The 72,089-nt window shown below is 38.6% G+C and overlaps 2 protein-coding genes across 5 annotated transcripts; both read right to left on the reverse strand.

Moving 5' to 3' along the window:
• Positions 1 to 31,934: 31,934 nt before the first annotated feature.
• On the reverse strand, positions 31,935 to 57,899 carry DIRAS2 (DIRAS family GTPase 2). Of its 4 annotated transcripts, none has more exons than XM_039852141.1 (2): positions 57,800 to 57,899; positions 31,935 to 33,125 (listed from the first exon to the last, which is right to left on the reverse strand). In XM_039852141.1, the coding sequence occupies exon 2, from the start codon at positions 33,087 to 33,089 to the stop codon at positions 32,490 to 32,492; it is 600 nt and encodes a 199-aa protein (XP_039708075.1). In that variant the 5' UTR covers positions 33,090 to 33,125; positions 57,800 to 57,899; the 3' UTR covers positions 31,935 to 32,489. The 4 variants fall into 4 exon arrangements, with proteins under 4 accessions (XP_039708075.1, XP_039708078.1, XP_039708076.1 ...); XM_039852144.1 differs by having other exon boundaries at positions 57,824 to 57,896; XM_039852142.1 differs by lacking the exon at positions 57,800 to 57,899 and adding an exon at positions 57,485 to 57,612.
• A 2,835-nt stretch (positions 57,900 to 60,734) lies between these two features.
• Positions 60,735 to 61,133, reverse strand: LOC120594131 (40S ribosomal protein S17-like). Its single transcript, XM_039852150.1, has one exon. The coding sequence runs from the start codon at positions 61,131 to 61,133 to the stop codon at positions 60,735 to 60,737; it is 399 nt and encodes a 132-aa protein (XP_039708084.1).
• Between the last annotated feature and the right edge of the window lie 10,956 nt (positions 61,134 to 72,089).

Raw genomic sequence — 72,089 nt, forward strand, 5'->3', positions numbered from 1 at the left:
TTATTCACAGTTTTTTCCAGTCTAAACCACAATTAGCTGTACTCTTAAAGATGTTTAAATTATCTAATCATATTACCTCTGTTTTAAATTTTTTTATAAATAGATTTATTGACTTCCAATGATTTTATCCAAATTATCTTCATATTATCTTATTTTACTATTTCACATATCTGTAGGTTTTCTCTGAGCCAGACATCAGCAAGTGTCTTCAGGTCTTTTAGAGCAAGAACTTTCTGTAAAGAGATCTAAAATTGTGACACTGTCAAATTACTTCAACATGGACTAATACACAAAGGAGAAAAATGACTTATTTTATAGATTCATTTTCAGATATAAAGGACTTGCAAAATACATTTCAAATGGTATGTTGTTTTATTTTTAAAAAATTGGTATTGTTTCTTAAAGATGAATATAGAAAGTGATTTGTTTGCAAAATGTAATAACTATTTATACATTATTTCACAAAATATTTTTATATATACATTTCAATTTAATATTCAAAGTTATTCATACTGCTTCATTTATTTATTTTTTTCAAAAGAGGAAAATGAAGTTTAGAAAGATGAAATGACTCACTGGAGTCACAAATCTAGGAAAGATTAGATCTTTAATTCCACAGTTTATGTTTTTTCTTCTGTTCCAAACTGTTAACATGACTTCACACAGGCAAAGAGGCCAATTCTACCATTTTCCTATTAGCCACTGTATTATTCTTCCAAAGTTTCCAAAGCTTCCAAAGCTTGAAAGACTCCAGTTCCCTTAGGTAACTATGAATACTCCAGCCTGGCTTGAACTTAGGACAATGTGCTTTTTATTCGATATTTTTGCAGTGACCCTTTCTATATCATAGACTAAACTTCAATAACAAATACAGTAACATAGTATCCTAAATTTAGTTTATTATTATAAATTCCTAGGAGAGCATGCTCCGTTTTCCTAGACTCCTCTCATCAGAGATTCTACTCAATCTGGAAAGGGCCCTGGGAATATGTATTACAAACATCCTAGTGTTCCTGTTCCCTAGCAAGGCTGAAAAACATTGCTTTAATATATTAAAAGTCATCAGTTGTCAATGATATGCAATAGAATTGTTGCACCATAAAGGAAAACTGTAATGCATGTTAGTTTAAATTTAGGGTACCCTTATTGCTATTATTCCTAATAAACTGTGAACCCCAAGAAAGAAAATACCTACTAAGAAGGATTCCTGGTGGCTAACTGGGCTCAAACTTAAAAACAGAGCCTAGCAGCCATTTCTAAACAGGGGTCTCTCATGCAAACCACACTTCAGGGAGAAGCCCACACTGAACCACCCACTCCCACACTAAATAGCCTACTAGCATTAAATCTTTATAATGCTTTAGGTAATAAGGTCATTTTAACTGTGTTGATTTTTCCAATCCGAAAACATTGAATATCTTTCCATTTACATGTATCTTCTTCAATTTCTTTTAATAGTGTCTTATAGTTTTCAGTGTACAGATCCTTCATATGTTTCGTTAGGTTTATTCCTATGTATTTTATTCTTTTTGTTGCAATTGCAAAAGAATTTTTTTTCATTTCTTTTTCTGAAAATTCATTATTAGAGTGTGGGAACACTATAGGTTTTTGAACATTGATTTTATATCCTAAAACTTTACTCTATTTGTATATTATTTCTAATAGTGCTTTAGTGGAGTATTGAGATTTTTAAAGAAATTGAATAAAAGGCATACAGGAAAACAGGTACATATGAATAAATAGAGCTCTCAAATTGAGCAAACAATTCCTTAAGGTCCCTTACATCACTGTCCTTCTTACAGACCATCTTTATCCTCAGATTCAATCAAGTCCATCAAAATTAATTTTTCCTTTCTTTTAATTTCTAATGGATGATAACATTAAAGCTCTGTTTAGAAGTCACTGAATGACAAGGGCAATCACTAAGACATAAAACATCTTAATATTATGACACAAAATAAAGAATATGATTGATTAAAATATTTCACTTTTCAGAATTACGACTGTATCATAAAATGAAATATACCAGCTGACCAAAGATCTCTACTAAATTAAAGAAAGGAATTAAGATATTAGTGAACTACTGTTTCTCTTCTATTACACTGAGAAAAAAATAAAGATTGATAATGTATATGCATATATATTTTTTAATTTAAAAGAATATACACCAAATTGTAGATGAGTTGAAGGAAATTGAAGGTGATGTAATTTGTACTGTTACACTTTATAATTTATAATACTGAGCATCTATTACTTTTATAATCAATATATTTTTAATAAAAATGCATTCAATAAGAGGGAATTCTACAAATGTAATTTATCTGCTTCTTTATTCATATATAGTTGTTTAACTATGAGTTCTACAATCCTGTTGAGTATCTATTATGTGTCATAGTATTGAGTTCAGTATTATGTTACACACTAAATGAATAAATGTCTCTGCCCCCAGGAAGGCAGCCATACCAATTATTCTAGTCTAATGTAGTGGCTGTGGGTTGGACTAGGTTATATTTCCAAAGACTGTATCTCATAGACACAGTAAAGTGAAATTGCTCTGGGTGCTGGAAAATTGATTCCAAAATGTCAAAATTAATCACAAGTCCTCTTTTGTCATGAAATCTTTTCTGAAAATCACTTCCATCATTTTTCACTTTACTGTCTTTCTGATTGACAGATCAAGATGGTTTTGTATACTTTCCACAATTAGTATGGTTCACCATTTAACTAAAATGAGTTTATATAGGATGATAGTTTCTGTTAAATGTAAAAAGTATTTGTTAGTCAGATATATTTGAGTATCAATGACCTAAACGAAATTCACCAGTGGCTCTACAAGAGGGCCTTTACAAGTAGGGCACTAAGAAGCACTAAGAACTTCTCCAGAAGCACATATACCATATCTCCATACTTCTGGTCTACAGAAGCCACTTCTCTTAGAGAATTAATCTAAAGCTCCATGAAACTAAAAATGGGAAATGCAACTATAATCAATACTCGTAGTGACTTATGCAAAAGATTGTCTCGATTCATATTTTTCATAGTCACAGAATATTGTTTTTTCTTTTCCTAGACTAAGAAGTGAGTCTGTGCTGTATGGCTCTCTTCAGGTTTTTGCAAAGGCATAAAAATAGCTGCACAACACCAAAAAAGCAAAACCACTGATGAGAAGGAATAGAAGAAGCCATTGAGAATGACTTCCCTGCTTGGCCCAATGTCCACACATTCCTGACAGATGCACATGTGTACATCTCAGTAGGATGATAGAACATTGGAAGCATCCTGTGACTCTCAGATCTCAGATGCCTGCAGAGGCCCATGATGTCCCACACCAATCTATGATCCAAGGAGTCACTAAACCAACAACTTCCTTGTTTTGCACTAAATATTTCTCAGATAGATACACTCTCCCATTTCTATGCTAAATAATATTGGAATCAGAGAAAAATAACATAGCTACTTGTTCCAGGAAATACTTGCTTGAAAGATAAGACTGTGAATCAATTATTAAAATAGCTTATTATCAAAAGTGACATTTTATATCATTAGTACTTTCTTCTCAACCTTTCCTCTCTGTGCACACCAACCCAAGTCATAAACAGTGCTCAACTCCAACCAGTTTTCCCTTTGAAAGACTGCCTCAAAACCACCCATCCACATCCCTAAAACCCTATGAACCTTTTCCTCTGACTTCCCCACTGAGACAGTATGCCTATTAAGATACTGCAATAAATCTAATAAAAGTAGCTTTGCTTGATCAATGGGAATTTTAAAAGCATTCTTTATGGAATTGACACCTGACATTTGAAAACTCTAAGAGATCTCTATAATTAAAGAATCTTTAAAAGATCTTTACAATTAAAACAACATCACACAAATATATGCGTACTCACTTTGATTTAATGGATTTACATATTAAAATGATGCTGAAATTGAACATTCACATAACATTAGAGTGACCACATGTACTATATTCCCTAGGTTTTTCCAGGCCCTCCCAAGACATGGAAGTCTTAACCTCTAATTGAGAAAGGTTTAGAAAATGCTGAGTCTTTCAAGTATACTGGGCTCTAAATGTGTATTCACAGAGCAGTAACATGAACCACTACCCACGCCAGCCCATCTTATCCTTTACAGGCCATTTTGCACTGTCTTCCTTATATCAGTTACAGGACAAGTGATAATGTGTAGGAAATCCAGAAAATAACATATAGCCTCCTTGGTTTTAACAGAATTCTCTCCTTAGAAGGCTCAACCAGGGAACTAGCTTTTACAGCAGCATCTTCAATAAAGAAAAATAAAAAGCTATTTCTAATAATCTTAGTTAAGGTGTGAGTGCATGGTGTGTGTGAGTGTGTTTGTGTCTTTATGTGCACAAACACATTTACACAGGTGTCTATCATCTCAAGTCATGAAAGTTTCCTTAAGTTACCAAAGTAGAGAGGTGACAGATTAATGACCACTAAAGTGATTATAGTAACAGCCATTACAGAAAACCATGCCTTTATTTGACCAGTATGTAATTTGCCTTATTAAAACTATAAATCAGGAGGCAGGAAAAATGATGTAGATGATAGAGGCTTCATTCATCCCTCTTGGGACCAAATCAAAGTTGCGACAGAAACATGGAGCAAACAGCAAGGAAAGTCACCTGGGCTCTAGATGAACAGAAGCACTACAACTAGGGAGAGAAATAATTAATCAACCTGCAATGGTAGGAGGTAGGAGGGGACAAAGATGTAAGGCTACCTTGTCCCAAGTGGGACAGAGGCTGAGTGGGACAGAGGTTCCAGAAGCTGCAGATTCTTCTTAAAAGGGCCATGTCAGCAAATGGACTTTCGTAGTAACGGACCTGCTCACTTTGAGCACCAGTGCTGGGTCAGCTGCTTGGGAGGCATCAGGTACTTAAGGGGGACAATGAGTGTCAGAGAGAGGGCCGAAGGTGAGGATCTGTCCTGGGCAGAAGTGCCAGTGGATCCATTATTCCTCAGTTGAGCTCTCCCTGCTCCCAGTGTGCAAATGCAATGCCATAGCCATAGCTGAGACATCATCAAACTGGATAACAGAGGTTGCTCTGCCCAATTACCTGAAACTCCACCTTCTCCAACTCACGGCCTACCCAAGCCACATCCAGGTATATCCTTAGCGAGTATGGTGCTCCTTGCTGAGCAGCGCCAAGACTCACACTGGTGGCACTCGGTTTCAGTGTCCGGTGTGGTTTATTGTGGCAAGTATAAGTATGGCATCTGTGGATTGCTTGCTGAGTCTTAACAGCTGGCCCCAGAGGGGCACAGGGTGGGGCTAAACTTGGCTTATAGCTGAACCCCTCTCAGGACTGTGCCACTGTACACCTAACACACAAAACTGTGTTCATAAGACCAAGAGACTTAGGAGCTTTGCTTAGTACATAAAAAGAGACACAGAAAGACAGCCAAAATGAAAAGACAAAGAAGCAGAAACCATATGAGAGAACAGAACAGAGATCCAGGAATAATGGAGTTAAGCAATCTAACAGATACAGAGTTCAAAACACTGGTTATAAAGAGGCTCGATGAAATCAGGAGAGTGTAGATGAATTCAGTGAGAAGTTTAACAAAGAGATGGAAATCATAAAAATGGAAATTGAAATTATAAAAGGGAAACAGTCAGAAATGAAAAACACATTATCTGAGATGAAGAATATATTAGATGGAATAAACAGAGTGAAAAAAGAAAAGGATCAAACTACCAATATAGAGGATGGGGAACCCAAGGACATTCTATCAGAATGGCAAGAAGAAAGAAGCCAAGAGTATAATAATAATTTAAGGAGCCTATGAGACACAATTAAATGTAAAAATCTCTGTGTCATAGGGGTACCTGAAAGAAAACAAGAAGTTCACGAGCTATTTGAAGAAATAATGATGGAAAACTTCCCTAACCTGGTGAAGGAAATAGATATATAACCCCAGGAAGCTCAGAGAGTCCCAAAAAGGATGAACCCAAAGAGGTCCACACCAAGACACATCATAATTAAAATGCCAATGGTTAAATACAAAGAGAGAATCTTAAAAGCAGCAAGAGAAAAGCAATTAGTTACCTACAAAGGAGCACCCAAAAGACTGGCAGCTGATTTCTTAAAAGAAAGTTTGCAGGTCAAAAGGGCTTGGCAAAAATATTCAACATGATGAAAACCCAGGATCTACAACCAAGAATACTTTATACAGCGAAGCTATCACTTAGAGTTGAAGGACAGAAAAGAGCTTCCCAGACAGAAAAAAAAGAAAGCTAAAGGAACATCAACACCAAGCCAGTGTTATAGGAAATGTAGGAGGGACTTCTTTAAGAAGAAAAAGCATATATCAAAAACATGAAAAAGGATGGTAATAACTACGTTCCTATCAACAAGTACCTCAAATGAAAAATAATTAAGTGCTCCAACAAAAAGATAGTGTGGATGAATGGATAAGAAAACAAAACACCACATATGCTGCCTGCAAGAGATTCACTTTAGATTAAAAGACACACACAGACTAAAAGAAATGGGGTGGAAAAAGATATTGCCTTGATGGACCTAGAGGGTAGTGCACTGAATGAAATAAATCAGATAAAGACAAATATCACATGATTTCACATACATGTGAAATCTAAAGAACAAAATAAACAATAACAACAACAAAAGCAGAAATAAACTCAGATACAGAGAATTTTTGAGGGCTACTAGATAGGAGGGGGCTTGGAGGGATGGCAACAAAAGGGCAAAAGGATTAAGAAGTACAGATGGGTAGTTGTAGAATAGTCAGAGATGTGGATTGTAGCATGGGGAAGATGGTTAAATATGTTGTAATAAATATGTAAGGTGGAAGAGGGGTACTAGATTTAGTGGGGTAATTGCTTTGTGAGTTATGTGGATCTCTGATCACTATGCTGTACTACTGAAGCTGGTATATTATTGTATGCCAACTGTAATTGAAAAAAAAACTCATTGAATTACATAATGTAAATACAAGCAACTAATTGTCTATTATATTTCAATAAAGCCAGAAAAAATGGTTTAAAAAAACTGTAAATCAGTTGATCTTTCTCAAATAATGAAACAAATGTTTGTACTTGGAAAACCTTCTAATAATGAAAGATAGATTTAAGAAAGCCATGATTTATTGATGGTTTGCTATACATTAATAAATTTTCAAAAATTATCCTAAGTTCTCTAAGCCAGTGCTTCTCAAAGTTAATGTTCCTGAAGAGCTTGTTAAAATGCAGATTCTTATTTAGTAGGACTAGGTAAGGGTCTAGGTGTGATCATAGGGATGGAACTATTCTGTACCTTGATTAACATGGGGATTATACAAATCTATATATGTCTTCAAATTCATAAAAGCATACACCAACTGTCCAGGATTCCACAAAATTATCAATATCACTTGGAGGGAATACAAAAAGGTTGGAAACTACTCAGACTTAAAAGACTGAAAAAAGAGACATGACAACTAGATGCCATCTGGGATCCTTAACAGGTCTTTACATTAGGTGGGGGAAAAGCACAGGAATAAGTGACACTAATAGGATAAATGAAGAAATTTGAATACAAATTTTATTACACAAAAATATTGTATCAACGTTAAAGTACCTGCGTATGACGATTCTATTGTTTACAAATGCAGATGTCTTTCTTTCAACTCATGTGAAAATATTTAGGAACAATTTGGCATGATGTCTACAAGTACTGTTCAAATGGTTCAGCAAAACACATGCATATAGAGAAGGAAATCAAATGTGGTAGAACATTAACACAGGTAAAGGTTACATGAATGTGCCTCATACTATTCTTGCGACTAATCAGAAGATTTAAATATTTTCAAAATAAAAAGTTGATATATTAATTTCCTATGACTGTTCTGCGATAAATTTACTGGCTTAAAAGAATATACGCTTTTTACCTTGCAGTCCTGGAGTTCAGTACAAAATGGGTCTTTAGGGCTAAAATCAAGTTGTCAGAAGGACTGGTTCCTTCTGGATGCTCTAGGGGAAAACCTGTTACATGTATTCGCAGCATTCATTGGTTCTTGGCTCTTTCCTCCATCTTAAAAGTGCATCATTCCAGCCTCTGCCACCATTGTCCCATCTCCATTCTGCTTGTGGCCTTCCTGCCTTCCTCTTAAAAGAGCCTTGTGATTTTACTGGGCCCACCTGGAAAATGCAAGCTCATTTGCCACCTCAAGATCCTCAGTTTAATCACATCTGCAAAGTCATTTTTACCATGTATGGTAATATATTCACAGGCTCTGAGGAAAAGGCTCTGGTCATTGAGGGGTGGGGGACATTGAGGGGTAGGGACATTATTTAGTCTACCATAGTGGGCAAATGAGTTTTTAATCATTAAGAAAAGTCTTAAAAGCATAAATAAGAATATGTGTTTAACAGAATGAAAATCACAATACAATTGATCAAAATTTGTGGGATGCAGCAAGAGAAGTTCTTAGAAAGAAAGTTACAGCATTAAGTGATTATATTAGAAAAGAAACATCTCCAACACATCACATCACATCCTAAACTTTGTAATTATTTGAATCATTTTTAATCTTTTTTCATGTACATTTGGAACTAGCAGTAGCTGTTTTTATTTCATTTTGAACCTGTACCTATTGGAGGAGAGTAGATCCCCAATAGTTCTGCTAACGCTGATTGATTGAAATTATATACCTGTTCAATTTGCTATTATAATTGTTTTTAACGTTATATACAGATGACATATGCAGCCAAAGAGTGCATTCTAAACTATCATTCTTTTTATAGTTTAAAAGGACAATTTGAGGCTTCTCAGACTTCATAATGGACAAGTGTTGAAAAATAGCACCAAATAACTGGCAGTAGTTTGATTATTTAGTTATATATTGCTTTGTGCTGTAACTTTTTATTTTGAAATAATTATAGATTCATAGGAAGATGCAAAGAAATGCTCAGCATGTTTCATATATTCTTCACTCCACCTCCACCATCTTCCACAGCGATAGCACAATATCAAAATCAGGGTATTGACACTGGTACCATCCATGTAACTTATTCATATTTCATGAATTATATGTGTACTCATTTGTGTGTATATGGGTCTATGCATGTGTAGATTCATGTGGCCACCACCACAATTAAAATCTCAACTAAACCATCAGCCCAGGACTCCCTCCCTCTTCCTCCTCAGCCCCACGTTCCTATACCTGGCAACTACCAATCTGTACTTCATCTCTATAATGTCATTTTATGAATGTTATAAAAAAAAAAGAATCATTCAATATATATCTTTTGATATTGGCTTTCTTCACTCAGTATAATTTCCTCTAGGTCCATCCAAACAGTTGCATATGTCGATAGTCTGTTTATTGTTATAGCTGAATAGTGTGCCCTGGCATAGATGTACCACAGTTTGTTTAACAACTCACCCATGGAAGGTCATTGGGTAATTTTCTGTTTTGAGCTGTTACAAATAAAGATACTATGAACATTCATGTACAAATTTCTGCATAAAAATAAATTTCATTTTTCTTGGAGAAATGCCCAACAGTGCAATTGCTGGTTTACTGAGTAAATCTATCTTATATTCTTTGTATGTTAAAGAAAAGCTTTTTATAAAGTGCTGGCACCAACTAACTCTTCACAAAGTAAAACCATATTAACCCAGAGATGTGAACAAAAAGATGGCTTTTTTTTAGCATGCAAGTTGGCACCTGTTCATGAAGTAGCGGTCATCATCTATGTCCACAATCTCTCCTAGGAGGGTTCTCACCTCCTTTCTAAAGGTTTAGAATTAGAAAGGAGACAGGGAAGAATGCTAATGGATACGCAAAATTAGTCAAGATAAAGCACGGGTGCTCACAGACACAGTTCAAAGCTATGAGGCTTGATGCTGAGTGTGGTTACCTGGGAGGAACTTGTGGAGTCCACTCTTGCTGCTCGGAGTACATGCTGCCTCATGCCCTCCACTGTCCTTTCTGAGCACAGGACTCAGACCTCTTCCTTATTTTGGAATACTTACATCTGCATCTTTAACCCTTGAGTTCCTCTACACCCACTGAGCATAAAATGGGACAGAAGCTATCAGCTGCCTTTTTCTCAGCTTGATCCATAGAATTTGTAAAGAGGATTCAAAGCTCACAAACAAACCCCCTTCCATTTTCTTAAGGTTCCTATTTTGCCTACATATTGGTATTCCTTTATTATTTTTATTTACTACTTACTTTTTAGAAGTATTAGAAAAGTATATCTTTGTCTTTAGATGATATAGGATCCTTCTCCTTATAAATGATCCTACCTACTTCCAATTAATTGCCATGACAACATTCAATCTCTAGAATTCTTTGTAAGTGATGTAAAAGAACAATTTATTTCCTATAAAGCTGAAAGATGTTTTTCACTCAGAACCGAAATGTTCTAACTACTCTAGCTTATGCTTTATTTTCATCTTTGCAGCCATGTGTTATGGATTATAATATGAATTTATGACTATTCATTTTTATTGCATATATCATATTTCTCAAGGAATTAATAAATTCCTATCACATACAATGTCAACTACATTCCGTAAGAATTATAATGAATACAGAATTTTTAGTCAGAAGTTCATGGTGATATCAGGTCATTCTGTTATTACTTTCCAGAGTAGACAGATTATTTTGGTATTTTGATGCATCTATTTACCTGTTTTTTCAATGTAGGTGGAATTTATGAATATGAAGACCATGGAGATTATTTCTATGGTTCACTGTGCTTTGGAGCTTATAGAAAAAGACTATGTACAAACACAATTTGTCTCCAATATAATTCTTTTAATCAAAATTTCCATTTCTATGTAGTTTATATCTTATCAGTTGCCACTTTCAATTTTTTTCTTTTTGTTATGGGGGAATGAAGAGGCAGAAATGCAATTACTGTCAGATTTTGCCAAGGTTGCCATAGCTGCCAACAATATTCATGTTTTTCTCTTAATAGTGCATAATAAAGCAGATATTATGTAAACAATTTTCGATGCCATCTAAAATTATATTTCCCTAAAGAATTAGGCAACTGGGAGGCTAAGTATGTCTCTTTTCCTTCAGATAATATAGAATCCTTCTTCTTATAAAGGATCCTACCTACTTCCAATGAATTGCTATGGCAACAATGTCCATTATCTGGAATTCACTCTCAGCTGGTAGTAAGAGTTCTTGGGTGCTGCTCCAGCATTGGTTCCTCCCTTGGTCCTCATTAAAACCACCATTTTACCTTCCCCACCTTAGCTGATGCATTTATGAACAGGGAATTAAAATCTTTTTTTTTTTTTTTTTTTGTATATCTCACAGATGTATTCCTCTCCCAAATCTTGCTCAACAGGACCACCTTCAGCAAGCTTCTCTGATGAGACTGTGACCCTAATCCTTTGTCTAAATCCATAGCCAGGTAAATATTGCACAAAATTTAAGATAACTTTGTATAGAACACAAAAAAATGAGGACTTTTGGGACTTTACAAAATGGAATCCATGGGAGCCAGTCAACTGGAACACCCTTATGGTGTGACCAGACTGCCCCAAATCACAGAAATGTCAGCCACGACAGCCATTGATAAGCTCCAATTGCAGGAGCCAATAGCATAAGAATTCCACCCTGTAAAAACCGCATAAGCTGAACACCTCAAACATTTGGTGCTCAAGCCTAACCCAAGAGCATCACAAATGGGTATGCTAAGAGTCAAAGACTCTGACCTTCTGCCTGACATAGCCACTAGGTTAGGACTGACATGAGACCATCCGTGCTGCCAATCAACAGAGCTCACTTTGGAGACGCTAAGGATTTTCATCCTTTTGCACTGTCGCATAAGCCTCTGTACCTTCCCTTCTTCTGTGAGTTGTGTGTTAACCTGTATGAATACCTGATTGGTTTATCTGAGGCCGTTCCACTCAATAAACCTGGCATTATGGAAAGACAAACTCATCCAAGGGTGTTACTTTGGTAACCACTTTCCTTGCTTACAATAAACTTGAACAAAATAAGTGGTCAATGTATACCAAAATGGTAGATGAGATTAGCTAGGCAGACACCATATTCCCCATGTGGAAGATGGTCTCATTTACTACTGTCATCAGAGAGGTTTTTGCATCCTCTTTCGTAAGTGCTTATTCTCAGTAAAAACTGTGAATCTACCAACAGAAGAAGTAATTCCAATTTCGCAGTGTCATTTCACTGCTTTTTGGTGAGGACCACCAGCCCAGCTAGAATGCAGGATTGGCAGGCAGTCACTAGTGCTCTTTGCCAGATATTTCCTTTCTTATTGGCTTCTTTCCTATAGGAACATGGAACAACTATATTTCCTGGCTCCCCTGAGTTTGGGTGGAAACATATGCCTAATTCTGGCCAGTAAATTGTGGGCAGAATTAATGTGTGTCACTTTTATTCAGATCCCCTAATTGCCTGTCTCAAATTCTCCAGAGCTCTCATTACTCTGGTCTCAGAATTCACAGCATTTCAGTTATGGCTGCATTCACATCCTAAATCTGATCAGAAGAATGCCCACACTCTGAGACAGAAGACATGCAGATGTGTTTTAAAGCACTGGATTTCTGGGGCTATTTGTTATCATCATGTAACATAGTCTATCCCGACTAACACAGTTGGGAAGTACGATTCTTCAGAATTAAGTCAGACTTATTTCCAGAATTATTTGCTGACACTAGGCAAAGAGGAGATTTAGTTCAACAGGCAGAGGAGGGGCCAGAAGAGGAAAATTATTCAAGTCTCAGTCAATGATAAGAGGAACTCTAAGTCATATGTAAATGAGGTAGGCTAGTCAGAGCCTAGAAAAACAATGCCTTGTGGCCTAGAGACACTTGTGGGTCCAGTGACCCTCAGCTAAGGGTCCAATTCTTCCAAGAGTGTGTGTGTGTGTGAAAGGGAAGGTTGCGGGGAGACAGGGGGAATGGAAGGGAATGTCCTATCAGGAACAGAGAGAGAATGATGCAATTTAGAAAAAAGAACAAATGACTCTGAAATGCTACCTTCAACATTTCTCCTGTCTTCCCCCATTACTTTTTTATAGAGACCCTCAACCCAGATAAAATGAGAGATGGTATGTAGTCATCAGTGTCTCAAAGAATTGACAAAAAATGCTGATGTTAAATTATATGGAGGAACCCGGGCAAAATGTGGTAGAAGATACAGGTTTTGCTCATCCCCTATTGCGACCATATCAAAGTTGTGACAGATGGAACAAACAGCAAGCAGAGTCACCTGAGATCTAGATGAACAGAAGCTCTACAACTAGGGAGAGAAATAAGAAATCACCCTGCAATGGTAGGAGGCAAGAGGGGGAGAAGATGCGAGGCTCTCCAGTCCTGAGAGGCTGAGTGGGACAGAGACTTTGGTAGCTGCAGACATTCTTCTTAAAGGGACTGTGTCTGTGACCAGAATTTCCCAGTGATGGACTTGCTCACTCTGAGCACCAGTGCCAGGTTGGCTATTCAGGAGCCACCAAGGATTTACAGGGGGATGCTGAGTTGTCAGAGCGAGTGCCAGAGGTGAGGCTTTTTCCCAGGTGGAAGTGCTGGCAGTATCCACTGTTCCTCTTTTGAGCTCTCTCCTCCCCAGTGTGCAGACACAGCACCCTATAGCTAAGACATCATCATACTGGATAACAGAGGTCGCTCCAACCAGCAGATTCCCTGAAACTTTGCCTCCTCCAACTCACAGCCCTACCCAAGCCACATCCAGGCATGTCCTCAGTGTGTCCTGTGCCCCTTGCTGAGCAACTCCAAGAACCACACTGGTGGCAGTTGGCCTTGGTTTCTGGCATGGTCTCTTGTGGCAACTATAAGCACAGCATCTACGGATTGCTTGCTGAATCTTAACAGGTGGTCCTGGAGGGGCACAGGCTGGGTCTAAACTTGACCTACAACTGAACGTCTCTCAGGACTGTGCCACTGGACCTGCCACACAAATCTATGCTAATAAGACTGGGAGACTTAGGAGATTCACTTAGTAGATAGAAACAGACACAGAAAGACAGCCAAAATGGGGTGAAAAAGATATTGCCTTGATGAACCTAGAGAGCATTATGCTAAATGAAGTAAATCAGATAGAGAAAGACGAATACCACATAATTTCATGTCTATGTGGAATTTAAAAAAAAAAAAAAAAACAATAACAACAATAAAAATGGAAACAAACCCAAAGATACAGAGAATATTTTGAGGGCTACTAGACAGGAAGGGGTTGGGAGAACAGTGAAAAAGGGCAAAAGGAGTAAGAAGTACGAATGAATAGTTACAAAATAGTCGTGGAGATATAAAGTGTCGTATAAGGAAAATAGTCAACAAGGTCATAATAAATATGTAAGGGGAAGAGGGTACTAGATTTAGTGGGGTAATCAAAAGTGAGTTATATAAATCTCTAATCACTATGCTATACAACTGAAACTAATATATTATTGAAAGGCAACTATAATTGAAAAAATTTTACATTGTAAATATGAGCAAATAACTATTATATTTCAATAAAGCTGTAAAATACAAACATACATACATACATACATACATACATACATACATACATACATACATGGCAATACTAGAAATTAAAAAAAAAAATACATAGCAAAATCACTTACCACCAAGGTATTGTCAAACTCATCTCTGCCTTACATAGAGCTGGGTTTTCCTATATACTGAATTCACCTTAGACTTTGTTCTAGATGAGAGAACAGACTTTTTCCTTTCCCTGTCTCATTTACTAAAATGCTCCTCACGTACTTCACACCCAATATGGTGAACACTGAAGCCCAAGGCCAGAAGCACTAGGATATCCAGATTAAGTTATGAAATTCTCTTAAAAACATGAAAGACATTTCTATGCTACTGAAAGAAACTACTATCCTCCTTAGCCTGCTATATCCCCATTCTTGGTAGGTAATAGAACTTGCCTTAAATTCTAATCAAACTCTTACAAAGAAAAGTTTTGCTTTTTCAAGTTTTCATGCTCTTACGGAGTTTCTTATATCAGGTGGTACACACGGGGCAAACTTTGAGGGGAAGGTAGATAGGGAAATGGAAGAAGTTAATTGTTGCCATAGCCAACAACCATTGGAGGATCATCTGATATGACATTCTGCCTTGAAACTTCACTTGTATCTATAATACCCTTGGTACCAAGGAAATTAACTTCATTGATCATTAGTGCGAAAGGAATGGAGGCTAAATGGGATCTGATGCACCATGAAATAATGATTTTTGCAATGACTTGAACAGAGAAATGTGTTGAGAGACCTAAGCTAGCATAGAGCGCAATCTGCTGTAGACACTCCACAATTGCAGAACCAGCCATTGGTGCTGCATTGTACTGAAAGCAGCCATTGAGAAAAAAAAATCAATTTTTCATTAAATTGATTATGCTATTTTTATTTCAATGATGGCATACTTTTGCTTGAAATTGTGTTTTTGTTTTAAAGATGCATAAAAGCATAAGCTTAAGAAGTTCAACTAAGTTCTATATTTTTACATATCAAATAACATTAAAATACAAATAATGTAGACCAGTGGTCCCAACCTTTTTGGCACCAGGAATTGGTGCCCCGCTGAGAATCTTATGCCAAATGATCTGAAGTGTAGCTGAGGAGGTGATGTTCGCATTGGGGAGTGGCTGCACATACAGATGAAGCTTCACTCACCTCCTACTGTGCAGTCCAATTCCTTAGAGGCTACAGACCGGTACCGGTCTGTGGCCCCAGGAGTTGAGAACCCTTGGTGTAGACCACCCAGAGGCTCACAAATCTATTTTACTTCAAAGTTATCCATTTATTATTCAAGTTAGATAAGTGCTACTTTGGAGGGAATAATTGAGACCCTGGGTAACTACTGAGGGTAAGAGCATAATGGAGTGCAGTTCAGATGCAAGTTCCCTTCTGGTGTGGGGAGGGGTCCTGAACTGTTGGTAGAGACCTTCTGACAATGACAGTAACAGAGCTAGGCTAGGAATGATGCAATTCCCTTTAGTTACCCCAATTGTTAGGATGTCTGATAGACAAACACAGTTGTAAGAGATGATCGTATAGATAATAAAGAAAAAAAGGGCTCTGCCCCTTCCCTTTTCCTCCTGGGACACCAATGTCATTGTGGGTGGCAATGTGTCCAGTTCTACCAGGAGCACTCTCACTTTCCCTGTGGAGGGCTACCCATATAAGAGAGTGCTGGCAATGAAATATAAGTGCAAGTTATGAGGCGGGGCTTCCAGAAAGCTCCTTTAAAGGAGGTTGGCTCATCACGCTGGCTTTTCCCCTTGCCTTTCCTCCTGCTCGCTGCCTGGAACATGGTGCAGTTATTGGTGCTGCAGTAGCAATCTTGCAAGTAACCAAGATGGAGACACTGAGAGAAATTCCAGAACCCCTGGGGTGCTTCCCTTCAGGATTCCTGATTACCTAAGAGGAAGATCCCATTTCAGCCACTGCAACTGAGCACAGATCTTCAAGAGAAAGGCAGCCTGGCCCGTCACAGCCCTCTGCTGATGCTGCGTGGAAAGGGCAGGAACCTATTACTCAGACCCTGACGCACAATAAGGCAGCCAACAGTCCCCTGCTGGCCTGGCAGCTGGAGGAGTAAGCCTAGGAGAGGCCACTGGGGACTACATCAAGAAAAAGAGGAAGGATACCCTGTTCCCCTCAGCAAACACTCTTCTTCAAGAACTCAAAAGGAAAGAGATCTGTGAAGGGAAGGATAAAATGGCTATTTTGGATTACCTATATTTAGCACTTCCTGAAAACAGCTATTTTGAGTCATGTGTGAATGAAAGCAACTGTGGATTTTAAAGGAGGAGAGATTATAGAAGAAAGTAGTACAAATTTATTCTAGAAGAAAAGGATTATAGAAAAATAATTCTATCTTGGCTCAATTCTAGTTGATTAGTAGAAAGCATGGCCTTATAATTTAAAAGAAAAAGAAAGTCATAGAGAAGTGCTACTCAGGATTGAAATTAGAGAGGTGAGATACCATTTTACACACCCTGTCCAGGGACAGCTCTCACTGATTGAGACAATCATCATTGTGACATTCTGAGTGTTTTCTATGTGGCAACACTGTGTCAAGTCTTTTACCTCTTTGCTCACAGTTAATCCTCAAAGATATTCTAAAAGATGCCAGATATAGTTCCCAGTTATAGGTGAGGACATTGGGATATCCACTTTCCCCAGTGATTGATAAGGGCAGGAGAGCAGCCACCTTTCTGTCTATATCAACTACAGCCAAAACAGCTCAACTCTAGACTCTACAAAGCTTCTTGATATAAATGTGATTGTAAAAATCTCTGATAGGAGAGTCTTCAATTAAGTGAGTGATTCAGGTAATTTAATTTCCTAGCTTAATTGAACACCAACCAAAAAATTTTTCCATTAAAACATGTTTTCCCAAAGTATATAAGACACACTTTCTTGACTTAGCGAACTCCATTTAAATTTTCTTTGATAATTAAGTCACTGACAGTGCCTTGGCTGACTGTTTTGAAAATCACTTCTTACCATCTAATAGCACACATACACTACAGATGTTTAGTTTTTTTCCTAATCTTCTACTAATTAAGACTGAAAATAACATTTCTAGGCATAAGCTTTTTTCTTTTATATTTAAAATTAGCTTTAGATATGCCTAAAGTGGAATGTTAGGTCAACTGGGTTATTATATATTCTGTAGTTCTTTTAATGCTTCCGACATGTTTCCAAAATGCCACACCAATTCTCACCACACCATTGACAGGACTCAGCATTATATATATATATTTTAAATTTGTAGAGTGTAATTGCTCCTGATAAATTTAACAATAAACTAGTAACTGATGAGCTGGGATACAATTGAAGAAGGTTCTGGGTGAAAGGAGAGTGAGGATGGTTAATAATTAATCAGGAGAGGAAAGAAACACTCAGAGAACAAAGTTTCAGAGGGGACAAGAAATAAAATACTCCATCCATTTAAAGCAATGGTGTGCTGGTAAATGCTTAACAGCCAGCTCTCCAGAAAAGGAAACAATAAAAGTCCTGATTTGCTGTGTTTGTCAAGAGTACATGTTCCTGCCATGTTCCTTACTTAACTCAGATTTGGAAAAAATAGGCCATCTTGGCTCTTGTGACCCAGTAAGAGCTGGCCTTAGCACACCATTCACCACAGGAATCAAGGGGACTATTGGAAGGAGTATTGAGGCCGAAAGTCCTTGGATGTGGATGTGCCACACACCCCTATACACTGTGCTGTGTAACATTTACCACTCAATGATTCTGGACACTTACAAGGACCTCTAAACAGAGGATGGGGTACCCTGATGCCCTATGTAGTCAAGAGATACAAAATCCCCTTGAACATGGCACAAGTCAACAGACCCATAGGGAAATTCCCTATGCATTGGGGAAGCAACATCCCCTATAACCCACCCCATTTCCTAATCTTTTCACAAGGTCTTATTTAATCTGAACAGACAAGAGATGCCTTGAACTGTGAATCAGAATCATTGCATAGTCAGTATCTCTTATTGGTCATCTATTTCTACCAAATAGGAAAATCCTAACTGAACATAATAATAGCTCATTATGTGTGACAGAAAGTGGTTGATTATTCTGGCAGACAGTTCTAAGTACTAGGTTGAAAATGGACTCAAAAATGAGGATATATTTCTCAGTGGATCCTGTGCTTTATCTGATTTTGGCTAAAGAACACATAATACTCAAAAGCCAGAGGTCAAACGTTTCAATGGAGAGATCACAGCAAATGGATTGTTAATCTAGTTGCTTATTTCATTTGACTTTAGAAAGTGTTTCTTCATGTTCTTTTTTCAGCATTTAGGTATGGTTTTAATTATTCATACAATGACATTGCTTTCTTTCTCAAAGTTATTAAAACATGAAATACTAGGAGGTTGCTGATGAATGAACCATTTTACTCTCTCATGAAATCCTGATAACCCTTCATGGCAGAGATTGCCAGTATATTAACTATGTCTTCTATTTTCTATATTTCTGATTGCCATCTGAGAACTTCCCAACCTCTTCCTTTCTGAGGATCTCACATTTCAGTACATTATCCCTCTGCCCTTTCACTCTAGGGCCAGCTATCGGACAACCAAAGAAAGCCCCAATGCCCCAGAGCCCACTGAAATTACTCAAACTGCCATTCCTGAGCCTGCTTACCCTGCCTCATGCTCATTCTGTCCCAAAGAAAACACAATAAATGTACCTGGCCACAGTTCCCTCCTCTCCCTCTGTCTCCTGGTGCTTCCCCATGTGGCCCCTATGTCATGGCATGGCATGGCATGTGTATCTTCTTAGAATCTACAAATATAACAAATTATCTTTTCAATGATAGTTATCTCCTGATCTGTGGACCTCGCCATATCTGAATAATAATAAAACCTACATTTTAAAAGTCAGTTGCCTTCCAATACCCATTTTCTCCTTCTTAATAACAGAGCCCCAAGTTCTAGATAAGCATATTGCTTCCCAGATAAAAAGAGAGTCTTTTCTGAAACCCTTTGGCCATTAGCAGTGACTGTGTGAATAAGTTCTGCTCAGTGAGGGGGTCCACAGAACTGCTGTGGAGTATGCATGTTTTCCTTTGTGTCCATCCTCTTATTTCCATCCTGCAGAGGATTTTGTGGGCTGGAGCTCCAGATCTAAGGTAGGCCATAAGGATGCATCCCACTAGCTAGGGAAGGGGGAGCTGAATCATCTAATGAATGAGGATCCCTCATGATTTTATGTAGACAATGAACTCCTTTCATGTGACAAAGAATAAAAATCTGTTTTTAAATAATTATTATTTAAGAGTTTGCTGTTATATTCAATGATATAAGCGCACTTAATTTACTGTCCTTAATGTAAAAAATAATCATAATATCTTGGCCTGAAGTCATGAGTTCAAGCCTGTTGTGGTATTCAATGTGTTCCAAAACTTTCACTTGATCATGATGACATTATCAGTTTCAAAAAGAAAATAGTTTAACTCATCATTAATGTTAAAAATTTGGTAAGAGCCTTTCCCTTCAATGGTCAACATACTCAGTACTAAAAACCAGCACACTAAATGCCCTGCTCCTCCACTTTTTCTATGAAGACTGACAAAATGCTGCTGACCGTGATTTGACTCTGTTCACAATTTTTGTGATTTCCTTGAACCATAAATCAAGAACAGGGCATATCGTCCACCACTAACTGCTTTGGAAAATAAAGAAGTACATAATCTGACATTCAAGTAAAACCTTCCCTTTTCCATGTCAGTCATAGCTAGTCCTCACTAGTACTGACTCCAGCGTACCCTCTAGAGAGCATATCACCTCTTACAAAGTCATCACAAATTAAATAAATGACAATGACAAAACATCTCCTACACTGTGTAGATTCCCTCCTGATCCCTCACGTGTCCCACCAGTATGTCATGAACTGATTCAAGTGTAGGACATAAACAACAAACACACTACTGTACTGGCCACTGCTCTTCCACTTGATAGGCCTTTAATATTATGTGATATTTCATTATAAACTAAGGAATTTTAAACCAAAACCAATTGTACTTCCTCTCTGTAATAAGCTTTGAGTCTGGTCTTATTGGCATCTCTGTAATAGTATCACATCTCTGTGATAGTGTGTCTCTGCTACAAAAAATACAACTTGTGGTTTATTCATTTTCTTTAATAACAATTCATCAATTTTACACTTAAAACCATTATTTTGTATTTGTTCTGTTAAAAAAAATCTTGATTGGTTTACTAATGATGAAAGTGAAAGTTGGATGAATTAATAAACTTTTCAAAAGAACAATTTATTGGCATGAGTGTCCAGACCCATAAAAGCAGATCATGAGATATGTTTATCTTATTCCCAAACACATTTTTTTCTTTCTTTCTGTTTTTTTTTTTTTTGGTTTGGGGAGACATGCTTGTCTTCAAAAATCATCATACTCACAGACTGAAATATACACTATAGGCAAAGAGATTTACAGTGCTTCATGACACCATAAGTTTAGTATTTTGCTACTATTTATCCCTACCTTTAGGCTTCATTGAATCATGAGTTAGACATACAAAGGAAATAAACATGCAATTGAACAAACACCAGGAAGTATATACAAGCATGAAAGTGTGCTAGTCAAGGTGAAATGCACAGTGTTAATAGAATACCAAACTGGATGGTACAACAAAAGTCCCAGTGACTCTGGAATGGCTGTTGAGTTAAGAACACAACTATTAGATTCTCAAAGGGGCTTCTGTGAAAGTCCATTAGTTTTATCATTTACATTTGTAAAATTTATAGGATTAAAAAAATGATTTTACTGCCTTTTTCTGGAAAACTGTGAAACTGTCTGCAGGCTACTCACTGGCCACATCTTGTACCATACTGATAGGGCAAAGACAAGATGTTCCAGAATGCCAGAAGAGTTGTCATCCAATTAGCCCACTTTATTGTATAATTTCTGTAGTCTAATTCATTTTTGGTTGACACTACTCAGCCTAAATTTGAGAGTTTTTTTTTAAATAACCTGTCAAGTAGGATTTAAAAAGTTTACAAGTCTGACACTGGCATGTCCTTAAGAATTTCATCCTTTCCAGCACTGCATTTATTTGTATTGTATATATTTTGTTCATTTGCTATTTTAAGAGAAAAAAGTTAACAAGAAGGAAATACTAATTTTTGATATTATAAACCAGGGATAACATATTAGTCAAGATAAGATGGTTATATTGCCATAACAACCCACCCCCCAAATCTCAATGACAACTCTTAAAACAACTCTGGCTATATATCCATGGCAGGTCAGAGGAAGCTCTGCTCCCACCTCACCCTTTCCTCACTCTAAAATGCAGGTTGATGGATTAACCACTTTTTGGAAATTTGCTGCTCCTTTGAGAGAAGGGAAGAACACTGTAGGGCCTCTCATTGGCAATAAAATGCTCTCTTCCATTCACAGCTCCTCAGCCACAAATGGTCAGATCCCACCCCACAATGAGGGTGACAGGAAGTATGACACTACTCTGAGCCCAGAGAGGGCAGAATGGAGAACTGCACAGAATCCCACCATGAGCATTTAGGTGGTTTTGGCTGCTCATTCTAGTAAGTATTTACAGTGCACTTACTTGTTCGAAGTACAGTTCAGGTTGCCAAAAAGGTTCAACGATGACCTCAGGTTAAATAGTAGGGAACAATATCAGGATGTAAGCAAAAACCATGACAGCATAATGAAACATGTTGGAAGAGTCATAAAGGACAGGAAAACAAGAATTGAGGAATTCTGAAGAGGAAGAGAATTCTTTTAATTTAAATTCCTCCTTTGTAGAGGAATTTGTTGGATAGCAGCTTTAATATAGGAAAAGATTTTAATATGAAGGGATGGGACAAGGAGACATAAAGAAGGGATTTCTGAACAAAGGAAACAGGATGGCCAAAGATGTGCATTTTGACACACCTGCTTTATAACTACATGTTGCTATTTTTATAGTGACAGTGATATCTTAAAGCCTATTTCTTCATCCTCCTCTGGGTTCCTGATTACTTACCAATAGTTGTCATATTGGGTGTTAGAGATGCTTTGTAGTATCTAAATCTCTTTCTGTGTGTGTGCACATGCTGACTGCTAATAAGCACTTGGTACTTTCAAGAGATACTTCTTGAAAGTGAACGTGTCCTTATTATTAGACAGACAGCAAACAATAATCTTGACTTTCATCAGTAGAGCAATAAGCCTTTCACATCTACTTTATATCCCTTTGTTGCCGCTAATTTTAAAAATTTATATATAGAACTTATTATCTTACATTCATCATGATTGGATCTATTTCCACTTAGTTTATGAGCCCTAGATCTCCCTTATTATAGAAGTTCAGAGGGAAGTTGGTGGTTTACTTATTTTCCTACCCTCTAGGCCAACCCCCTGCATGTTGCTGGAGACAAAGAGAGTGTGAGGAGTTACAAGTGAATCAATAAAAACAACAATAGTGATAACTATTATCATTATGATGAGAGAAGTTATATTAAAATATCTGAGGCAGATGCCTACCTCTCTGAGTCTATCAATGACATGTGATATACTGGTGTGGGTCCCATGTCTGGCTGTGATCCAGGCTCATGGCTAGGAATAGGACCCCAGATTTAGAATATTACATTAGTGTAGTAGGGCACCTGCACCTAAAATATGTAAACATAATTCAGCTTATTGTATCACGCATGTGTGGTTGAATACCACTATTGTACTCTGATCTGTGTGGAGCCATGTGGTCCCCCAGGGAGCAGAAGGGGAGCACAAAAAGGTGAGCAGAAGAAGAGCAGAAGCAGAAGCATACTCTCCTCAATAGAACTGCACTCCCTGCAACAGAAGTACGCACCCCACAATAAAGTTGGTACCTGCCATTTCATTCTCATGTCAGTCCCGTATGCATTCTTTCAACTGGGCTTCTTGCCACTGAAACCTTCCCTTTTCCATCAGCTCAACACTGACACTTGGCATAGTCGGCAGGAAGAGGTGTGTACAGCCCCCAGCACTCTGGAAGGTCCCCAGGTGGAGGAAACCTGGGTGGAGGACATGTGGCACCCCGCCTCCCAGTGGTATCCTATAACCCCGTATCTTGCTATGTGGATGCCCCCGGAGGATTGGGATGGAGTGAAGCCACATCTGGAGGATGTCCAGAAAGCCTTGGAGATGTTGGAGCTGAATGTCCCAACCACTCACCTGGAGGCAGAGGGTCAGGTGGCCTAGAAGTTCCTGGTGGTGCTATGACCAGCCAGCCTAGAGGTTCAGGACCAGGCTCAGCAGGTGCAACAACTGCAACATCAGGTAGAAGCATGGAAAGGCGGCCGGCAGCAGTGGAATGCATGCTACAGGGCCCTGAATAGCCGCTGCCATCGTCCTGGTCGGGGAGCCTGCCGGCAACACTGTGGCAGGCAATGCCGGTGATTCAGCAGCAGGTTGAAGTGGAACAGCCTTTGGCCCCAGAGGGTAAGCTAGCGGCGCCTCCCAGGCTAAAAAGCAAACCACCCTGATCCAGCAGACTCCCACAGAACTCCGGGACCTGACGAAACAGGTATGGCAGAGTGGTGAGGAGACGGTTCCAGGGCGGCTGCTGCGGCTGTGGGATGACGGGGCCAAATGGACTGAATTATCTCTGGAAGAGATGGCTCAGCTGGCCCCCATAATAGTAATATCGTCCCTTTGGCAGTGCCTCCAGAATGTGGTTCAGTGTGGGGCGCAGGCAATCACTCCTTGATTAACTGGCTCATGTCCACTGCATGGACACTGTTGGCCGACCTGGAGGAGCTGCCAGAGACAGTGAGCAGATGGACCACATACTTAGATCTGGTCCAGATAATTTGGGAAATGGGCATGCGACAGATATGTTTTGCATTCAGTATACTAGTCCTCATGAAGAGGTATTTACAACCTGTATGAAGGACTTGATTTTGACTTCTGGCCTGGCTGATAGTTTTGGTGCCATGGCAGAACTGCTGGCCCCTTACATGGATAGGCAGATCCATGAGGTGACATCTGCTATAGCTAGGTTTGGGGAAATGGAAGTTAAACACAAGGAGCATTCCACCAAAGCGCACGCTGGACCGCCCGCCACACTCCCAGACTACCCAGTACATGGAGGCATGGCTGAAAATGGGGGACAGAGCAGCTCCCAGCCCATTCGGCCATGAGAATGAGTGGCAAATGTAGTTTGATCTCTTTGTGGCAGGATTCACTGCAGAAAATATTGAGCAGCAACCTAATGAAGTGCTGCTGGTGCTGTGGAATCAGCTGCGCCCTGACCAGCAATTTACTCTTATTCCCAGGAAAGCCACAACCTGTGAGGTGCGGCTGGCTGATTATCTATCTCCCTCATTATGGATTTTGTTGGGACACCTGGTTGGTGGGGGAGCCAGTTGATCTAAACCCTCGGGAGCTGAATAAGGTTACGCCGCCCCTGCATGCTGCCGGGCCAAATGTCACATATATCATGGACCGGTTATCACATGAACTTGGATGAAACCATTATGTGGTAGACTTGGCAAATGCCTTTTTCTCTAGCCCTACCCTGTACCATGGTCTCATAGCCACATGGAAACAACCGCCTGCAGTGCACTTGTATCATTACACTTATGATATAATGCTAACCTCTGATTCTCTTACAGAACGAGAAGCAGCGGCAACCTGCTTGCAAGAAGCTCTGGCTGACTGGGGTTGGGCAGGTCAATGAGGACAATGTCCTGGGACCTGGGTTCTGTGTCAAATTCTTGGGAGTTGTCTTGTTGGGTAAGACAAAAGTAATGCCAGAGGCGGCGATTAATAAGATACAGGTATATCCCTGATCCGAGACCGTAAAGCAGCTCCATATCTATTGGAGATTGCTGGGTTTTAGAGTGTGTTGGCTTCCTTGATACGACCCTTGCACCGTCTAGTACGGCGGGGTGCTGTGTGCAATTGGACCCACAAGATAGAAGAAGACTTTAAGGCTCAAAACGAGCTGTAGCACAGCCTAAACTCCATGCGTAGTCGATCCAGCCCTCCCATTCCCGCTTACAGTGCAGGTGGATGTTACAGGGTTTGAATGGGACTTGTGGCAGAAGCATGGTTCCCAGAAGGTGACAACAGGCTTCTGGTCCTAATTATGGAAAAGTGCAGAAGCGTAGTATTCTCTGATAAAGTAGCAACTGGCTGCCATATATTCAGCCCTTCTGGCCAGTAAGGCTATCACTAGCCCTAATCTCATAACCGTGCAGTCCACGTACCCTGTGGAGGGGTGGCTGCCATCTTGGGTGAAGACTGTCCACATGGGAATTACACAGACCCCCACACTGTCCAAGTGAGGAATGTACCTGGAGCAGCAGATGTAGTTCTCTGCGAGCCTCCCGTCAAGTCAACTACACTCCCTACTGGGACCAGTGCAGTTTCAAGCAGAGCTTCTGGTGAAGCCTGCTGAGATAGGAGACATACTGAGTCCCTATGTAGAAAGTTGGGCTCCCATCCCTGAGGATGCCTGGTACACAGACAGCTTGTATCATGCAACAAGTAATGAAATGATGGGGGCTATCATGGAGCCAGGCACAAGCACGAATTGCCGTATCACAGTGCCCCTGATGCTGAGCAGCACCCAGAGAGACGGCGGGTAAAAAGTACTCTGGAAATGGTGCCCCATAGGGCTAAACCACTCCAAGAATGGCATGTGGATTGTGGGCCCAAGGTAGCTCCCTCCAGGCCAGATCCTGCACTGCGACCCTGTAGAGGTGAAGTGTGGGTCCTAGGCCTGGCTGGTCCCAGGTCTGGCTGTGATCCAGGCTCAAGGCTAGGAATAGGACTCCAGATTTAAAATGTTACATTAGTGTAGTAGGGCACCTGCGCCTAAAATATGTAAACATAATTCAGCTTATTGTATCATGCATGTGTAGCTGAATGCCACTATTGTACTCTGATCTGTGTGGAGCCATATAGTCCCCAGGGGAGCAGAAGGGGAGAACAGAAAGGGGAGCAGAAGTGCACGCAATACTGCGCCCCGCCCCCCGCAATAGACTGCACTTACCAACAGAACTGCTCTCCGCACAATAAAGTTGGTGCCTGCTGTTTCATTCTCAGGTCTGCCTCTTGTGCATTCTTGCAACCGGGCGTCTCACTTCTGAAACCTTCCCTTCTAAATCAGCTCTGCACTGACAACTGGGGTAGACAAAGTCCTCTTTTAGTTTAGAAAAGGTAATGAAATGAGAAAATGACTGAGAGCAATCCAGAACTGAAAATAGGAAGGCATACAAAGTTGTGCCCTAATCTGGAGCAGGGGAGCAACAGGACAGAGCAGTTGCCTTGTGTCAGAGACCTTGGACCAGCCAGACCTTGGACCAGCTAGACCTTGAACCAGCCACACCTTGGATTCAGTTGGGCCTGGCACCCACACTCCACTCCTACAGGGTAGCAGCTCATAATCTGCCCAGAGGGCGTTACCTTGGGCCCACAATCCACTTGACATTCTTGAAATGGCTTAGCCCCTCAGGGTATCACCTCTTGGATATTCTTTACCCGCCATCTCTCTGGGTGCTGCTCAGTACACCAAAGGCATTGTGACATGGCACCTTGTACTGGTGGCCACATCTACGATAGCCCCCTTCACCTTGGGTGAAAGGAATGATGTGGGCACAGCCTAGGCTTGAATGCTACATGTGAGAAACTATGACCCTTAACCTGCATTCAAAGTAGGCAGTAACAGCAAGTCCACAGAGCTGAGAATGGCATGTGTGCTATTCTGCAATTGGCCCAGGTAAGGATAGAACACTCCAGACAATTTGGGGCTCAGGCCCAAGACCAATGAGTTCCCTCTCCACAAAGAGCTGGTAGAACCCCTCTAAGTGGTGCATGGTGGGCAGGAGCTCTATTCCTGGATCACATTTTTCTCTCCATGCCAATCTTAGATGATGCTATACATAGAGGCCAGGACCCTCACACCAATTCCTTCAATTTGCCTGGAAAATATTCATTAAAAGGGAACTCCATTTAATAAGCCACTCCCTCTCAGGGGATTTAGGGAGCTGGCAGACATTCCCAATTAAACTTGGATAACAGCACCAGTTCTCAAACTTTATTTGACGTTTCAGTTACGTGGGAAATTATAAACACCTTAAAGCCAAAGCCACGTTCCAAACTGACTAAATCACGATTTCTGGGTTGGGCCTAACGATAGTTTTTAAACTCCTCCAGGTGATTCCGCTGTGCAGCAAAGTTGGAGTACAAACAGATTACAGCATTGTTACTCAAAGTGTCGTCTACGAACCAATATCATTAACATCACCTGGGAGCTTACTAGAAACTCAGGTTTTCAGGCCCCACTCAGCCCTGCTGACTCAAGGCTCTGCTGAATCACAAGGTCCTCAAGTGCTTCACTTGTATATTAAAGCTTGATAAGTACAGGAGATGCCTTTAATGGGGCCTAATGGGGCCTGATGATTGTAATTATCTCCATAAACAGAGAAAACCTGCATAATATAACAATAATGACCTTAGGGTGGGAATGAAGGCTGTGAGCAAGACCTGAAAAGTCAAGGGAACTTAAAGAACTTGAAGGTTTCTGGTTGACTGTTGTATATGTATGGATTAATTTTCACACTGCCAGACTTTCCAGAGGCTTATATAGTCAGAGAGGTTTTTGATTGTTTCTATTGAAAATTCAGTATACAAAGAGACAGCTCTAACTGCTTTGCACTTATCATTAATCCTCAGGGCCAACCACGCTGCAGATGTTAATAATTCTCATTTTGCAGAAGCACAGTGAGGTTAGGAACCTGCCCACAGTCACCTAGCCATTTAGTGACCCAGGAAGTATTTTATTTTTTTATAGTTGATTTTTCTTGTGTGTGGATGAAAAAATGGGGCTTCATACTAAACTTCACATGCTCGGGGGAGGCCTGCATAGTGGGCTTTACAAATTCAGAGACCGAAAGTAACCACATAGGACAATCTGAACATAAAAATTCCTAAAAGGGGATTATGGCGAGAAGTCACATCCTAGACCTGTAGCTTCCTTGACAAAGGGTCAATCTTTACCTTAAGTAAGCCTGTCTTTTGCATCTAAGATAATAAACCATTGGAATGTCAGAGTAATCCCTTTTTCTGGACCCCCCAGGGCATACACACTGCACCAGAGCATGAGACCATTGAACCCCTCGTGGTTATCTTGTCTCCCACATACCAACTCTATGTGCTGTAAATGTTAATTACCCTGCACCCACCAATGTAAAAGAAGTATGTCTCTCCATTTTATGTTTAACCAATCCCAGATATTTCCCCATTTTGCTTTCTCCTACCCTGTCAATCTATCACCAATGGATTTCATGTAGCCCTCCTTATGTTTCCTTTTTTGATCCTAATGTATAAAATAAGCTGCAAAACTGCTATCCTCAGGGATTTATTCGCTATTTTGAGCCAAGGAGTATCCTGCCCCTACTGCTTCCCTCACACCTCACCTTACCTGGAGCATAATATCGGCCCAGTGACAGGGACCAAGTTTTCCCAGGAAAACTTTCTGGGAACACTCACAGGGCATCTGTCACAGTCTCCTCTCTGGTCAATAAGCACACAAAAGCAGCTGCAGGAGAACTAGATCAAAACCATCACAGATCAGCTACACTCCAAAGAATAAGAAACGTCACCACCTTCCAGCCAGGGTGTCAGAACCAAAGCTTTATTTTAATATTTCATTATTTTCAGAACATCACTGGCAACTAGAAACTTGTATGCAAGGGTGATTTTTATAACTGTAAATAAAATAGATAATGGTATTGTAACAATAAATACACTTTAAATATAAATACACACATTGGTATCCATATATAAGTCATGCTCTATAAACACTCTGTCCACATACTGTCCTTGTGGGATACTGAATTCCAGAATGGAGCTTTGAGGACTTATGTCCTATTAGTTATAGATATTTCCAGAGGGCTTATGTAGGAGCAACACATGACAAAGTTTGAAAAGAAAATTATCAGAGTGACTTTTTAAAATATTTTAATACATTTTTTACTATCCAATGAGTATTTCTTAAATATTACAAACAGTAAAACAAATACATTAGTTTATAGATATGTATAATGTACTACTTTGTACTTCAAAAATGCAGGAAGACAAACTATATACATAACATATATATATATATATATATATATATATATATATATATATATATATATATATATGTATAAATTTGATCTGATGAACAATTCAATATTGCTCTTGTGTTGGTCTTGCTGTATTGCATGCATGCCCAGGGCATGCCCATGGCTTGTCACTAGATGGAGAGACTGGCAGGGACAGAAGGGAACTAACTCATGGAGCCCCATACTTATTCCCAGAGTGCCATCTTCAAAGCAATATTTTCAGTTTTATAACATACTGTGCTAGGTCAAAAACTTCTATGCCATATGCAATGTAGGATATATCCTCAAGAACCACAACATATTCAGGATGGGGCCACATAAATGTGAAAAACATGATTCAGTAGAACAAACTCCTCGAGCCCTGAGTCAGTTGGGGAACTCCTGAAAGATTATTTTGAGAAAATCATCAATATCATCAGTTCATCTCAGGAAAAATAATCTCAGAACAAAGAACCATGATTGAGGCATCAATATGCCTTCCTGTAAACTCACAGGCAAAATACACAGGAACAAAATGTGTCCTGATTGAAACGAGATTTTCAATAATTACAAGTTTCTCATATTGATGAAGCTCTAAAAAGTTAAAAACGTAGATACTGATTTGAGAAGGCAAAAAGCAATTCTGATTTGTATCAGTAGGGACAGCTGGCAGGGAGAACTCACTCTAGGAGCCTCGTGGACGTCATAGCCCATGGCAGACATTGCATTTTACTGTTAGCCAAGCACCCACCCAAGATGTTTGAATTTCATTTTGGTCATGAAGTCCTGTTTCTTCTTCCTCTTAATCTATAGCCAAATTACAAATTGATAACATCTGAAAATAGAAAAAAAAAAAAGACAGAGACAAATTAAAAGATAAATGTTCCAGAAAATCTACCAACTATATCTCACTATGAAGGCATTGGAACAGCCACTTGAAACAGAAGGATCCTGCCAGAGGGTGCATCCATTAGGACTGACAGAGGATCTGGTGAAGAGTTCTGGGTTCCCCCACTGGTGCCCAGGCCACTTCCATGCACTCTCTACTCAGGTTTTGTTCTAAGAGGCCAAGATTGTGTGAAGACCATGTAGTAAATAGTTCTCAAAACACCTCCCACACACTAAACACATTTCGAGGGTGAGTTATTAGAAGGGCAGAGAGGATGAGACAAAAGCAAGAAAATTTAACCATTAAGGGTTAATTTAGGATTTGCTAAGACATAGAGCTGCCCAGTTATCACTGCCTCCACCCTATTGAGGAGGGGCAGTGAATACACAGCAGGTGCAGGAGAGAAGAGAAACCAGAATGGGATGTGTGCAAATGTCCCACACTTGATAACTCTGTCTGGGCTGGCAGCTGCTACTTCACAGCCAGGAAGCTCCCTGCACAAGCCTGGAGGGTGGCACTTAGCTTCCTCTGCCTGTCAGGCAGGCAACAGGGACTGCTGAAAGGGATATCCTGGAGTCCAGGATGGTCTATGCTGACTGGAATAAACAGGAGAACTCACAGGCTCTGTCATTAAGAACTTTCAGGAAGCAGAGCCAAACCAGACTCGAAGATGGGAGAGCAATTAAGCTGAGTGGCTCTTCCCTGCCTGTCTCCAGCCTCTATCCTGTCTCCACACTAGCAGGCAGGAACCAGCAATGGCTGTAATTTTGTTTGAAGGACTGATACACACAAGATCATTAGGAAAAAAGATAATTATTCCCAGAGTGAATACTGCATTGAACAGCTCTTAGGAGACATTTATAATGGAACATGCAAGATAATCTACTATTTTATTACTCGAACACATTTTCCAGGAATATACTGTTATAGATAGGTCATCAAAAACACAGTGAACAACTTGTTTCAAATATTTCATTAAGGTGCAAAGTATGGCATTTACATGTCCGTGTCATTTAGAAAATGGATGTGCTTCTGGTCTTCAAATGGCCTTTGTTGGCTGTTTCCCAGCTGGATACAGATCGAGTTATTTAAAAGAAGAAAACCATCTTGGAGGAAAACAGAAATGTCTAAAAATAGCTACTTTAATTGCTTTTATTTATTTAAAATCTGAGGGCTAGAAGAAGTTACAACCCTCATGGGTCAAAAGAAGGAAATGTCACATCTAAAACCTTCCAAGTATAACACATAGGACCATTATTGCAGTGTTTAGTAATGTCACAATATCCTCAAACACAAAAGAATTTCTGATACAGCAGCATACTCTTAGTGAACTCATTATTATATGTGAAAATAAATACTCTAAAAGGTTAAACTGATATCTGCTAACTAGGTCTAGTGAGGTGAATATATCCCTCAGTGTAGCAAGGCTCACAGGTCAGCTGGGAGTTGAGAGTGAATATCCTCTGGGGCAGGCTGTGTTTAATTCAGTTAAAGAACCATGAAATGGAGCAACTTTGGTCTGCTCTCACCGTTTCCTACCACTTCCCTCCCCAAAGGATGGCATTGGCTTCTGAGCAGAGGGAAACACCTGGTTTGGGGTGGTGCCTGCAGCTCCAGGTTAACATGCTCGGGCACGCATGCAGGTGACAGTCACTCCTCTCAGCACACATTTCTTCTGCAGTTACCGGCCCTACCACCTCCTAATGGTACACAATGCTTTCAGAGACTCTGGCACCCCTCAGCCCCCTGCGATGCTGAGCATGTTGGTTTTCATTTGAACCACCTGACAGATTCCCTGATTCTGGAGAGGGGGTATTATTGTTGGCGGTGTGAAATGCCCTCTGAAGGACAATAGGGCACATTTTGGTCAAAATGCAATATTTAACATGTGGGCATCTTACATGCTACCCTGACAACAGTTGGTTTCACATGGAAGGGGGAAGGTGAGGTGACGGGGGACACTCAACTGGTCCTTCCACAGGAGGGGCATTCACATGATCACACATTTGCCCTTGAGCTTTTCTTTCCTTTTCTGCTGCTTGCTCTTTTTCCCATCGATCTGTAGGCTCACGGTCCTGCGCTTCTCCAGGTTGAGCAGCTCTTGAAAGAGCTCCTTCACGTTGTGGTTGAGCTTGGCCGAGGTTTCCATGAAGGCACACTTCCACCTGCGGGCCAAAGCTTCTGCCTCGCCACTCTCCACCTCGCGGTTTGGGCTCTCATCACACTTGTTCCCCACCAGCATGATGGGGATGCTTTCCACATCCCCTTTGATCTCGCAGATTTGTTCGTAAATAGGTTTGAGCTCCTCCAAGGATTGCCGACTGGTGATGGAGTACACCAGGATGAAGGCATGCCCTTTGGAGATGGACAGCCGCTGCATGGCAGGGAACTGGTGGCTGCCTGTGGTGTCTGTGATCTGCAGTGTACAGATGCTTTTGTCACAGCTAATGACCTGCCGGTAGGTGTCTTCCACAGTGGGGATGTAGCTCTCCCGGAATGTGCCTTTCACAAACCTCAAGACCAGGGAGCTCTTGCCAACACCGCCTGCCCCAAACACAGCCACCCGGTAATCATTGCTCTGTTCTGGCATGTTGATTGAAGGTTCCAACTGTCAACCAGAAAGCACCTAGCAAAAGAACCACATGTTTGAGAAAATTAAAAAAAACAAAATCTTGAAAGAGATTGCTTGGATCACTTTACCATCTTTTGATAGGGGGGAAAAAAACACAAGTGATAAAGTTTGCCTTCACTCTCTCACCATTCAAATCTCATTTAAAAAATTCTGCAATTCTAAATCCAATATGTGTAGTCTATCCTCATTTTCCAAATGGTCAGACAGCCTACTCAGTGGTAACTGAAGCTGGTCTCTCTCTCCTTATTGGACAATGACACTGAGCATCTTTGCTCACACATGCACTATATACCCAGAGGAAAGATGCTAAGCTAGCCCAAAGGAGGCAGAATCAAAGTAAGACAATGGAGAGATGGCAATTAACCCCCACCAACACAGACACACACACACACACACACACACACACACACACACACACACAGCCAATCTTTATTGTTTTACCTGAAGTTCTGTAAACACCCAATATACTACTCATATGAGAACAAGTAGGGGAATGAGGACAATGGGGAAGAAAAGGATATTAATATTTATTCACTGTCCATATTAACTTATGAAATCCTCACCACCGCGCAGAACTGATGCCATTATCCCTTTTGCACAATTAAGAAACTGGAAGCACAGAAGCAATTGGGGAAAGCAATGTCCCCAACCTTGCACAGCCAAAAAGGAGAGGATGAAACACAAACCAAAATATTACTGTGAGCTTGCGCCCCCACAGACTGCACAGATGGAGAGCACGTCAAGTGGTATGGACACTACTTAGGCCATGGGGTAGAATGCCTCAATAAATAGCAAGAGTTGACAGTTAACTAAGCTTGGAGAGTCCTTTCATTCATCAAAATTAAAATGATTATAGGTTCTTTATTTTTAAAAATCATGAGGAGTCAAATATTACCAACAGAGTAATATAAACTACTATTAGCAGTCATTAAAATGGAGTAGAATGGGGTTTGTTTTCATTGCAAACATCATCCCAAGTCCAGGGATAAATGTACTTTCCTCACATATAGATTGTCAAATATCTTTCATCCTGCCCCTTCTTTTGTAAGAAAAGTCATATAACCCACACACAAAAGTGGAAAATTAAGCAACAACCAAATTTTATTTTAGCTGAATTCTACAAAATATATGGTAATATGAAGCATAAAACTCATTTTCTCCAGGCAACCACTGTACTGACTTTCACTTAAGAGGACTAATAATAAAAGACATTGCTTCACAAAGTCATGAGGCCAGAAAAAATTATTAAGCATAATCAGCAGTGGAAAGAAGTGGGTGTGGTCAATAAATGTCTGCCAGCATATGGAACATCAGATCAAAGCCAGGACCATGGCATCTCATCTACTGATGTCTCCCCTGATTTCACCACGTACACATGCTGCCGAGTCTGTTCAAACACTCCACCATTCTTGTGTACACTTTGGAATTCCAAACCTACTAAAAAACTGAAGAAGCATCAATGCTAAAAGAGAACATAGGAAGATGCCAGGAAGTTCACTAACGGCAAAAGACTGCATGAAAGCCTATTTAAGAGTTTGATCAGTTAAATGTTCATGGGATCATTATGATCAATAGTGTACCATGTGATAAATTAATTGTTCTACATTTTAAAAATGCAATGGCCTATGAAATGTGGTGTGAAACTTCTCTCTGCATCCTCAGAATGAGGCTCTGTGTGCTTGAAAGGCAGCATCCTCACTCAGCCTTGCTTACACATTATGGTTCTTTAGTCTGACTGGAGTATAAACATCTAGCTGGAAAGGAACATGTCTTAACAAGCTGTGTATCCCAAAATCTCTAAAAGATTTCTTGGTCTATAGCTCACACTCATTCTGTTTGGTGAATATGTTCTCAGCCATATAAAGGTGTCTCCATTATTAAACTGGCAACCAAGATATAGAAAAAAAGACTACACATAAAAAAAAAAATTCATACTTACTATAATTCATTTGTCCAAGAACATCTACTGAACTTCCTCTAAAGGCCAGGGTCTAGGCCAGCAAACAACTGTACAAAAGATAGACCTAAGGCAGGGGCTCTGCTCTTGTGAACTTGGGATCAAGTGGAGCAGAGAGACATCAACAAGATAACTTTACAAATATTTAATAAAGGCTATCACAGGAGTGTTGCAAAAGAGAGGTCTAAAGGAACCTATCCAACCTGGGATATCAGAAAAAAATTCCCTAAGGAGGTGGCATGGGAGCAGGAACATGAAAGATGCATATGAGAGAGGTCTGGGGCAATAACAACTCCATACTGATCCTCAACTCTCTAACGGTTTTTCTCTAGACTGCAAATTATATTCTTCCACCTCAGATTCATTCATTCATTTTATAAGCATTTGTAAAAAACTCTAAATATGAAAACTTGGTGCTTACCCAATAGAAGCTCATACCATTAGAAGACAGGCACAGGAAAGGATACATTGTACCTCATTTGGTAGACGCTGTGGTAAAGCCATAAACAAAGGCAGGAGAAGAACCTGGTGGGCCACCTACTTTTGTCCATGGCCCTCGGGAAAGATTTCACAGAGGGCTAAGTGAAGATGGTGAAGCAATGAAAATCATGACAGTCAGAAGGACCCCATTGAGGGAACAAAGCAGGAATAGGGCCAATGTTCATGTCATGGTTGAATCATCCATATATAAATAACATTGTTGATAGATGGTTACAGGAATGGGGAGCATGGCATAAGCATGCAGTTAGCATTAATGCAATGGCTAGGTGGAGAGCCAGAGGAGAGAAACAGCAATTAGGGGGATCGTTTTATAAACTATATAAATGTCTAACCAATGTACTATATACTTGAAACTAATAAAATAAAATTTTTAAAAAATGAAGAAAAATCACTGAAGAAGGGCATGGAACATGAGAGATGACCAAATGCCAAATCTGATGTATACTAATAAGAGAACTTGGCATGTTATTTACTTAAACGTTCTACACTTGAGTTGCCTGAGCTAGAAACTGAAAATAATAACACCACATTCTTCATAGAGCTACTGTGGGAATTTAGTGAGACAATACAAGATTAAGCACTTAGCACAGTTGACAGTGCAAAGATCTCTGGCTATTTTCAGTAAGGACCAGGCAGTAAAGGGGGTCTCAAAGAAGCAAGAAGGAGAGTGGGGAAAACCTGGAGAAAAGGGAGAAAATGTCAAAAAGGCATTGAGGGTTTGCCCTTAAATCAGTGCTCAAAAGGAAATTATAAACACCTACATTAAATGAGAACAAAGATTTCAAATCAGTAATGTAATCTTCCACCTTAAGCAAAAGAGCAAACTAAACCCAAAGAAAGAAAAATGAAGAAAAAATTAGACTACAGTGAAAAATAATAAAATAATGAATAGAAAAACAATAAGGAAAAAAAATCTATAAAACCAAAAAGTGGTTCTTCGAAAATATCGACAAAATTAACAAACTTTTTTTTTTTAAATGACCAAAAAAGTTGAGAAGACTCAAATTACTAAAATCAGGAATGAAAGGGGAGACATTATTACTGACCTTATAGCAATAAAAAGAATAAGGGACTTTTATGACCAAATATATGCCAACAAGTTCTATAACTTAGAAGAAATAGACAAACTACCAAAGCTGATTCAAGAAAAAATAAAAAATATGAATATACCTATAACAGATAAAATACTAAATCATTAATTAAAAAACTATCTATAAAGAAAAGCACAGGCCCAGATGGCTTCACTGGTAAATTCCAGCAAACATTTAAAGAAGAATTAAAACCAATTCTTTACGAACTCTTCCAAAAAAAAAATAAATAGGAAAGAACACTTCTCACTCTTTCAGAGTGCAATATAATTCTGATACCACATTAAACAAAGCCATCACAAGAAAACTACAGACCAGTATCTCTTATAAATATAGGAACAAAAATTCTCACAAAATACTAGCAAATTGGATTTGTCAATATATAAAAAAGATTATACATTATTAACAACTGGGATATATACCACAAATGTACAGTTGGTTTAACATCCAAAAATTAATATAATGCCATATTAATAAACTAAAGATCAAAAACCATAATTTTAATAGATACAAAAAACATGACAAAACTCAGCACCCAATCATAAAAAAGCAACCTTAAACCAGGAATCAAAGGAAACTTTCTCAACCAGGTAAAGAGCATACAATTAAAAAACCCAGAGCTAACATAACAATGGTAAAGAATTAATATCCTCTCCCTACAATCAGGAAAAAAGACAAGAGTGTCTATCCACCCTTACAGCTTCTATTCAACATTTTATTGGCAGTTTTAGCCAAGAGAATTAGGCAAGAAAATGAAATAAAAGGCATCTGTCTCTATAAAAGAAAGAAATAAAACTACTTTTATTGCAGATGGCATGATCTTATATGAAAATTTTAAGGAATTCAATAAAAAATATGAAAACTAATAAACTAGTTTAGGAAGGTATTAGAATACAACATCCACATAAAAATCAACTGTATTTGTATGCATATCCATTGAACAATCTAAAAATGAAATTAAGAAACCAATTGTATTTATAATATCATTAAAAACAAGATGTTTAGGAATAAATTTAACAAAGAAGTACAAAACTTACACTTGTTTATGTGTCAGAGGACTTAAAAGTGTTAAAATGGGAATTCAGGGTATCCTCAAATAATGTCATTCCATTCACTGTCCTTTCATTACAACATTAATGAGATATCATAAGAACTTAACTCTTATTTATGTCAATTAACCTATGGTAAAATTTGTTTTGTCACACATCATTTTGCCTCATTTCCCAGAACCTATTGATGACAAGTGAGGACCTCCTGTATCTCCCAAATCTCCTACAGATTCAATGCAATCACTAAAAAACTCCCAACTGACTAGCTTACAGAAACTGATAAGCTGAACCCAAAATTTATTAAATTCAAGAGACCCAGAATAGTCTGAACAATGCTGAATAAAAAAAAAAGTTGGAGGACACATATTTCTTGATTTCAAACTCAGTACAAAACTACAATAATCATGACAATGTGGTACTGGCACAGGACAGACATAAATGAATGGAAAATTCAGAATCTGGAAATAAACCATCCCATTTACAGCCAATTGAATTTTGACAAGAGTGCCAAGAAATTTCAATGGAGAGAGAATAGTCTTTTCAACAAATGATGCTGAGACAACTAAATATCTACATGCAAAAGAATGAAGTTGAAACCCTCCTTCACATCATATACAAATTAACTCAAAATAGATTAAAAACCCTAATGTAAAACTGAAAACTATAAAACTCTTAGAAGAAAATATAGGCATACATTTTTATCATCTTTGATTTGGCAATGGTTTCTTAAGTGTGATATCAAAAGCATAACTAATACAATTAAAAATAGTTTAATGAGACCATCAAAATTTAAAATTTCTGTGTATCAAAGGGTGCTATTAAGTGAAAAGACCACTCAAAAAATGGGAGAACATTTTTAACTATCATATATCCATCTGATAAGGGATTCATTCCAGAATATAGGAACTCCTGCAATTCAAAACAAAAACAACAACAAAAATAACAATTTAAAAACGGAGAAAGGATTTGAATATACATTTCTCCAATGAAGCAATACAAATGGCCAATAAGCACATAAAAAGATGCTCAACACTACTAGGGAAATATTGTTAGGGAAAAGCAAATCAAAACCACAGTGAAATACCACTTCATATCCATTAGACGGCTATAATAAATATAAATAAAAATAAAAATAAACAGAAAATAACAAATATTGTCAAAGATTTAGAGAAACTGGAACCCTTCTGCTTTGCTGGTCTGAATGTAAAATGCTTCAAAAAAACATTCCATCACATCTTTAAAAGAGTAAACATAGAATTACTATGACCAAGCAATTTCCCTTGTAAGCATATACTCCTGAGAAATGATAATAGCCATAAAAAATTATATAGGAATTGTTATAGAAATGTTATTCATAATAGCTCCAAAGTGGAAGCAATTCAAATATTCACCAAATAATAAATGGATAAGTAAAATGTGGTATACCCATACAATAAAATAGTATTCAGCAATAAAAAGATATGAAGTACTATAGACATGTAGTATCCATGCATACTTCAATATGGATAAACCTTGAAAACATTATGTTAAGTGAAAGAAGACATCAGTAACACAAGACCATACATATTGCATGTTTGCATTTATATGAAACGTGTAGAATTGTAAATCTATAAAGACGGAAAGCATATTTACAGTTCCTTAGGGAAGAGACTGGGTAGGAATTCAGGAGAAATGAGAAGTGACTGATAATGGGTGCAGAGTTTCCTGTGGAGTGATGAAAGCATTTTAAAACTGTGGTGATGACTGCACAACCCTGTGAATATACTATAAACTAATGAATTGTATACTTTAATTGGGTGAATTATAGTTCAATAAAGTGTTTACTTAAAAAAAAAGACACTGGGAGTTGCAGCAATCTACTGTACATGAGGCCATTATCTCTTGATTCTGAAACTGAGTCACAGCTGTAGAAATGTATAAGTCCATCGAACCCCATGTGAGAACTATGTTAAAGGTAACAGCCTCAGCTGTGTTCCTAATAGCCAGAAAACAAAAATGACCCACATGTTCACAGTAGAAATGATAAGCAAACAATGGAATATTCTTACTATAAAATCAACATGTTGAATGAATATTTCAGGCAAGAATACAATACAAAAAATGATACATGAAACCACCTGATTGAACCTGGCAGTTGAGATGCACAAGGCACTAAGCTTGCCAGGTACTAAAAACGTTGTATAGCTTCATGTGGGCGGTGTTTACAAAGGTGTTAACACTATGCTGGTATAAGATGGTTTGTCAGATTATTCTGAATATTTTTATCCTTTTAAAATTATGGAAATTAAATACCAAATTTTAAAGAAATCATAAAAAATAGGGATTCATTCTCAGACCCCAGTTAAAAAGTACTGCTAGAGATGACAGAAATGGAAAGTCAGCCTTTGATTTTGGAGAATAGGAAGTAAATAAAGGTTATCAAAGTTGCAGTTAAGTGATATGTTGGGGGAAGCGAAGAAAGTCGAAGTCATTTTGCAGTGAGTTTGAGAGTGATGGGAATTGATGGGATGGCTCGAAAGATGAGAAGTGAAGATTTCTCTGTAAAGAAATCTGAGAACTAAAGAAAGAAGAGACAATCATGCAGGGTAATGTAAGGGTTAAAGAAGTGAGTCAGATTACCCGTAGAGGTCTGGTGATGGATGTCCAATGGCACAAATCTGTAAGAAAGCAAGAGCCACTGGGAGCCAGGATGCAGACACAGCTGGTTGGTCTTCAAGAAGAGAAGAAAGGAGAAAAAGTGATAGCACAAGAAGTCCTGATTAAACCTGCCCAAACCAATCCAACCCACTCATGCTGTCTCAGCTTAAAAACTTTAAAACAAACAAATTTAAAATGGCATAATACATGTACTTGATTAAAAAATTCTTTTAAAGATTATAAAATACTCTTTAATTCACACCCATATCCCTTCCTTCCACCGCCCCAGTCTCTATTTCTGAAAATAACCACTGTTTAAAAAAAAAAAAAAAAGGAAACTCAGTTACTATTTCCTGGTGTTCACAATTATAATTTTAAATAATGTACTCATTGTTTGAATAATAGGGCTTAATGTCTTTTTTTTTTCAATTACAGTTGACATACAATATTACATTAGTTTCAGGGTGCACGACATAGTGATCAGACATTTTTATAACTTACGAAGTGATCACCCTGATACTTGATTTACTGACTTTGGGCCATATTTATAAGATTAGCACAATTACCTTCCTCCATTGCCTAATTTTTGTTATTTATAGTATGCTTTTAAAACATTTACCAGTATTTAAGTTTTCCATATATAATATTTATACTTTGTTCTAAATTTTAAATGTCTTCTATGCTTTTTCCACTGGTTGTTTCTAAACCCTATCAATAAACAGCATCAAGAGGATTTTGTAAATATTTTTCTCTGTAGATAGTAGGACTGGAACCACTGAGATGGAAAGGTCATCTTCCATCAAATTTTGCTGATTAAAGTGTAATTGTGTCAGCAACACTTGGGTCTTTTTTTTTTTTTCCACCTTGTTTTTTTGCATAGGTAACTCTCAGTTGCCAATTTTTGTATTTCAATTTGTCACCTTCCTTGGATCTATTTTAAATTTTGGTATAAACATTACCAATAAATTATTTTATATAGCATTACAATTGCTGATTTTATGACATCTCAGTTGATTGATAAAATTCTGCAGCCAAACTAATTTCAAATTCTTTTTCCTTCAGATTTTAAAGATTATTTAATTTTAACTTTACCATCCAGGGGTGTTGATTTGGAACCCAAAAGCACTATTTTCTTTCCTTTGTAGAAAAGTTGGGGTTTTCCTTCATCTCTGGCAGGGTTAGGATATTCTCATTATTCTGGGAGGTATGACATTTCACCAGGGTATACTTAAATTGTGTGTGTGCTTCGGGGGTGGAGGGGATTGGAGGGTGAGAAAGGGTTAAAAAGGTGATCATTTCTGCAGCTTGGAGAGATTTTCTTCTATTTTTTAAAATTACATCAACCCAAGCCCTCTATCCCCTATATCTCTTCTGTCTTTCTGTAATTTATATTAGATGATAGACTCAGTGTACCTATTTTTGACTTCTCCTGAATCTTTTCCCTGATATTTTAAATAGTCTTTCTTGTACTCTGATTTTTCCTTTTTCATAGAAGTACACTCTTGTCCTAGGAAAGGCCATATAACACTGAATTTCAACAAGAATGTTAATTGAGATTTATTGCTGCTGTTCTCATTTATCTGAGAAATCTCTGGTTCTGTTTATTATGGTTCTTTTCTTTTATGTTGTTGGTTTCACCAAATGTCTGCTTGTCTCTGGTTGTCCACTATGACAGAAACATTATGTTGGATGGGAGAGGCAGCTGGAGTGGTTTCTCTTGATAAGGCACAGATCTGTTCCCCTGAATAGAAGGCTGCCTGGAATGACTTTAAATCTACTCTCTATGTTCTTTTCCTTGAATTCGTTTGGACTAAATTGCCTCTATAGTTGCTTGTACTTAAACAGCATATATATAGACACATGAAGAAAAGGATCAAGGAAAACGAGTAGACTGTCCATCCCCAAATGACACAAAATATAAAGCTCTGTGTCTCTTATAATAAAGAATCCAAAATTAGACTTTAAATACTGGAAACCAGCATAAAGATATCCTAAGTCTACAGGGCCTAAATTCTGGGAAAAATGAATTTTGATTTCTGAGTCATAAAAGTTGCCATTTAAGTATCCATTCAAGCATTAGATTCTGGTGAATAAGATGAAAGAAGCATCTCAGTTCAAACAACAAGCTTTGTCTGTATTTCATCTGAATTGAGCTTCAAAAAACAACTAGTTAAAACCAGAGAAAAATTATAAATTGAAAAAATTCAACTCATTAAAAGTGAAGATTTGGAAAAGCCTGATGCCCCATCAACAGTCTGAGCTTAAAGGAACATGATTTCCTGAAGTCCATACAGCTTGTTTCTGCTCATGTTTGCCTTGTTTTTCCACGATGCTTTCTTCTCAGTAGATTTGTCTTTATTATAACATTTGAACTTTATTAACTTTAAACAAGCTCCATATTTAAGTTTGATACTTGAGTATCTATATTTAAAACTACCACTAATAAAAGGTAAATGGGTCATTTAAGTAAAAATAAGGACTATTACTGATATTGCAATATAAATAAGGACATCCTAAAAAGAAATTAAAGTTTTCAACAGAGTATAAATTCCCTAAGTAAGAAAGTCTACTTTTTTATGTTTTTAGAATCTCAATCCAAAGTTTATTTCTTGTACCTTCTTAGCTAAACCTAAAAAAATGAGATTTGTTTCTTAGTGGGAAATGTCTGCCTGATCATAAGTAAAAGTTAAACATTCATGGCTTGTCTCTCTCCAAACAAGCAGAATCCTTTTTCAGGAATCTTATTTCACAGTGTTATGAAGACACCCACCCTAGTGATGATAATGCAGGTGCTGAAGCAGGTGACATATCTGCACCCGGGTAATGAAGCCACACCCCATACGGGGCAGGAGCGGTCTCAGGGACTCATTGCAAGACTCGTAATACATGCAAGAATGAAATACATGGAGAGAAATAGGGCATTTCTTGGGGTGAAAGGGGTAGAATAAATTATTCTTTAAGAGTTATTACCAAGAGGCAAATAAGCTTGGGCACAGAAATAAGATTCACTGATGTTTGTCTCATACAATTCCATCTGGAGAATGATAGACAGAAATCTCAAAAGCCAAATAAAATGACACTTTTCAGACTTCCAAGAGCCTGACTGCTTTGGCCATTTCTGCTTATGCCTTTTCTTTCCACATGGGTAAGGAAAGTGAATAGGAAAATCATGGGATTGAAAAACGACACTATCACCCCAGTCAAATGGCCAATTACCAAGTCAGACTCTACAAAACCAATACAGAATATACTAACTCTGCAGGGAAATAAAAACCAAAGGATGAAGGCAACTGCTGCATGGAAGCTCATCAACAAGGAGAAAGGGTTCAATGCCAGGCATGATGGCTTAATGTGCGGCTATGTGCAGCCTTGAGTTGTTCTTTCACTGTCAGCATATTGAAATGTGCCACTGTGTACATTTACTTGCTTAGGTGGTTTTCGAGTTTTAGCCAAATAAAAATTTATAAAATTGGCAAGTGGCTGCAAAGGATTCCTTCAAATAATCATGAATTATGTTGTTACTTATGCTTTTGATATTATATCTAAGAATACACTGACAAATCAAAAGTCATGAAGATTTCCCCTATGTTTTCTTCTAAGAGTTATACAATTTTAGTTCTTATATTTAGATCATTGATCTGTTTTGAGTTAATATTTGTATAAGGTGTAAGAAAGGGTCTAACTTCATTCTTTTACACATGGTTATCTAGTTGTCCCAGCACCATTTGTTAAAGAGACAATTTTTTCTCCATTGAATGGTCTTGACTCCTCGTCAAATATCAATTAAATGTAAATGCGTAAGTTTATTTCTGGACTCCCAATTCTATTCCATTGGTCTATATGCGTATCCTTATGCCAGTACCACACTGTTTTGTCTACTGTAGCTTTGTAGTAAGTTTTAAAATTAGTAGGTGTGAGGCCTCCAGTTTTGTTTTTCTTTTTCAAGATTGTTTGGCTATTTAGGGCCTCTTGCAATTTCATGCAAATGAATAGACTTCATCAAAATTAAAAACTTTATGCAACAAAGGACATCATCAAGAAAACAAAATTACGCCCTATCCCATCTGACCTCAGAAGCTAAGCAGGGTTGGGCCTGATTAGTACTTGGATGGGAGACCACCTAGGAAGATCAGGTGCTATAGGCATTAAAAAAAAAAAAATGAGAACCTACACAATGGGAGAAAACATATCTGATAAGGATCTACCATCAGTACAGAGAGCTCTACAACTGAATAACAAAAAACAAAACCGACTAAAAAATGGACAAAGAGCTTGAACAGATATTTCTCCAAATGACCAGAAAGCACATTAAAAAGATGCTCATCATTAGTCATCAAAAAAATACTGAGCAAATCCACAGATCTGCCACCTTGCACCCACTAGGATGGCTATTAAAAAAAGCACTATTCAACTACAGTAGTGTTTTAAATTTAAGTGAAGAATAAACTCAAATATAAAAGCTCAGAAAAAAAACAACAATAACAAAAACGAATGGAAAATAACATGTGTTGGGGAAGACATGGAGAAATTAGAACCCTTGTGCATCGCTGGGAAGACTCTAAAACAGTGCCACCTCTGAAAAAAACTAAACAGAATTACCATATGAGGCAGCAACCCACTTCTAGGTATATACCCAAAATAATTTAAATAGTAAGTAATTGACATATAGATACAAAATGAAATAATTGAAGAGATATTTGTACAACCATGTTCATAGCAGTACTATTCACAATAGCCAAAAGGTGGAAGCAACCCACATGCTCGTCAATCTGGATAAACAAAATGTGATATATACACACAATGGAATGTTGTTCAGCCTTAAAAGAAATGACAGTTCTGACACATGCTACAACATGGATGAGCCTTGAGGACATTAGGCTAAGTGAAATAAGCCAGTCACAAAAAGATAAATATGGTATGATTTCACTTACATGATTTCACTTATATGAGGTACTTATAAGAGTTAAAATAACAGAGACAACAGAATGGTGGTTACCAAGGACTGGGGGAGGGGAAATGGGGAGTTAGTGTTTGATGAGAGTTCTGTAGATGGACGGGAGTTCTGTAGATGGATGGGAGTGATGACTGCACAATGTGCTTAACACCACTAGCCTGTACACTTAAAAATGGTTAAAAGGGTAAATTTTAAGTTATTTATATTTTAACACAGTAAAAATACACGATTGTAAGTGAAAACATTTTGTGAACAATAAAACCATCAATTGAAGATCATACTCATAATGTGGGCATAATTAGCAGCACAGGCAGAGTGGGCAGCCCCTCTCCTTTGTCATCCACATTATACAGTAAAAGCAATAAGGGTGTAATCTGATCTGACAAGGCCAGAAGTATCTAATTTCCTGAGAAGACCATTTAAAATATGCACCTAATTCCTGGCCCTAATTTTATTATTGTATTAATGGGAATGTGCAGCTTCACTAATAGCCACAACATTTAAAACTAAACCTGTAGATGATACTGTCCAATATGGTAGCTGCTCACCTTTTGAAATGCAGCTCAAATGAATTAAGATGTCCTGCACCAAATTTTGAACACCAAGTATAAAAAGGAATGTTAAACATCTCATTCATAATTTTGATTTTCATTACAAGTTGAAATGATAATATTTCATATACATTGGGTAAAATAACTTCACCTATGTCTTTTCATTTTTTTTAATTCGGTTACTAGGAAATGTGAAATTACATTGTGGCTAACATTGTGTATTTATTGGTCCACACTGCTCTAGAACATGAAAACATACCTCCATTTTTTAGCAAATTTAATAATACATCATACATAATCCAGGGATTATAAAATTTAAACTCGATTTTTTATTACTTAGAATCCTCTTATTAATAGTGAAAGGCAAAAGGCCACAAGCCATTGGAAAAAGACTTATTTTCCAGCTATGGTAAAATATTTAAAATAATACATCAAAATGTCTAGTGACAAACTAAAATGCATTCCTTACTCAGAATCCTATATGAAGATAAATAAAAAATAATGCTGAAGGCGTGTATAAACCAGTATTAGAAGTTTCACAGGGGAGGGATTGGGTAAATAGGTAAGCAAAAGTGTAAATGTGTCAAACACACTTCAGCACCTCTATAATTTGCTGGAATGATTCTCTTTCAATAATAAGATGCTCTGGCACATCAACTCTTCTCTCGGTATTTGAGTTTTCTCCCTCTGCTCCACCTGAATGTCAGTGCTCTAAAGGCAGGGACCCTGTGGAATTGATTTGCCAGCTCATCAGGGCATCCAACCCAACACCAGACACATCAGAAATACTGAACACACAATGATCGATTATCTCTGCTGCTGAAATACATTTTTGTGAGTCAACCAAGGTAAATTGTACTAGGGAGTATAAATGAACTCATTAAAGAAACAAAATAAAATTTTGAAAAATCTATATATGAGTAACCACTCATAAGTTGATAAGGTCAACTGAAATAAAAAAACTTCAAACGCATATGTAATAACATTACAGGGACAGAACAGAGGAGAATGAATTTATTGCTTTATTCGTCAGTTAGTTGTTACAGCAAAGAAGTTGAAACCAAAAGTCAGCAGAAACTACTGGATATGGTGCATTTGGGTATTTAATTTATTTTTAATATATAAAAAGGACCTTTAAGATATAGTAGATTCTTTACAATACTTTATATGAAGATGAGAAGCAACCACAAAAGTATTTTCTACCACATTCTGGTTTACTAGTTATTTGCAGCAAAGAAATATGTGTTGAGGAACTAAAGGGCTCAAATTGTGTTTTTCTCATATATAAAAAGCCATTGTTCTAAATTTATTGCCATTTTGTGTGGCAGGTGGCTTTTAGTAGTGTGCCATATAATAGGTATTTCTCAGAAGTGAACACACTTCTTCCAACCCTGCAATATAAAGATGACATTTAAATACAAGTAGGGGACATAGTATCCACTTTGGAAAAACAACTGTCCTATGAAAAGAGCATTTTGAAAAAAGATATATACAAATGTTTCCACAAATACATGATTTTGCCAAAAGCAATGCAAATGCAAAAAGCTCTCCTATCTGCATAATTAAAAATTTGAAAATCATTTCTTAAAATCATTTTAAAGGTCTCCAAGATGAAGGATTTCCATGAGTATGAGTACATTTCATAAAAACACATCAATGCGATATCTTTAAGTTACATTTGGAGAAGGTGTAGTGGGCATCAGACGTGACAAGAGGTCAGAGAAGTTGCCATTTAAAGAAAGATTTGAGAGGGGTGACAGCATGAACTCTGGATACCTGGGGTAAGAACTCCCAGGCAGAGAAAGCAGCAGGTGCAAACACAGATCCTAGTGTGACCTGTTCTAGGAACATGGAAGATTCCAGAATGCAGGGAGGGAGAAAAGTAGATGAGGCAAGCAAAGTAATGGGCAGGAGACAGGCAGGTGGTATTGAGGCAGCTTTTACTGTGAGAAGGGCAAGAAGCCACTGAGGATTTTGAGCAGAGAAGTGACAGACCTCCTAAGGACTATAATGAGCAGAGGGTGAAAGCAGGAGACCGCTCAGGAGGTCCCGGCTTGGACAACGGCAGTGGTAGAAGAAGTGAGTCAGTGCCATTGCTCCGAATTACTTCACCAATAAGACAGCCTCACACCTCCGTCCTTGTTATGCTTCCCCTTTGCTAAACTCACCTTCTCAGTGGTGTCATCTTGTTCTATGACTTTGGATAGCATTTGTATCCCAACATAGCTATGGCCAGACCTCCTGCCTCAGGACCTCTTCACTGGCTGTTCCCACTGCCTGTACCAGTCTTCTGCCTTCCACAGGCCTGTGTTCAAATTCACCTTCCCAATGAGCATTTCCCTGACCACTCCATTTGAATTTATATTCCTAACCTCAACCCCGACAGTTTGTAACCTCTTCCTGCTCTTTTTTTTTTCCATAGCATGAATCCCTTTCTGACATAGTATGTAATTTATTTTTAAAACTTTTTTGTTTAATTCCACTATATTATAAACTCTATTAGGCCTTTTTATCTGTTTCATTCACTGGTGTTGCCCCAGCACTTAACCACTGCCTGGCCCCTAGGAAGTGCACAATAAGAATCTGCTCAGTATGTGAATAAGTCTATGTTTTACTTAATAGTCTGGGATGGCCAGGTTAAGCGACTTGTGTGAACAGAGACCTTGGCCATGCATCTGTGGTCCTTATGTACACTTCAGTGGGCTGAGTGGCATCTTAGACACAGCTTCCAGGCTTCACCAACAAGGACCAGTATGGACCATTCCACTATTTCAATGACAGGGCAGTGCTGCTGCTGGTGATGTCCCATCCATGGCCCTCTGCCATGAGAGAGAATTAACAATTCAGACTAAGACCATGTTCAGACTCCATGGAGGGAGAGCCCTTCAAGTAGGAGAAGGAGGGTGGCATGACTACCACAGTCAGCAAGGGAGAAAGCAATGAGGTGAGGCTGGAAAGCTATTCATGGCCAAGACCACACAGGCTCTCAGAGGCCAATGTGCAGCCACTGAACGGGTCCGGCTTCAATGTAGAAAGTGCACAAGAAGTCTACTGTAACAAATCAAGCCCAAAATGGGCAGACTACAGTGATAGCAGGAAGGATGGAACATCAATTGGTGATGGTGGGGGAAGGACTTAAGATGTGGTGTGAGATGAAGTAAAGAGTCAAGGAAAACTTCTAAGGTTTCCAGTTGGTAGCACTGAAGAGACAGAATGAGATCATTTACTTAGAGAATGTTAGACAAAGTTCAGGTTCTAGGGGAAAATCATGAGTTTGATTTTCAGCATAGAGTTCTGAGTGTCTTTGGAAAATAGAGGACTCACATCAAGTGGGCAGGTGGATAATGCATCTAAGGCCAGCTGTAGCACCTGGGATCAGAATGCACAGTTGGGAGTCATTAGAGTGAGGTAGGGATTGAAGCCTAGTGCATGGATGAGATGACTTGTGAGAATAAAGAGCGGAGGACTTAGACATGGCCTCAGGAGACTCCATATGTAATGTTTGGAAAGACAGTAGATCCGCACAGAATTAAAAAAGAAGAGATCTTAGGGTAGAAGCAACTGCACTGAATGGCTATGTGTAAAAGCCAAATAAATTGAGGACTTCCAAAAGTAGAGAGGGCTCACCAGCATGAACTGGTGCCAAGAAGTAAAATGCAGTGAGAAATAGAAAGTACCCTTGGGAAGCAATAGAAATCACTAGCAAGAGAACCTAGCCAGAAATGTTTTGATGGCACCATGGGTGGAAGCTAGATTGAATTAAGTTGAGGAGTGAACATGAGATGCAGAAATTATTACAGGCAGATTATAATAGCTTCTGAGACTCTGGTTGTGAATTGGAGGAAAGGTTATGAATTGGTGGCTGAGTGGTACCCAGTTTTAATTTTTTTAAAGGATTCTTTTCAATTAATTTTAAAATACAGAGACATGAACATGTATACATGTTAATAGGAAGATAACAGCTGAATATATTAGCAAGATAAATGTAAGTTTTGGGAGAGGTTCAATGAGAAGTTGAGCAGGTATGCTGCAAAGACAGGATGCTGTGGTCAGAGAGGGGATGCTCCACTATCCCTCTGTAAGTGGGAGATTTTCCAGCACTGACAAGATCCCCTGTGGCTATGACTGTGGGTGTGGAGCTTAAGGGGAATGGAGGAAAAAGATTCAAACGTATGACATTTGAACACAGGGTAAGAAGGAAGACTGAACCAGGGGCCAATGCCTTTGATAAGCAAAGAATATCCAGGAGGTCAGAAGCTGAAGGAATGAAAAGAGGCAAGGGCACAGAGTCAGGAGCTGTTAACCATTAGTCAAAGAATATTTGTGTCTGCTTTACCATCATTAAACAGGTAAACAAAACATGCTATAAAAGGCTATAGCTACTGATGTGTCTAGACTCCGATAACAGATTGCATCAGATGGTCCTTAGCTTCACCTGTCTTCAACAGGCTTCCAGTCAGGGTCAAGATCCCCAGAATCATTACATAGATGAATAGCTAAAGACTACACTGACAAAAATATAAGCAGGGAATATTCTTACATCCTTAAAACAGTATAAATTCAGTTACAAAGCCAGGACTGCCGGTGGGGAGTTGAGCTCAGTCACGCAAGACAGGAAAATGTTGGTGAAAGAAGGAAAAGGGATTTGACCAGATACAACATAGACAATCCTGCAGATCTGGCTCAAAGAGAAATGTGTAAAGGGGAAAAAAATCAATATCTGAAGATTAACTGGAGAGCATGTGTATTAGGCAAATTAGAAAAGGCTGATGCAGAAGGCCAGTATTCAATCCAGAAGCAAAATGCAACTATAAGGCAATAGGCTTTGTGCCAGGTTATAAAGGGGAAGAATAAATCTGAGACACTGAGAGGTACTATTAAGATGTTGATTCGATAACAACCACAAAAACAACCCGCAAATCCTGACCATCAAGCAAGTGTTGAGAGGCCCTATACAAGTTGGACCTTCAAAACACCTTTGATTTAGGTATTAGTAGCCCCACTTTACAGGTAAGAGATTTGAATTCTACTTTGGTTAAAGTAACAAGCATTGCTGCTCAGCTAATAAGTGGCAGAATCTGCATTTCAACTCAGGTTTAGCAAATTCACGAACACATTTAAGCCAATCCAAATTAGTAAGAAACTCTAAGTCCTAAAATGTTGAGGATGTTTATATTATCATGTAATCTTAACAAGCAACTTTCAGAGCAATCTCATTTATTTTAAAAATGTAATAATGATATTAGGCAGCTAATAATGGATGACTGTGTATGTTTTCTGACTTATCAAAAAAGTCATGAATGCCTCATAAAAGGTCCACATCAAACGATGAATTCTGAGCAACCATTCCAAGTGGTTAAATAGCACATACTTAGGAAAACATGTGTTATACTTATGTCATGGAATATTTAAATCAGTATTTTAACTCAGCCCTAATGCTGAGTCAAAAGTGCCCTGATAAGGCTGAGCAATAAAAGCCCAAGCCACAGGGGGTGGGAGTCAGAGAGGAACTGTGATGTTGCTGGTCTTTGTAGGTCTTAAAAGGCAATGAGAGAATATGAAAATGTTTAGAATTTACATACCATTCAATGCTGAGTTAAAATAAAGACTCCCAGTTCCTAACGAGTACAAATTCCTAATTGGTACAGTTCCCAATTAGTACAAATCCTACAATTAAGGTCTAGGTCACATCGGCTGAATCAGGGTTGTAGGACAAGATCCGGGGCCCCAAACATGTCTGTGTTTCCATAATGGAATTAGAATGAAATCTAGATTTGTCTTAAAGGATAGAGATGGATAATCTTATGAGAGAAAATTCTCAGAATGTCCATGTAAGAATGAAAATAATACAAAACAATTACTGAGGCAAAAATCAATATTTCCTACACTTTTCTAATGTATTAACTTGATTTAAGTCATTTTTCACATTAACTCACAGCAACAACTACCTCAACATTTCTATTTCAGTCAGAAATAGTCAAGAGCGCAAGTCAGATGAGAAAGAAGAGTTGGTATTGAATGTTTAGCATGTGAGTTACAGGTTGAGTGGTATCAGGTGTTAATAAAATGGTATCTAGTCAATGAGGGATAGATCTGAATAGTGAGAAAAACAAATGGGAGTAGTATTGTATCAATGTTTCACACACATCTGTCCATTTCACTACATACGGAGCCATACTGTGCTTTGTAACAGCTGCACAGGACTCCCTGCGAAATGGTCCATCACTTATCAACCAGTTTCTCCCTGCTTTTCTGCTCAATGAATAGCTTTAAACATAAATATCTCATCACATTTTTGAGTCTCTATGTAGAATAAACTCCTATAAATGGAACTGCTGGATCAAAGGATATGAGCATTTTAAAGTTGGTAGAGATTGCCAATTGCCCTCCAAAATTACCACAAATTTGTCCCCAACAGTGTGAGTGCTAGCTCCTCACACTTTGTACAGTCCAGTGTATTATCAAACTCTTTGATCCTCTCCAATGTAACAAGAAGTCTGTTTCTTATTACTGATTTAATTGTATTTACGTAAGCTGTGTGACACTGAGCATCTTTTCATACGTTAAAAGTAATTTGTATTTGTATCTTTGAGAGTTGCCTGCTCTTGCCCTCTACTAAATTTTCTATTTGCAAAGATGACAGTTATCTTATATTAAGGCAGTGGTTCTCAAACTATGCTTAGCTGACCAGCACTATCCCCTACTAAAGACACTGCTGGAAATGCTCTGGCCCCATTGAATCAGTCTCTTGGGTTCAACCCAGAAATCTCAGGTTTAACAAGCTCATCAGGGGATTCAGATGTTCACAAAATTTGAGACCCACTGCATTAAGGAAATTAGATCTCATCTGAAAGGTGTTGTATATATTTCTTGCAAGCTGTTGTCTTTTGTTTTTTTCTAGACAGAAATTTAAATTTTCTACGCGACCAAATTTAACAAACTTTTCCTCTTTGTATCTCAGTTCAGGATCATATTTAGGAAATTCTTCTCTGTTTTGAGATCATTAAAAATTCTCTTATATTTACATTAATTCTTTATGTTTAAATATTTGCTACAACCTGATTTATTGCTACATCTTGAAATTATTGTTATATTTAGAAGAATTTAAACTGACATTGAAAAGAATGGAAGAACAAAGAAAAGCAGAGTGTTAGATAAATCTATCTGAGATATGTGTGTGTGTGTGTGCGTGTGCGTGTGTGTGTGTATAAACACTGTTTGTCATGATATCCTGGGAAATTTAGGTTCTTTTCAAAATCTAAGTCACCCAGTCGTTTCTATCATTCAACACTTTCAATGCCCTCTTTGCTTGCAAACACATACAGACCTTGCTAAAACAGTAATATCAGTTTTACATTTTGTGGTCCCTTCCCATTCAATCTGTGGTCAAGAACCCAATGAAGTCCAAAGAGGCTCAAAAGAGAAGCACAATCCCTCTTCAAGTGTCAGGGAGTATTCCACAAACACCTTTCTTTAAATCTCGGGGACTATTTTATAGGCAAGAAAGCAATGAGATAACCCTCTGATCTCAGAAGTGCATGTGTTGGGGCGGTGGGGGGCGCAGAGCTTAGCTAGGTGATAGAGTTGGGAAGACTAGTCCAAGTTTATACAAAAAAGAAAATGCCACTGAGTTGGATTTTTAATGTGATAGAGAGCTGAGAGAATTCTTGGGTTTGCTCTGAATGCAGAGACCTGGATACTAATCATGTTTTCTCTTTCTCAGCATCATCTGAAGATAAGCTCCAAAATCAAATCACAGATGTGTTCCAATAAAACAACTGGAGTGTAAAGACGACATAGGAAGGAAAGCTTCCCCTCCACAGGTTCTTATGTCTGAGCTCTGGTATCTGATCCCCAGCTTCAGAAGTAGAAGTTGTGTGTATATGTGTGTGCACACAATGTGTAATGTGTGTGTGTGTGTGTGTGTGTGTGTGTGTGTTTATTGTGGGAAGGCCTCGTGGAAAGTTCCCGTGTTCTTTAATCAGAAAAACAATCATTTTACAAAAATTAATTAGCTTTAGAAAAATATTGCACAGACTCCTTTTACAAAATGCTACTCTCTTTAAATCTCAAATCTCTTATCATAACTTCCGGGAGAGCAAACCATGTGATGGAAATGGTATTAGCCCCTCCAGCACTAACTGATCATGGAGGCTATCTAAGGACCAGGTAAAGAAATTGACGTCTTTTCATTAAGGGCATTTATTTATGTGTTTTAAGAAGTCAGTGTGTGTGAGTCAATCAATTACAAAGTATTACATATCACCAAACTGTATTTAATGGTATAAAATACATAGTTACAAACATTGAAAATACGAAAATACACATACCAGTGAAGGATAATACTAAAAGATCTTCAAAGCATATTCAATCACATGGTAAATACTAGCTCACTAGCTATTTATTGATTTTACAATGGGTTTGCTACTACATCCCTAGTAAAGGAATGTAGACATGAAAATTGAATGATCTCTAATGGGATATGGGGTCTCAGTTGCTGACGTCTGTAATCAGGTATTGGACTGAAGCAAACTAATACTGGTGCAAAATGGCGATGCTCACCTCTAAGTCAGCTCCCTCTGTTTCTGCTATAGTAGACCTCTAGGTTGCATGTGGAGTGAATCCACGCCTATCCACTGGTTACTTTTTTGTAGAATTAGAGGATATATTTGATCTAATCCTCTTATTTTACTGATAAAAAAGTAATAGGTTCAAGATACAACTAGGAGGCGTGCAGCAATTTGAGATCCTTTGTATATTTATTTTTGATAATGTTTATTTTAATGTAATAACTGCTAACATTTCAGCTTTTAAATTGTTTTGCCAGAGGGTTAACAATCTGTAGCTGTGCTGGACAATACACTAGCCACTAGCCACGTGGGCTACTAAACTCTTGAAACATAAGTAACTCAAATTGTGATATTCTGTAAGTGTAAGAATTAGCATAAAAATACTGTAAAATGAGTATTTTGTCGATTACATCTTTAAATGGTCATTTTTGATATATTGGGTTAAAGAAAACATTATTAAAATTAATTTTATGTTTTATTTTGCTTTTCTAATGTGACTACTAAGACATTTTAAATTAAGCATATTGCTCACATATTTTATTTCTATTGGACAGTACTGATTTATATGAAAACACTTAACTGCACTAAGGAGAGAGCTATAAGGAATCTTTCTGGATTTTGCCAGTGTTGAGAGTAGAGGAGGAGAGAATGAGAGGGCATTTGTTCTGAGTATTTACTTGGTCAAGGAAGAGAGAATTTCAAGCCACACAATAAAACCTGAACATTATTTGAAATCAAATAATTTTTAAGTTATTCCTATGTGTGCATGTGTATAAATTTACCTTGTTAAAGATAATTAACAACTGTGATAACATGACAACCATCACTCTCTCTTTTGACTAAAAGTAGCTATTTTCCTAGAAAAATCATAACCAAAATCAGTGTCCTAGAAATCAGTTCTGCTTCTATCCATTGTAAATACCCGCACCAGATAAATAGATGGACAGGTGATAGATGGATTATAGATACACAGAATGAGGGGTGAACAATCTAGTCTACCTTATAAGTGAGAATGGAGCACAATGGTTATCTGAATTGAAAGTTACAGGTCAGCACTAAGCCCTTTTTAACTTAAAACAGCTGGCAAGCCACCATTTCACCCCAGGCAACCAAATGCTCCTCTTTGTAACAAAGAAACTCTTTATAGTGCAAAAATTTACTCCATTTATCTTGGAAAAATGATTATTTTGTCTAAATCAATAGGTTAATTTTCAATATACTAATATACCAACTATGGCCACAACATTAGAATAAACAATAAGTTTTTATTATCACAGATGTACTCTTTTTGATAAAAGAACTCCCATTGGTTTTCAAAGGTTTTAATTTTTCAGTAAGATATGCAGGTATCAGAGTAGAGGCAGTATCCACCCATGAAATGATACATTTCTAGTAGGATGAAGTCATGTGTGGTTTACAGGATATGCACAACATGAAACTAATAAGTCTCTGCTCTTCTCACAGTAAAACAGCATTGCTGATTGCTGAGAAAGCTAGATTGGTAGGCACAAGCTGGAAAAGAATGCTAAAATTTGGAATTTAATTTAGGTATTTTCTGCATCTCATCTTAGGAACAATTTTATCAAAGCTCTAACAAGATTCTGGAGGCTTCTACAATAACCATGAACATATAATTGCCATCTGCAGAGATAACCGAGGGGCAGCAATGCTGTGCCTGGGAATCACTTTTCTCTCTCTTCACCTTCTCTGTGTTTACCAGGGACCATAGTCTCTATATCTGAATTAAATGTATGTGTTAAATGAGATGAACATGTTTCTTTGCCTTATATCTTCTATTTCTATAAGATAAACTGTGGGTCTTGCTGTGCCTCAGCCCATAGTACCTTCTGCATTTCCAGATAAAATTGTTGACAATTTACCATTTCAAGCAACACCCTGCAAAAAGTATTATTCCCCCACGAATTTGTTAAATTTATTCTAATTTTATTCTCCCCCTTTCTCTCCCTCCTACTCCACCTCTTCATAGCCAAATGCCACTAGAAAAGAAGCACATCTGGACTGATCTGGAATGTAAAATGCTCCAGTCTTTGTTATCTAGAAAATCTTCCTTAAAGAGAATGTTTTTAAAGTTTTTAGTTCAAAGCAGAAAAGATCTCATGTGCTAACACCAGCTTCTCACATGAAAGAGGGTGATTCAAAAAACAGAGGAAGACATAAAGAATAAATTCCTAAGGAAGGCAAGCTGTGTGACTGCACAGTCTGAAGAAACGGAATCCCATCACGACGTTGTATTTCACCATTCAATGGATGGAACCGATGATTCACAAAGCTTCCTGTTTAAGTCTCGCATACCCCATAGAACATGAATTGGAGTTTAAACGGGAGACATTTCATGAAGACTCCAGTAGGTTCCCACACAGCGAGAAGCCAGGGATGCTCTGCAAGCCAGCCTGGGTGCTGTAAGCAGTCCTCGTCTTCTTATGGGAACCACAGTCTTAATAGCTAAAGATAGGATGCTGTGCCTTCCCTACATTCTGCTCTTACAGGGAAACAGAAAGGAAAACCATGTAGATATCATCAAATTCATTATTTAAAAAGAGAATTAAAATATTTAGCCAAGTCTCAGACAAGCCCATGAAGAGCTATGGTCTAGTAGGAAACATGCTGAGCAAAACGGCAGCCTCTATCTAATGTGCTATGCATTTTTCTCACTTTGGACCACATCTTTTAAGGACTTTCATAAATGCATTAAATCATCTTCCACATTAATAGAAACAGCTGCCCCTCAGATTTTTCTAAAATCCTATCTTCTGTTTTAGATGGAATGCCAAATGTATAAGATGCAGATTTTTTAAGAATTTGTTTTACACAAGAGTATCAAGATGATCACTCTCCCTGACAAGGATACATAAATGCAGCTTTTTCCCACTACTGCTGACTCGCATCCCCCTCCACTTCCGCACCCCCACTCCGTTCCCCATAGTGGCCATCCCTTTTCAGGGGCTCGCAAACCAGAAAGCCAAAGTCGTCTGTGCCCCAATGCGAACGCAGCAAAACCACAGCAAACAAGGGGAAAAACCCTTACCTGAGGAAGAACTCAACTGCTCAGAGCTTCTTCCCAGCTCGCCTCTCATAGGACTGGGCAGCGCAGGGTGTGTGGATGCGGGCTCCTCCCGGAGGCAGGCGGGGCGCGCGCTCCCTTTCGCTGCCGTGACGATGCTGTCAGCCGCTCGCCCGCCCGCGCCTGCTCGCCAGCCCTTGCGCCCCGCGCCCCAGCACACCTGTGACCCGGTGCGCTTCACGCTCCTGGAGCCCCCGCGCGCCCTGCGCCGCCCGCGTACCTGCGTCCGGGTGCGCCCCACGCCCCCCGAGCCCCGGCACACCTGCGCCCCCCGCGCACCTGGACCGCCCTGCCCGCGCGGACCTGGAGTGGTCACAGCCTTCCCACGGTCTTGCGGCCTTCCTCCTCTTCTTTTCCTCTTCGATCTCTGACTTCTGTGCTGTGCTAAATGCCTGCTGCAGTGGTGGCTGCTCTCGCTTAAATGGCGCCTGCTTGCCTCCAAAGAGCTTTTAGGTGCCACCTACTGCATGGTTCTGGAATAGATGGTCAGGACTGGAATTTTCTGGGATTTCAATGAATTAAAATAATTTCTTTGAAAGTGTACCAGATTCTTTTGTTTTAGATTGTTCACATTACCAACTAAAATTATTACTAACCATAAGCCTTTCTTTTCGGTGTCCCGATACTAAATCAAAAACCTATTCATTTAGAAGGCAGACGAAATGGGGCCATGCTCGATAACCAACCAACAGTTCAGATTAATGCATTCTAATTTGATAGACTCCTATGACAAATTCATCATAGGCAATCTGGGACTAGAATCGCCTTTTCACTGGGTAGTTTCACATTAGCGTTTCAAGAATATAACCAGATTTATTTTCTGACACTGATAAACACTTGTCAAAGAAGTATTAATCAAAAACATATGAGTCAGCACGAAATAAGATTTATGGCTAACAATTCTGTGCCGACATTTTAAAAATGCTTGCTTCTTTCACTGATCCATAAATTTAAACTACTGGTTTGAGGAAGATTTCTCCCCCTATTATAACTCAATCTTTTTAAAATTTATTTAAATTAGTTTTTTTAATACTATCAAGTTTTCTAAGAGTTGAGCAATATTAATATTTTCTTGACTTTAAATTTGATTTAGCTGTTAGAATCCCATTTACCTGTTCTAAAACTGTTTTTGAATTTTTGTATAATTTCAAACAGCATAATCCTTTGATGTTAATTTCCAAAGTAAATATCTACCCCGTTATTCAGAGGAAATGTACGTTTTTAAAATCTTACTTAAGGATTATAATTATAATAAAGAAAATTAATTTTGCTCATTAGTCGATCCTAATTCTAACCTTGAAGCTATGGCCATTGGAATATGAAAATAATATACCATTTTTGTCAGTCATCTAAGGCTACCATCAGCAAATCTACCTCTAATTTATAGATGCCGGGAAGCAGGGTAGTCACTCCATCTCAGATCTCCTCTTCAAGAGAATGGATGGCTATTAGGAAAACTGCCCCAGAGGGTCTAGATTCATCAAGGTTCTGGGCACTGCCTGCTGCCATTTTGGAATCTGAAAGGACCATTCAGACTAACAAATTAGGATGATGTTTACCATGACAACCCAAAATGCAGGTTATCAGGTTAAAAGATAAAATGGAGGTTGTGGTCTAAACAAAGAAGAGTGAAAAGATTTAAAGAGCTAAAATTATTGAAGGCACAAAGCCAGTTCTAGCCCAGATCTGGGTGGGAGAAAGGACCTGGAGGTGGTGAAGGGCAAATTCCACATTGCAAAAGAATCTTGCCTTTTTCCACATTTAATTGCTATTTGTTCTGAGAAAGTGAAGTACAGGCCCCAGAGGCCCTGCTTAAACAGGAGCAATACATTTAAAATGATATCTCTGATCTATTTATTTGTCACTCTCTCACAAGCCCTGGCTTTTCATCAGCCAGAAGTTGCAGATTGCTTCCAGAACTTCAGTCTAAGAATTGGATTTAAGAAGATCTCTGGGAGATGTCTAGGCCTGTAGGTGAGAAGCTCTAGGTCAGTGTCTCTCAAAATCTAGCGTGCATCCGAATCACCTAGAGGGCTTGTTAAACTCAGCCGGCTGGGCCACACCCCAGATTTTCTGATTCAGCACAGCTGAGGCTGGATCCCCAAATGTGTTAATTCCAACAAATTTCCTGGTCAGGCTGAGGCTGCTTGGTTCAGGGACCCATTGAACTCTGCCACCTAGACAGTACAGAAACTAATAAGCAGTGGTAATGTACTCAGGGAAGAAAAATATGACATTCTTCTGTTTTCTAAAGCAAATTAAAATTATCTAAGCCAATCTGGTGCCCTTCATTTTGAGGAACTCTTATCCTCATAGACTCACAATGTGCTCATGGTCTTTTGGAGGACCATAAACAGAGCCACTTCAGCTGCATTCTCACTTTGCTTTTATAAGCTAGGATTCTGCAAGCTTACACTTGGCCTCTATGCAAATTAGAAAATGGACCACTCTCTGGGTGGACACATTCACTCTCCTCCCTCTCCCTCAAGAAGGGACAGAGGACTCTTTGTGCGAAGAACTTTCCTGGGGCAGGTGCAGCCCACTACAGGTTCCTGAGTGAATGGGGCATCTGCTAAACCCCAGACCTGCTCTCACCCTCTGCTGGTCACCTTTGTACATTATACATCTGCACAACTAAATACATCAATGCTGCTCCTCCCGCAGGCCAACATGGTCCATGTGAGAGCTAGCAGCTCCATTTGGGACGTGCATCCACAGGTCCACAGAGTGCCAGCCTCCATCAAGGGAGAGGCAGAGGCAACTAATTTGGGGGGCAGGAGCTGAAGGATAAGGGCAGGATATTCCCTAGCTAGCTGTTGAGCAAGCAGACATGTAATTAAAAAACAAAAACAAAAACACACACACACTTCTGGACTGTGTTCCTTATGTCTCATTATATCTCATTGTCTCTCCTGTGTTCTCTAAGACAGTGGTTTTGGGCACCAGCAGTTTCAGCATTACCCAGAAAGTTATTAGAAATGCAAATTTCAGCCCCACCCTGGACTTACTGAATTAGAAACTCAAGGCGAGACACAGCAATCTATGTTTTAGCAAACAATCTAGGTGTTGCTAATGATGCATTGAAACCCAGTGCACTAAAGTTTGATCTTTTAAATATATGTATATAAAGTTTGATCTTTTAAATATATGTATATATATTTTATTTTTTGGTTGTCCATGGTTTATTGAAAATATTATAGGACAGCAGAAGGATTCAAATGGCTCTGCGTAATGTTTTGAAATTCATCCCAACCTTGATTTGAAGATGGGACAGACTACCAGAGTCCAAGAGCGTCAGCATTTCCTTAGCGTCAGGATCAACTTCAGTGATCTCCTGATCTAGGTCTAAGACTTCAGGAACATAATGATGTCTCCTTTCTCTCTCCTCTTCTTGCAGCATAATAGAAATAACTCTCTCAGGGTCTCTCTGAATCTGCTTAATCAGATGTGTGACATAGCCCGCTATCTTGTTGCAGAGTTTCATGCTGGGGATTATGGCGATCTTCTTGCATACACACTTGTTGGTGTGGAAATCATTGCCTAGGCATGTGTAGTACTCTTCGATGATGACATGGGCCACCTTCTTCATGGTGTTGCTACAAACGCAAGCCATCTTTGCGGGTACCCGATGAAAGAACTTAAACATATTTTTAACAAATGACATATCAACATATCACCTTAAAAATTAGTGAAAGGGTACATCTTAATAGAATGTGCTTAAAGGAGCAGTGACCCTCACTCCCAGATATTTCTGGTTCTGTACCTTGGTACTTTTCTACGCTATTCCTTCTAACATTTTTCCATATAAGATTAGGGTGCAGGACTCCAGTGCCCAGAGGACAAACTATTTTCCAGCAATCTTGTCAGCAGTAGAATGTTCATCTCCAGGGCTGGCAATAACCTTCTTCTTCCTGCCTTTATCTTCTCCACCATGGAGTCACTCCAACCTAATACCCGGGTGGGCTAGACTCTCCAAATTAAGATCTTGACCCTGTAATTCAAGAAGCTTTTCACATCTACTTGGAGAAAAGAAAACTCAGAGCCCAAGAACATAAAGGCTTCTCGTAAAATAGAAAAAGAAAATGGAATTTTTCTTTGGTTATTGTCCATGTGTTCACTGACCCCAAAATAAGAACTCTGAAGTTGGGTTGGCCTGTCAGAGATGTCCCACATGGAGAGCCACCCCTTAACTAGCCATTGCATGTGTGCTGTCTCCCCAGGCTTCTTGAGGGCAATTCCCAGGGAGAGAGTCAGCTAAGAGTTTTCAGCAGCAACATTCCAACCACTGAGGCAAAGAGGCTACAGTCTCAAGTGAGCGGTTGGTGTGGTAGTGTGCTGCAGTACCCACTTCAGTAGCCAAGGACAATTTGTAGAGAATGGCATCAATTGGTCATGAATGAAGTATTTCAGAGGCAGGTCTTTTGCAAAGAATAAGGGTTATATGTTATTCCATTGGTTTTGATCCTGATTCTGTATTTGTAATCATCTTTTCAGATCTATCCAACTGTATTTTGTGCTTTGAAGTCTAAGAAGGTTTTGCCTCTCTTCTTCCTCCCCTTCTTCGATACCATGTGCACCCCAATAAGGATGGGGCAGCATGCTTTCTATCTGTTTTTAATCTTTTCAGCTTATCCAGGCTACACAGATGCTAAAGCTGACATCTGTTTTCTGTAATCTCAGAGTTTCTCATCCCTGCCTTATCTAAGGTTGACCTAGTTCTCTTGCTCTACTAAAATATTAATAAACACAGACAGGTGCTTATATTCATGAAACACAACTTTGTGTGCTCTTACAGCTCTGCATATCCCTGGATCCAGCCTATCAGACCCCATCTTCCCTTCTTCCCCAAACCCCCACTGTATCCTGGAGAACACCTGTACCTTATTCATCAAGTTTCTCTAAATCTCAAACTGCTTTGTAGAAGACTTGCCACCCTTTTGCCCTAATTAAAGCTGACTCTTCTGCAGTGCTCTCTTTTCCTGCGGCATCTTAAGCAGAAACTGCTTTTCTTCTCATACCCATTACCTCCTTGATCTCAATGCATTGTCTCTTCTGAGCCTTAACTTCTCCTCTGGCTGCAAAATCTTGCCTTCTTTTAGATTTGACCACCTTCTTTCCTTTGTCTTGCCATCCTTTGGGTCGTTTGCCTTCTGCCATCCTTGGGTCTGGTGGGCTTTCTCTCCACCCAGATACAGTGTGACCTGAACTATTCGCCTCACTTTTTGCTCTCTTATTTCCATGGTCTCCTTCTCCCAAGAGACTTTTTTCCTCTACCACATTTCATCCATCCCCACTGATGACCACATCCTGCTGCTTGCAATCATGACAAATTGCAGGACAAGAGGATATCAATTTCAAACAACCCTTTTTCCAGCTTTTCACACAACCACATATTCTCCTTAGCAAGCCAGTTTCTCCCTTGTGCTCAGAATCACCTTCCTTCTAAGCATCTGTCTCTTCCACATCATCATTTCTCCCAGGTCTATCTGCATAACATGTAGCAGAAACAGGTTTTCTATTCTTCTCACTCTTGTCCTCTCTGAAGAATAAAAAAATTGAAGGTATCATTTTCTAAGCAATCTCCCCGTTTATGATTCCAGTCTATTCCCCCAAGTAGCCAGGAAGACCGGAGCAGGGACGCCCTGGAGTAACATCCTAGAGCTTTTAGAATCCTGCCCAAGCTTTATGTTGGCTTGCAAGGCTCTCATAATCTGGCAGCTTGCTATGTTTCCGATTTTATTTCATGTCTTCTTCCCTCTGCTCATAGGAACCAGCCAAACTGGCCTTTCAATTTCCTAAATGCAGCAAGGTCTTTTTTCCACCAAGTCTGTCATCAGCTCTGTGAGCTCATCTGGCCATTGCTATTCCACTGTATTCTTTACCTCAGATCTACTTCTAAATGCATTGTCCACAGATAGACCTTCCTTTATCGCCCAGCTTAAAGTTGTATTACCTCCTGCTATGGATTGAATTGTGTCCTCCCAAAAAAGATACATGATGTACTAATCCCCAGTAACTCATAAATGTGACCTTATTTGAAAGTAGGGTTATTGCACAAATAATTGGTTAAGATGAAGTCATACTGGAGAAGAGTGGGCCTTTACTTTAATGTTACTGGTGTCTCTCTAGGAAGAGGAGAATGATCCATGGGAGAAGCCAGCTTAGTGGTGATGAAGGCAGAGAGAGATTAGAGTGACACATCTCTAAGTCAAGGAATGCCAAGGATTACCAGCAAACACCAAAAGCTAAAAGATATAAGAAAGAATCCTTTCTAAGCTTTCAGAAGGAGTCTAGCCCTGACAACAGCTTGAGGCCTCCAGAACAATAAATTCTAGCCTCCAGAATTCCAGATTCACTACTGTGAGACAACAGATTTCTGTTTCTTTAAGCCCCCAAGTCTGTGATATTTTGTGATGGCAACCCTAGAAAACCTCTCATCACCCAGCACTTAGATTCTGCTTCCTTTAGTATAGGCCACAATTAGTCTCCATTTCCTGTTTGTTTATTAGTCATATAGTTGTCATGAGTTTTGTTGTGAAAATTTCTCCCTTTTATTGCTTTCCGATTATTTGTGGAATCTCAATACCTTACAGGACCATGGATCCCAGTTTGGAAACCCCTGTTGTGTGTCCCGAGAGGGACCCACAGAGGTGGATTCCACTTTGCTGGCGCAGACTCTGAGGAATCAGCAGCACTTGTGGGAGCCAAATGTGTGCTTTGGTTCCCGTATCTGAGGGACACGCATCCATTTGTCTTGAACTATAATTTTCTAAGATCAGACAGTTTTATATTTAAACCTGACTCTTGCAAGCTTATGCAAATCATTTTAGAAGGACACTTGGCAGAGAGCCATTCCAAAAGGCAGTCTACAGGGATTATAGTGAGGGCAGAGCAGACAAAGAACTTCCAGAAAACACATGAGATTAGCTGTTAAATTTTCTGTATGTTTGTATTCGTACACCTTGGCAATTGCACCTATTTTACTCAAGTGAGACTGTCACATATAAAATTCTTTTCTTCTTTTCTATTTTTTCCAAATTATTATTTTTCTGTTTTTTTTTTCCTGTTTGTAAACTCATTTTAATCTCTTCCTTTCTTAGAAGCATTTTGGTTTTTTGCTTTTTAAGGTTTATTCTGTAGTTTTTTAACCCCATCATCTCTACTTTAAGAGAGGTATACTTCCAATTCTACCATTCTGTATAACTTTAAAAATATACATAATGATAATTAATATCATGAGATTTAATGCCATATAAAATATGGCTTATAATAAGCAGCTGTATTAAAAATAGTGAGCATCAAGAAAATAACAGGAGGAGAATGTGCAAAATTGATGCTCTGTCTTTTGTTTTCCGTGGTTTTACTCTGTCAACATAACCATGAAAAATTCTAACTTGACCCAATATAGCAAAAAATAGAGAAAGAAATCTTCAGTTCACTATTCATTTTTGCTGCAATAACTGAGTTCGAGCTTCCATTAACACAGGAATAACAGAACAAAGGAATGATAAATGACTCTTACTGCAGAGTTGTGCTCTTTCAAAAGGATGGTCTCCACAAGTCTCTCAATCTTGCATGCAGGAGAGGTTTCTAAAGAACAAAGAAGTGATACAGAATGCCAGAAGACATTTATTTAAATGTCACTTATACACTGGATATTGAGAACTGAAGGAGTTCCATTTGAGATAATAAACCACTTTTTGTGAGAAAAGATGAAGTAATTAATTATTCAAGGGCGATAACGTCTTCAACTTCATTTTCACACACTGCATTTACCCTTAGCTTTTCAAATAAAAAACAGGCTGCACACTACATTCACAAGTACCTTCTTAAACAAGAAACTAGCCTGTAGTTCAAATCAGGAACTCTGAATCTGAGTGTCAGTGATTCTCAATGGGCTTTTCTGGCACAAGGATTACATCAGGACAAAGCAAGGCCCCTGTTCTCCCACTATTAGGATGGTAGCTGCGCAGACTTTGTTTCCACCAAGTTTGGCCAGATGACCAACAACAAATAGAGGTAGACCCCTCACATTCAGAAGGGGAAGCTTTTCACCAGAGGGATCACAAGCTTGCTTTCAAATATTCTCCTTAGGAAAATGTTGCTGGAGGAGGATCCTTGGAATTTAACTTCGTAATCATTCACCTTTACTCTTGCAGTATCCTCCCAGGTTTGTTGGGATCCAGGGAAAAGGAGTCATAAGTATTTGGAGAAGTCTTGTAGTATAGTAAGAATACTATACTGCTGAACTTTTAAAAGCAAATGACAACTTTGCCAGTTGGACTTGCCATTTACCTTCTCTAGAGCTAAATTTCCTGGAGTTATAATAGATGATTTCTATGTTCTCTTTTAGTTCCAAATTTAAGGGTTTTGCATAGCGTAAAATATAAGACTTCCTTTCAGTTCAAAATGACAAAATAAGATGCATCTGCCTATACATTTTTTCAGAAATCTTACTGTATTAAGAGTTCTCCAGAACTAGAACCAATAAGATATATGTGTGTGCATGTATATGTGTGTTAATTACAGTCATATGCCACATAATGACATTTCAGTTGATGACAGAATGTGTATATTATAGTGGTCATGTAACGTTATAATGGAGCTGAGAAATTCCTAGATATTGTAGCCATCATAATGCAATGCATTACTCCTGTGTTTGTGGTGATGCTGGTGTAAACAAACATACTGTCCTGGCAGTCATATGAAAGTATAATACATACAGATATATATAGTATGTAGTACTTGGTAATGATAATAAATGACTATGTAACTGGTTTAGGTATTTGCTATACCATACTTTTTATCCTTATCTTAGAATGTACTCTTTCTACTTATTAAAAATGTATTTGCTATAAAATAGTATGCTTTGTTTCCCCTCACACATCTTGTGATCACCACATCTCTTGATCGAATCATTTTCTCTTGTGCTTGACTTATTATTATGTTGTTTTGCTCATCATGGCCCCTCAGCATACCAAATTCACTGCTGATATTGCCAGGAAGATGCCACATTGAGTGATTGACCTGGAAAGAAAATGAAAAGTGATGAACGACTACAAAGGTAGAAAATCAGTGGTTATTGCTAGCCACTCAGGTATGTTCCATTCCACCATAGCTACAATCTTGAAGAACAAGAATAAAGAATCTACTTCATTGAAGACAATGATACTAACGAAAATTCGAGAAGTGCTTATATCATACATGGGGAAAATTCTAATGACATGGATTGAAGACCAGACATAGAAACATGTCTCTCCCAGTACCAAGGCTAAAGGAAAAAGTTTGCTTGTATTGTTGAAAGAAAAAGCTAAAGCAAACTATGATGTTGAATTTACTGCTAGTTCTGGATGGTTTAAATGATTCAAGAATCATTATACTTTACATAACGTGAAAGTGAGTGATGAGTCTGTGAGTGCTGATGTAAAAACCACTGAAAAATTTTTGGAAACTCTAGATAAGCTGATTGTGGAGTAAAATTACTTACCAGAGCAAATATTCAATATGGATGTAAACTCCCTATTTTGGAAATAGATTCCTAAAAGGACTTTCATCCATAAAGAGGTTAAGTCGATGCCAGGTTACAAGTCTTTTAAGGATAGGATAACAGTGTTGCGTAGGGGCAATATCACAGGCTACATATTAAAACGCTGTGTGATCTGCCACAGTGAGAACCCCAGGGCCTTCAAGCATATCAGTAAGCACACACTGCCAGTGTATGTACTACAGGAGCAATAAGAAATCATGGATGACCCAGCTCTTCTTCCAAGATGTTCTTTCGAATTGCTGTGTTAGTAAAATAAGAGAAATACTGTTTGGAGAATAACATATCTTTCAAGATTTTGCTTATTATTGATAATGCTCCCAGACATCCTCCTTTTGTTGGTAATCTTCATCCTGATATCAAAGTTGTGTTTCTCCCTCCAAATACCACCTCTTTGATCCAACCAATGGATCAAGGAATATAGCACCTTTTAAGGCCTACTACCTGAAGAGGACCTTTGCCCAGGCTATTGCTGCAAGAAAGACACCGATGCAATTTTGGAAGGATTATGCTATCTATACTGCATCAAGAACCTTGCTTGGCCTGGGGTGGTGTCATCAAATAGTGTGTGAATGGCATCTGAAAAAAGACACTCAAGAGGTTAGAACATGACTTCAAAGGATTTGCCAAGGATGAGAATGTTGCAAAAATCAACAAGGTTGTGGTTGGGATGACAAACAGCTTTAACCTGGGTGAGGATGAGGATGACATTGAGGAGCTCCTAGTGGTGGTTCCTGAGATATTGACTAATAAGTTATTAGAAATGGATAGGAATGCATAGCTAAAGAATAGGCAAGAGCAAAGGAAACTGCAAAAGAAAAAGAATCCCCAAGAAAATTTACAATGAAGTGTTTAACAGAAGTGTTTGCAGGCCTCTACAAGCTCCTTAAAAGTTTGAAAACATGGACCCCAACATCAAAAGGTTTTCATTAACAGAGAGAAATGCTCATGATGACTTATCTACTCATAAGCAAATCTGTGACGAAAAAAAGAAACAAACTAAACAAACCACCTTGAACACATTTCTAAAAAAAGTGACACTGCCTCAAGAAGAGTCTCAGACAGGTCCTTCAGGAGGTATCCCAGAAGGTACTATTATCATAGGAGATGACAACCTCATGCATGTTATTGCCACTGAGGATCTTCCAGTGGAACAAGATGTGGAGGTGGGAGACAGTGATATTGATGATCCTGACCCTATGTAGGCCTAGGCTAATATGTGTGCTTGTGTCTTAGTTTTGTTTTTTTTTAATGTTTAAAAAGTAAATAAATAAAGTGAAATTTAAAAAATGTAATAGAAAAAAGCTTATAGAATCGGGATATAAAAAATGAAAACATTTTTGTATAGTGGTACAATGTTTGTGTTTAAGCTATGTGTTATCGCAAAAGAGTAAAAAAGTTAAAAAATTAAAACCTTATAAAGTGAAAAAGTTACAGTAAGCTAAGATTAGTTTTTGAAGAAAAATACATTTTAAAATAAATTTTGTGTAGTCTAGGTGTACAGCGTTTATAAAGTCTACAGCTGTATACGGTAATGTCCTAGGCTTTCACATTCACTCACCACTCACTCACTCACTGACTCATCCAAAGCAACTTCTAGTCCTGCGAACTCAATTTATAGTGTCTTATACAGGGGTACCATTTTTTATCTTTTATACCATATTTTAACTGTACCGTTTATATATTTAGATATGTTTAGATACACAAATACTTACCTTTGTGTTACAACTGCATACAGTAGTCATACATGCTGTATATGCTTGTAGCCTAGGAGCAATAGGCTATGCCAGATAGGCTAAGTGTGTTGTAGGCTATGTCTAGGTTTGTGTAAGTGTACTGCGTGATGTTTGCAAAATGACAAATTTGCCTAACAATGCATTTCTCAGAACATATCCCCGTTATTAAGCATTACATGACTGTATAAAGAATTGGCCTACATGATTATGGAAACTGACAAGTCCCAAGATATGCACTTGGCAGGTTGATGACTCAGGAGAGCTAGTGGTGTAGTTACAGCCTGAAGGCCAGCGGGCTAGAGATCCCAGAGAACCTGATGTTTCCATTTGAGTCTGAAGGCAGAAAAAAGCTGATGTGCCAGTTCAAAGGCTGTTAGGTAGCTCCCTCTTACTTGAGGGAGGGTCAGTCTCCTCTGCTCTATTTAGGCCTTCACCTGATTGGATGAGGCCCACCCACAATAGGGAGAGCATCTGCTTTATTCAGTCTACCAGATTCAAATGTTAATCTCATCTAAGAATATCCTCACAGAAATACTTATGTTAATATTTGACCAAATATTTGTGCCCAGTTAAGCTGACACATAAACTGAGCCATCACACCCACCAAAGGTTAGTAAGAAAGTACAAAGGGACAGTGGGGAAAATCAGACGATCATTGAAGTGGCGGGTGTATGATGAAAAGAGAAACCTGGACTAGAAGAAGTTTCTCTCTACGGCGAATCTTAGGGTCAAAGGGTGTGAAGAATGGGTGTGGAGAGAAGCCTACCCAAAACAATTAATAAAAAAGGAATGAAATATCTTTGAATAAAGGTTGAAAGAATCAGTTTTCTCCACACTGAGGTAGAACAGTGAGCCAAACCCCAGGATGAATGCAAAGAAGTAATCCTTAAAGAAGTGGAATGATTTTCCTGGAATGAGACTGAAGTCTAAGAGTTAGTGCCCAGAGTAGCCTCCGCCTGGACCAGACACCTCAGGAGGGTCCCATTTGCTCCTGTGGTCCTTGCCAATAACCCGTGAGCTAAAGCCTGGTGCTTAACTCACCCTGCCCAAAGTCACAGAGCTGTGGCCAGCTCCCCCATCCATAAAGGCAAAGGAAAACCACAGGGAGTACTGTATCAATTGGCCAAGTCCTCCATTAATAAAAATGATACCTTATTTAAAAAAAAAAGAAAAACCTAGTGGTGAACCAAGGAGCACGAGACACTGAAGGATATGCTACTGTGTTGTTTATCTCACACAGAGGTAAAACACAATCACCTATGTGAGGCGTAAACCTGTAGACTTCTATTCAAGACAGTATTAACTCTAAACATTTCTGTTGCCTCAAGGGATACATATTAGATGTGGGGGCTTCAGGCATTTGTATAAAAAGAAAGAGAAAAACTCAATGACTTACCACATTTTAATGAGATTCCACTTATTTTTCCATCCACTGTGAGATGAGAGCAGACAATCCTGGCACAGGTATATCCATCTTCTTTTGTTTTCATTTCAATTCGATCTCTTTTCCATCCTCCCCTTTATCACAAAGTTCATTTCTATGTCTACCACTAAGACTTCTGGCTCCATTTTATCTTTTCCATCAATGCACTTCATTCTCATTCCTTAGAGCACTTTTTCCAGGACAACATTTCTGACCACACCAGCCTTTGTATGCCCATCAGTCCTTATCATCTCTGCCAACATCCACAGTATTTAACTGTCTCAGATGTTGTTCCCTAGGACACATAAGTCTCCCTCTTCCTCCTGGACAACCCAGTTCTCAGGGCAAAGGAGATGCCTGAGATCTTGTGTTCTTCCCACCTTGGCTATCTCAGCCGTCAAGACTGTGTTCCAGCCCAGAGCACAGAACTCAATTTAGCAAGACTGGGATGTTCGTTGTCATGACTACTGTGTGAGAAGCCCTGACCCTGTACCTGGAGTGGAAATGTCCCCAGGTACTCTTTCCTGTCCTCACATGTCTGCTGGCTTGGAAGTTAATTACTCTCCTAAATTCAGCGTTTATTATTCTTCCACTTCTCTTTATATTTGAACTATGTAAGTATTCCTAAATGATGGGACTATTTTACCATTTTCAACATTATATAAATGATATCATATTTATATATATGATATCATATTTATGTATATATAAATATGTATATATAAATATGATATCATATATATATACAGAAGTACATACACTGTATATACTTCTGCAACTTCCTTTTATCGTCATTGTCTTTGTGAGATTCATCTGTAATGATCCGTAGACAATTCATTTTTACTTCTGAATAATATTCCTCTATTACCATTTAGAGTGTTTCTATTTATTATGGTTTTTGTCTACTTCAAACAATGATTATGTTAACTGCCACCTTGCAACTGAGTGTAGGAATCTAGGTACATCCCAGGAATAAAACCTCTGGAGAGCACATCTCCAACTTCACTTGAGCGCCAAGTTGCTTTCCAAAATAGTGACACCATTTCACGGGGCTGCTCAGGGCATCCAGGTGTTCAGGCTGCTCTATCCCTTCTCTGACACCTGATATTCTCTAACTTTTTATTTGTTTTCAGTATTGTGAGTGAGAAATGGTATCTAGTTGTTTAAATGCTTATTTCATTGATTACCAGTGAAGCTGAACATTTTAAAAATATGTGTACCTGTCATTCACTCTTCTTGACTCTAAATTATTTGCTCATTTTGCTTCTTTGAAATTATTTGATGTATTCAATGTTAAACTTTTGTTTAGTGAGTTAAAAATATTTTCTTCCAGGCTTTTTTTATGTTTTTTTTTTTTTAACAAACAGAAATTTTAATGTTGAATTAATCTTTCCCCTAGTAGTTTTTTTTATGCCTTTTTAATGACATTCTACACTACTCTGTCATTCTCACACACACACACACACACATACACACACACACATATATATTTTTGCGAGGAACTGAAAATTTCGGGTTGTATATTTTAGTTGATACTCCCTATGGAACTTATCTTTATATATTTTTATAGAGATGTCACTGGGATGCAAATGTACTTTTTCCCACACAAATAAACAATTGTTCTGGTACTACTTGTTTATTTGTAGGACCACCACTTTCATTTATCAAGTTTCCACATAAGTCTATTTCTAGACTCTTTGTTTTGGTCAAATTGGTATTTCCTAAACCAAAATCTCACTGTACTAATTAATATAACATTATAATAATTCTTAATATCTAGCAGGTCAAAGACAGCCTTGTATTTTCAGGGGACTTCTTAGCTATTTGCTTTTCCTTACCAATCTCAGAATCTGTCATTTCTGCCCA

The sequence above is a fragment of the Pteropus medius genome, unplaced genomic scaffold (assembly GCF_902729225.1).
Source record: "Pteropus medius unplaced genomic scaffold, Ma_sr-lr_union100, whole genome shotgun sequence".
Taxonomy (NCBI): Eukaryota; Metazoa; Chordata; class Mammalia; order Chiroptera; family Pteropodidae; genus Pteropus; species Pteropus medius.

Bases quoted from the DNA above. Each gene is read 5' to 3' on its own strand.
- DIRAS2 (XM_039852141.1), bottom strand. From the start codon at position 33,089: ATGCCAGAACAGAGCAATGATTACCGGGTGGCTGTGTTTGGGGCAGGC.
- LOC120594131 (XM_039852150.1), bottom strand. From the start codon at position 61,133: ATGGCTTGCGTTTGTAGCAACACCATGAAGAAGGTGGCCCATGTCATC.